Raw genomic sequence first — 65,478 nt, 5'->3', positions numbered from 1 at the left:
GAGAGAGGGAGGGAGGAGGAAGGAATAAGAGAGTATAGTGAGGATGAGGAGGTGAATGTAGATATGGAAAGGTGGGTAGAAATGAGGGAAAGAGATAGGGATGGGAAGAGAGAAAGGAGAAGAATAGGGTGCAAGCGTGCGTGTGTACGCGCGCATCAGTATAAGAAAGATATTCCGGCTTCTCTCTCTCTCTCTCCCTCTTTCTCCCTCCCTCTCTTCTTTGTTTCTTCCTTCGTTCCTTTTCTTGTCTCCCTCTTCCTCTCCCTTTTACTCTATCTTTTTCTCTCCTTTCCCCTCTCCTCCCTCTCTCTTTCTTTCTCACTAACTTACTCACTCACTCACTCGCTCACTCACTTACTCAGTCTCAATAAGGTCAGATAAAGAAAGATATTAAGAGAAGAAAATATTTTACACATAGATCAAATAGTTCGCAATTAATTATTTTTATTTGACCAGTTGATCCATCGCTTTTTCAGGTGATAGCTGTGATATCCATACTCTTTATTGTACTTTCAACGATTGCTCTAACTCTCAACACCATTCCTAGTATGCAAGTAAATGATGAGAAAGGAAACTTCCAAGACAATCCGCAGCTCGCTATGGTGGAGGCTGTGTGCATTTCGTGGTTCACTCTCGAATACTTGCTTAGGTTCAGTGCCTCACCAGACAAATGGAAGTTCTTCAAGGGCGGTCTTAACGTGATTGATTTGCTGGCGATACTACCGTACTTCGTATCTCTATTCCTAGTCGAGACCAACAAAAATGCGAACGACCAGTTCCAAGACGTGCGCAGGGTAGTGCAGGTCTTTCGTATAATGCGGATCCTGAGGATCTTGAAGTTGGCCCGTCATTCGACTGGGCTGCAGAGTCTCGGCTTTACCTTACGTAACTCATATAAAGAGCTAGGGCTACTGATGCTTTTCTTGGCAATGGGCGTCCTCATATTCTCCAGTCTCGCCTATTTTGCCGAGAAGGAGGAGCCCGGGACCAAATTCATAAGCATTCCAGAGACCTTCTGGTGGGCAGGCATCACAATGACCACCGTCGGATACGGCGACATCTACCCCACGACCCCGCTCGGCAAAGTGATCGGCAGTGTGTGTTGTATATGTGGTGTCCTGGTAATCGCGTTGCCCATTCCCATTATCGTCAACAACTTCGCCGAATTCTACAAGAATCAGATGAGACGAGAGAAAGCCATCAAGAGGCGAGAGGCTCTTGAAAGGGCTAAACGGGAAGGCAGCATCGTGTCTTTTCATCACATCAACTTGAGAGACGCTTTCGCCAAGAGTATGGATCTCATCGACGTCATCGTCGACACCGGTAAGCGACGGACCAATATGCGCGCGAAGGATACGATCTATGATCTGCTTCGCGCTATGATGCTTTTCGTTTATTGAACGAAATTGATTAACTCAAGATTATTATTACTGATCTATTAACTAATTTCTTTCGAGTGATATTAACTCCTATATCTTAGTATATTTTTATTATTTTCTTTTTTCACCCTTTAATTCTATTAATAGCAATATTGTAAAATGGGGTTACTCATATAACCTAACTCCATGTTACGATACTTCAATCAATCCTCGAGATTTATCGAGGCTCCTACGGCTATAAATTAGTTTTAATGTAAGATATTTATAAAGCCATCATTGTTATAGAACTCAGGATTTTTCGGTTTTGATACATACTTAAACTAAGACTCAGCACGGGAGCAAAATGAAGGGCGTATTAACATGCAATTGTGCGAATAATATGCGTCCCTCTTTTCCGTAGTTATCAACTCGTTTTTTTTTTTAGTAGAGTAATCCATATACATGCATACTGCCCGATAGTCTCCCCGCTTATCGTCTGTAGAAATATAAAGTTTCCACATAAAAGTTTTTTTTTGTAATTATGCATAGATAGGGAGCCACTCCCGATTTCAATAATTTTGAAATATGTTATCAAGGTCATCACATAGAGCAATATTGTGAAGTTTGTAGCTGGCGCTTGTTGTTATTAAAAAGATATAAAACAAATATAACTGAGAAATATAACAGTTTGTGTCAGTGCTAAGGGAAGTAGTTTGCTGATATGCGTGTATAGACAGTACACGTGTAGGTTCCGCCCCTCTCCTGCAGCAGGAGTGGGGGGTGGACTTTGGTTCGCGTGGAAAGTTGAAAACCCGAATCGTACAATGCTGTTCAGAGAACCGTCCATACGAAGCGAGGTCCACCCCACCCCACTCCCGTCCTGCTTACAGGACGAAACGAAGACTATCATTGTACGGTTTGGGTTTTCAACTTTCCACGCGAATCGAGGTCTATCCCCTGCTGCAAGGGAAGAGACGAAGCCGCTCCCCCGCCGTCTATACTGTCTATACCGTCTATACTGTCTATACACACATCAGCAAATTACTTCTCTCAGTATTCTGACGTAGTATTCTCAACAAGATTCAGAAATTCGTGTAGTTGAAAGCTGTCGCATGTTGAAAGCTGTTAACGAACTGCGAGAAATAGGTGAAACCGATTGTTGACAAAATATCTATGACCGTGTACTTATCTCGTAAATGTAAACAAACACTTTCTCTACTCTACAAGAAGTACAACATATACACAAACTTGACTGTTCCTAATGTTACTTTATAATACCTAAGAAAAAGCATTTAAATTGTGAAACTTTAATTTGTTATATCTTTTAAACCAATGCTGTCCCCCATTTTTTTCTTGCGGAGAATTACTCAGAAGAACCTTCCCTACAACATATTTAAGTGCCGTTAAAATCGGTGAGGTGTAACCTTTTATTGCAGTTTTACTTTTTTTGTTAATAACTTTGTAACAAACAATGCTAACAAAACCGCCGGCTAAAACTTTTTGAAGGTTACTCAAGGGTGATGACCTTGATAATATACCTCAAAATTATTGAAATCGGGAGTGGCTCCCAATCTCTGCATAATTACCAAATTTTTTTATTTAAGAGGGTTTTTTACTCTAATGATAGAAAAATTTAATGCTTTTTATGAATTTTATATGAAATATAAAAACTGATCTTTTTGACGTTTCTTACATTTTTTAAATTAATAATTTGGTAAATATACCGAATAAGGGACCCATGTCCTATGACCTTGATTTTGACATATATTATACAGGTCATCCTCCTGAGTAATCTTCAGAAGGTTTTAGCCATCGCTCTTTATTAACAAAAGAAGTTTCGTAAATAGAATGTAATTGTTACATGGGTTTCCAACTTTTCACGCAAACTGTATAATGATAGACCTCGTTTCGTACTGTAAGCACCGGGCGGTGTGGGGTGGACCTTGCTTCGCGTGGAAAGTTGGAAACCCATGTGGAATCATTTTATTTTAATGATATGTGTGCTAAAGGGAAAATGCGCGTTGAGATGGGGGTGCAAGGGTTGTAAGAAGAGAAAAATATAAGTCTAGGTAAAATGTAAATTTTTTCTTAAATGTATATGGTATCAGAAAATTACGTTTTATTCATTAAAATTATTTAGTCAATAAGTTTTTAATATGAAACGAGCGACGGCTAAAACTTTCTGAAGGTTACTCAGAAGGGTGACTTCTATAATATACGTTAAGGTTATAGGAGGTAGGCCCATATTCGGTATATTTACATACCCAATTTCTTACAAGGAAACCTCGCAAACCCGAAAATTCTGATTTTAATGTAATTTTCCACATTTGTATAATAAGGGAGGTAAAAAGATAAAAGAAATTTTTCGTTGTTCCTCTATTCAATAATATTAATAATATTTTGAAAAAATAATTTTTTAAACAAAATTGTTATTAAAAATAAAAAAAAATTGTTTTCAAAATTTTATTAACGTGGTTAAATAGAGGTGTTTTTGCCATAAAACTTTCATATGAAACATTTTTTGATATTTTGAATACTTTTTGAGATATATCTATCGAAAAAAGCAAAAAGCCGCTCTACATATGAGAGGGGCAATTTCGCCCTTTAGAACTATTTTTGGGCCGTAACAGAAAATTTCTAATTTTGTCGATTTACCTCCCGTATGTACATGTGTGGAAAGTTTTATAATAAGAACATTTATGTATATTTAACCACAAGAAATAATTTTTTCAAAAATTTATTTTTTTGCATCTTTTATATAAAAGAATCTGTTGCGTTAATATATAATATAAAATTAATAACTTATATAAATAAAGTTAAATAATTTATCGCAAATTAAATTCTGCGAATTGAAATGAAACAAACTTAACCATTTAATTGTGTAGATTAAATTGACAAGAAAACCTCGCTTGAAACTATAATATATAATACTAGCTTGATACACCCGTGCTTCGCTACGGTATCCGTGAAACACGTTTTACCCCTTTTCATCCCGTTAGGGGTCGAATTTCTAAAAATCCCTTCTTAGTGGGTGCTTACGTCATGAGAGGAATACACTACCCGAATTTCATGTTCCTAGGTTCAGGGGTTTGGGCTGGGCGTTGATGAGTCAGTCAGTCAGTCAGTCAGGACATTTGTCTTTATATATATAGACTAGCTGGTTACCCGGGCTTCGCCCCGGAGGACATATGTAATAAGACACGCAAATATTCTCTCTCTCTCTCTCTCTCTCTCTCTCTCTCTCTCTCTCTCTCTCTCTCTCTCTCTCTCTCTCTCTCTCTCTCTCTCTCTCTCTCTCTCTCTCTCTCTCTCTCTCTCTCTCTCTCTCTCTCTCTCTCTCTCTCTCTCTCTCTCTCCCCCCTCCCCTCCCCTCCCCCTCCCCTCCCCTTCCCCTCCCCTCCCTCCCCCCCTCCCTCCCCTCCCCTCCCCCTCCCCTCCCCCTCTCTCCCCCTCTCTCCCCCTCTCACCCCCTCTCTCCCCCTTTCACCACCTCTCTCCCCCTTTCACCCCCTCTCTCCCCCTCTCTCTCCTCTTTCTTCCTCTCTCCCCCCTCTCTCCCCCTCCCTCCCCCTCCCAAAAAATTGGAAAAATTATAAAAACCGGTTTCCAAAAAAATCAGTAACAAAAACTATACACATCATGGCGCTCCCCGGAAAATTCTACCCCTACTTCATATACAATTCTTTAAGATTCGGTCAATTAATTCCCGAAAAATTGAAAAAATTTCGGTACCGGCTTCCAAAAAGATCGGTAACAAAAAATTATACACTTTATAGCACTCCCCGGAAAATTCTACCCCTGTTTAATCTATAATTCTTTGAGATTCGGTCAATTATTTCCCGAAAAATTAGAAAAATTAGAAAAACCGGTTTCCAGAAAATCGATAACAAAAAACTATACACATAGTGGCACTCCCCGGAAAATTCTACCCCTATTTCATATACTTATGGTAAAAATTCGGTTCAGGGGTTTGAGATTCGGTCAATTATTTCTCGAAAAATTAGAAGAATTAAAAAAACCGGTTTCCAGGAAATCGGTAACGAAAAACTATACACATAGTGGCACTCCCCGGAAAATTCTACCCCTATTTCATATTTTTGGTGAAAATTCGATTCAGGGGTTTGGGCTGGGCGTAATATATATACAATTCTTTAAGATTCGGTCAATTAATTCCCGAAAAATTAAAAAAATTTCGATACCGGCTTCCAAAAAGATCGGTAACGAAAAATTATACACTTTATAGCACTCCCCGGAAATTTCTACCCCTGTTTGGTCTATAATTCTTTAAGATTCAATCAATTATTTCCCGAAAAATTAAAAAAATTAGAAAACAAAAATTAGAAAAATTAGAAAAATTAAAAAAACCGGTTTCCAGAAAATCAGTAACAAAAAACTATACACATAGTGGCACTCCCCGGAAAATTCTACCCCTATTTCATATACTTTTGATAAAAATTCGGTTCAGAGGTTTAGGCTGAGCGATATTAAAGAATCCGTGAAAACACGTTTTACTCCTTTTCACCCCGTTAGGGCTCGAATTTCTAAAAATCCCTTCTTAGTGGCACTCCCCGGAAAATTCTACCCCTATTTCATATACTTTTGGTAAAAATTCGGTTCAGGGGTTTGGGCTGGGCGTTGATGAGTGAGTCAGTCAGGACATCTTCCTTTATATATATAGATTATATAAAATACACACACACACACACACACACACACACACACACACACACACACACAGTTCTTATAAATGAATTGGATGACTTATATAGAAATAATTGTTTGTTCCACCAATAATGATTAAACAGAAAATGTTTATTATTCTCGACAACGATTGGCAACCAGTGTATGAAAAACGACTTTACATCATTTCGACCCTCAGGTTTGGGTTCTTATATCCAGCAATCAAGCATACAGATTGTTTGATAAGGATCCAAACCTGGGGGTCGAAACGTCGTAAAGTCGTTTTTCATACACTGGTTGCCAATTGTTGTCGAGAATAATAAATATTTTCTGGTGAATGACTTATACTTTGGCATCAAGAAGTAACAGATTGTGAGTAAAATTTTCGAGCATTTTGTTAACCTTGGTTTAATGCTATTTACATCAACTACTTTTTCTCTCAGGATATGATTTATGTTGAGAATTTGTACCAATTGACAATTTATGGTAATAAATAGTCCAAAAATATGTGGTTTTCATATCTTCAATAAATCGATAAAGGATATTATCTTATAATAAGTCATAATATATGTGCCCTTTGAAGGCTGTAAAAGTACTAATATAAGTTGGACCTTTAGTCAGTAACTATCTTATAAATGTGCAAGTATAAATAAATTTGAACAGAAATGCAGAAAAATGCTAAAATTTTGTTTATAAATCTATTGTCATCAAGAAAATTAATATTCTATTGGGTTGGTCGATAAGTCCGTACGGTTTTTTACTTGTAAATGAAAGACGATTTTTTCATGGAAGCCAATATCTTTACTCAACGATGTATTGATCGCTTTGATCCATTATCTTTTACTTACCGCCATTTTTCGGGAAGCTTCATAATTCCTTGCTCAAAGAACTTCCTATCTTTTTGGCGAAAAACTGTTCCAAGTGCCATTTGATGGCTTCCTCAGAAACGAAGCGTGCATTCAAGGAATTCTGAAGGGAACGAAACAGGTGATAATCTGAAGAGGCAAGGTCTGAATATATAGAGGATGCGGTAAAACATCCCAGCTCAGCTCCAATAATTTTTTCCGATTTTTTAATTATATGTGTGGCTTGGCGTTGCCGTTGTCGTGACATCCTTACGATTTACCAATTCTGAACGTTTCTTGTGGACTGCCACATTCAATTTGTCCAATTGGGCTTAGTATACATTCAAATTTACCGTCCTGTTCTTTGGAAGCAGCTCATAAAAAACAACACACTTCCAATCTCACCAAATTGATCATCAGAACGAAATCTCGCAAACTACTTCTGGCATGTGCGTCTTTCACGGCATCCTTGTTTTACACCGTAGGCCAGTCATATTAGACAAATTTAGGGGGTTAACCTTCCAATTAATCTTCCCAGATTGCAACCACCATGAATCGCTTTGATTTGAGGTACTATAAGTAGGATTTATTTTGCTTTGCAAAATTAACGGGTGTATTTGCGAGCTCTTGCGAATTTGCTTCTGCTCGCTCGAGAGGAACTGTGTGCTGTCACAGCACCTGCTTACTTCCGAAATAATAACTCACTCGTATGTAATTAAAAATGGGGGTTTGATTTAGTATCGATTCTGTCAACCTTTGAATTTCGCCAACGCGATTGGCTACAAACGTTTCCTATTTGCGCGATGAAGCCTTTATCCATGATAATACGATCGATGCATCAATCCACAGAAATCTTCTCACATTTGGAAGCTTGAGAGCCTTGATTACCTTTTCTTGCAAACGGGCCATCAATACAGAAACTGCCTTGATTGGAGCCACTTTTGATTTCGATATCAGCAATATGGTTTGATAATTTCCATCTGTATCTCGAGTTCTAATGTAGCAACATGCGCCATACGTCGATTGGCTTGCGTCCGCAAATCCATGTAATTGTACCTCCTCCAATTGTACCAACCTCTTGATTTTCAGCTCGTCTATGCTGTGCAGCTGAGATTTGAATTGTTTCTATTGAGTATGTATGTTCATGGGAACGGTTGAGTCCCAATCCATTTGAATTTTCCATAATTCTTGAATTAGAATCTTCGCCTTGAGTATAACAGGACCCAAGAGACCTAACGGGTCAAATAATTGAGAGATTTCGGCAAGCATTGTTCTCTTGGTGATCTTGGTGTTTGTTAAATCAACGTTGATCGTGAACTTGAATACATCCTCCGAAGAATTCCATTGCATTCCAAGTATCCGAGATTCTGAGTTTTTATCGACGGCGATATTGTCTGGCGGCGAGGATGATTGGAACAATCCGCTCAAGAGCTGAGGATGATTAGCAGACCATTTGCTCAGTACAAACTGCCCTGATTTCAAGATGGTGAAACCCTACTTGATCCCTCTTTGTAATCGCTTCTTCTATGGAGTCACTCCCCGATAATACATCGTCCACGTAAGTATCCTCTTTTAGGACCTCCGCTCCTAAAGGCAGGTTGCTTTGATTGATTTCAGCCAATTCCTCGAGACAACGTGTCGCTAAGTGTGATGAAGACGCGAGCCCATACGTCAACGTCAACAATTTGCAAATGATAATGGGTTAATTAGCGTTAAATCTCCATAAAATAAGCAGAGTAATTTGAGTATCGTCAATCAATATCTGTCGGTACATCTTTACAATATCTGTTGTAAAAACATATCGAAATCTGCGGAATTTTAGTAATATTGATATCAAGTCCGACTGTACAACCGGTCCTACCACCAATATGTTATTGAGCGAAAACCCGGAATCCGATTTGCAGGATCCGTCAAACACCACCCTCAATTTAGTGGTAATACTGGATTCCTTAACAACTGCGTGATGAGGCAAGTATACCATCTTCGAGTCTCCTATCTCTGATTCTTCAACTACTCGCATGTGATTTAGCTCTATGTACTCCCTGATGAATTGCGAATAGTCGTTTTTTAGTCGTTCATTATATTTAAAACGCCTTTCCAATTTATTGAATCTTGACAATGCCGCCTGCCGCGTTTCACCGATCTGTTGTATTCCATTGGGCTTTATCAGCAGCGTGACAATAAAACGACCTTCTTCGTTCCGTCTGACTGTGCGTAAGAAGTGCTCTTCACATTGACGCTCAATGGGTGACATAATGCTTTGCCTTGTAAATTCATTCTCGAGATGCCAAAATTTCGTTAATGCGTTATATCAAGATTTACCTTGAGATGATCAGTCCTTGACAACATAACATTCACGGAGAAAGTTCTCGATTTCCTCTTGTCTTGAAGTCCGTTGCCGAGCCTTCCTGCAACTATCCATCCTAATTGTGTCTTCTGAATAGTAGGGCTTTTGAGGGATGGTCTAATTTGCCCTACACACAATAATTGCCAAAATAGCTCAGCTCCTATTAGCATTTGCACTTGAGACGACATGTCGAATTGTGGATCCATCAGCTGTATATTTTTTGGAATATTTATTACTTCTTTATTTATGCGAAACAGAGGAATGGAATCTGTTATCCTATCTGTCACCAGGCATTAAATAACGGTTTGAAAGTTATTGTAACGGGATTTGAGCTTGATTGTTGCAATTTCATTTAAATTTGTAGGTACTTGATTAATTCCAACGATGGACATGTTGTGTTGTTTAGTATGTATTCGCAATTTTGATACAAATTCCCGTGTAATTAAATTAGCTTGTAATCCGCTGTCAAGCAATACTCTACATGGTAGCTTGCTATTGTCGTTGTCAAAAACATCGACCAAAGCAGTCGATAATAATACGTAATTATCATCAGTTTTATTCAGATTATGCGTCACCACTGCGGAGGTACTGGACGAATCCTTTGATGCTTGTGTAGTTTGCTCTTCGGCCGCAGGATCCTCATCACTTCGCTTGTTTAGATGAAGCAGCGTATTATGTTTTAGTCCACACGTCTTGCAGCTGCTGGATGCGCATTGCTTTGCTTGATGAGATTTCGACTTCAGACAGATTGTGCATAGTTTTCGCTTTTTTACTTCAGCAACTCGCTGATCTGCAGGCAATTTAGTAAAAGATTGACAGAAGTAGATAGGGTGCTCCCCATTGCAATAACTACATTTCGAGGTCACCGATGCAACGCAATTAATAGCTGATTTGCGTGAGTTCAATTGATTCGACTTGCTAGACAATGTAGATGCATTTTCCTTATTAATTATGGACTCTAACATTTGACACTTTTTCATTAAAAATTCCATCAATTGTTCGAGACGCGGTAACTCATGGCCCGACAGCGTATCTTCCCAGTCGCGAAATGTTACAGGATCGAGCTTATTTGCTAAAATGTGCACAATTAAATCGTTCCAACTGTCTACGGGACGCCTAAGAGCCTTTAATGCGTTAATATGTTTCGTAGTTACATTAAGTAATTATCGCAATTCTGTATAATTTTCTTTCTTTATACAGGGAATCTCTAATATTGATTGAATATGTGCCTGTACAATTACGCGCAGCTTATCATAACGATTCTCTAATATATTCCATGCTACTTGAAAATTTTGCTCTGATAATTCTAACGATTCGATTGCATCTGCTGCATCGCCGATAAGGAGGATCTTAAATATTGAAATTTCTCTATATCCGTCAATCTCGTGTTATTGGTAATTATTGCATGAAACATTTGCGAGAACGGAGTCCATTCCTGATATATGCCAGAAAAGACTGGTAAATTCAGCTTGGAAAGACGTATGTGTGAATTGTTATGCTGTTGTTGCGATGCATTAACATTGAAGGCTGCTGCGTTTGATTGCGACATCCGTATTGAGCAGGCATTATCTATTAAATGTTGCATTTGTGCTTTTAATTCAAAAAGGATGTTTTAAAGGCCTCAGGCTCGTTTGTGTCAGAATTCTTCTCTAAAACTTCGATTTGCTATTGAATTTCGTCGTATTCGCTCCAGTAACTATCTAACTTGTCATTACGAACCTTTACTTGTTCAATCATTTCATTGCTTATGTGTGTCCGGGGTGCTCCTTACAGCATCGACATATCCCTTTATACGTGTGCAAGAAGCCTTTAATGTTCTTCGCTTAATTTTCAACGCGTCTAAGTCCATTTTGGCAACCTATCGAATTCGAATTGCCACTGCTGGCGACTGTATAAATTTTCGTAATATCGACAATACCGTACGCGACTATAATAGTAACGTTTTACCTGTGTTAACGCTAACGCTATTATAATTATAATTGTAACCAGTTGTTTCGCCTTGTGGTGGCGACGCTTCCGTCCTCGGGTTGCCGACGTCTCTGTTCTTGGGTTGCCCTTGTTTTGCCGACGTCTCTGCTCTTGGGTTGCCCTTGGTTTACCGGCGTCTGATATCGGCAATGCAAACGATACAGACGGAACTGCTACCGCCACCAGTGGAGAGATGTAAGAACAGCGGGAAGACTCTGATTGGCTGAGAAAGTGTGTATGTGTGTGACAGTATCTGTGTATAGTGGTAGGTTCAAAACATAACATTTCCTCCCTTTTATTAAGAAACCTTGTTAAGTTACTTGGGGAAAACCTATCAGGGGGGTGGCGGTTATGTATCGATCTCCAACGGAAAACTGGGGATGAGGCGGTTCTATATTGCATTGCGTTGCCTTCAGACGTTGCTGTGCTCGTAGAGGAGTTCCTAAAGCCGTTATGGGAGTCGGAGTTCTTTGGTGTGGCGATGGAGAAGTAAGCGCTTCTGAATTCCTCGTTACCACGAGTGTATGAGCTCTCGGAGTGTCTGGATAAAATCATACGTGACGGGATCGACGGCTTTCCTCTTCATTGCCCACAACCGGTGATGCAAGACCATTAGATTGTTGTCTGTCGTCCTGTTTTCTGAATGTCCTCGGATTTGGTCCACATGGCGTTTAAACCGCTTGTCTCCATATTCAATTTCATAATGGAGTTCTCCTAAACAAGCCGTAATTCCTTAAACTTATTTATCCATCTTGAGATTTCTTAAAAAAAAAAAAAAATACACAGTTCGAGTTGGTTTGAATGACTAAAACGTTGGATTAATCTGTGCATTCCATTTTTGAGTGACTCTCGTAAAGACGTCGTCAGGACGAACAAGGTCCAAACGTGTCCGCAGTGTTCGACCCAGAAAGAGCTGCGATGGCGATTGCCCCATAGATGAATGTGATGCAATACGGTATTGATTTAGGGGGCCTATTACGTATCTTGAAACGAGGTGAAAATGCGAAAAGTGAACAGATTTACTAGATTTTGACCAATGAAATCGTAGATACTCTAGTGAATTCTCTCACTTTTCGCATTTTCACCTTGTAAAGAGATACGTAATAGGCCCTCAGATTTCCTTGAAGCGTGCACCGTGAAGTTACCATGGCACGAAGGGCATCCTTAACAGTGTACACTTTGTTCGGCTTGTCCATTGGTTGATGGATGATAAGGCGCCGTTAACTTGTGATACTTGACGGCACTTGTTTGTAGAAACGATTTGAACAGATGATGTGAATTACGTTCCGTTGTTCGATATGGTAGAAACATGGTAGGCCGTGAATAAGTCATCAAGTATAGCGATGGTTGCCACCATAGTCGTTGAATTGGTTATTCTGACTTCAAGCCATTTGCTAAATGCATCGGAAATGATCAGTAGCATCGTCCCAGCGACGGGGCCCGCGTAATCAACGTGGATGCGTTCCCACCTTTGGGGTAGTCCCAATAATGCTGGTAAAACTTAGGAGGGCATGTTTAGTACAATCAGCACACGATTTGACAGTATACTCAATTTCTGAATCAATACCTGACCAATAAACAAATGAGCGTGCCATCCCTTTCATTTTTACGATACCTTAATGTGCAACATGTAGATTGTAAGTATTGCTTTCCGTAGCAAGGATGATATAACGACACGGTGCTCGAACATCAGGCAGTTGGAGGCCAGTTTGTAGGCAGATTCCAGAGCTCGATAACCTGCACGCTCGACTTTGTTCCGTTTCCAACAGCTTCACGATTTTCCCTAATTCAAGATCCTTTCTTGTTTCTTGAGCAATTCGTTTCGCATCAATTGGCAGTTGCCCGATTTGATTCATAGTGAAATGGTCGAATCCATCTCCTTCAGGGCCACTTCGACCAAGCTCCGATTAACTTAATCGTTGATTAGTCTATTGGAAATGACCGATCGCATTTGTCAATCTGCTTAATGAGCAAATGCGATTGGTCATTTCCAATAGACTAATCAACGAATAAGTTAATCGGAGCTTGGTCGAAGTGGCCCTTAATCTCTTCTCTCCTTTGCGGCGACGAAGAAAGGCGAATAACGTTAACCGTCGAAGGTAACAAGGTTCTTGAACAATAGTCGGCATTAGTGTTCTTCTTCATAAGTTTACAAATCACATCAAAGTCAAAGTACGTAAGATAGTTTGCATAATTAACCATCCTGCTATGCATAGAGCTGGTAGCGATTTCTCCGGGTGAAGAATTTGAGTCAAGAGCTTGTGATCCATAATCAAGGTCTAATGACGAGCATAGATATAATAGAAGTATTTTTGGTCAACTCAGACGATGGCAAGCGCTTCTTTGTCAATCTGTGGGTATTTTTGCTCCGTAGCAGTCATGGTGCGGCTTGCATACGCTATTGGTCGCTCTTGTCCACTACTCAAACGATAAGAAAGCACAGCACCCATGCCTATTTTGTTGGCATCGGTGGCTAAAAGCAGGGGAAGTGATACGGGTTATACGGCATGAGGACTTGAGATGATATTAAGGCTTTCTTAATATCTGTGAATGCTTCTTCTGTGGTAGGTGTCCATTTGAAAGAATCCTGGTGAAACATATTTCGAAGAGGTTGACTTTTCGTCGAAAGATTCGGAATAAATGCGTTATAGTAGCTTTCCCAAGAAATAATTGAAGTTCCTCTGGGGTTGAGGGTTTTGGTACGTCTCGGATAGCTTCTATGTGTTTATTAGATTTGTGAATGCCCTGAGCGTCGATTCTGTGGCCCAAAAATTCTACGGAAGGAGTCGCAAAAACGCATTTCTCGTGATTGAGTCGTAAACCATGAGAGCGCATTCTCTCCAGCGTTTCCTCCAAGGCTATCATTAGATCAGCAAAGTTGTTGGCAGAAACTAGAACGTTATTGAAAAAATGACGTACTTGAGAGAAACCTTGTAGCACAGACTCCATGCGTCGTTGCTAAATAGCCGGAATATTTGCAGCTCCGTAGACTGCGTGTGTAGGTTGGATTAAGCCGCGAATTAACGTATTAAACGTGAGCGCATGACTGAGCTCCTCATCGACAGGTAGATGGGTGTAAGCATCTGTAATGTCAAGATGACAAAAGATTTTTGCGCCTTTCATTTGATTAAATATTTGTTCAGTTTTAGGAATTCGGTTTTCATTTATGATGATGCGCGGATTGAGCGTCGGTTTATAATTGCCCGTAATACGTAATTTGCCATTTTTCCTTGTCACGACAGTGAGTGGTGGACGCCTATTCTGAATATTCCACTTTTTTGTAGAAACCTGATATTTTTGCCTCGATTTCTCTTGCGTAAGCATCACGCGAAGTACCAATGGTATCTTTCGTGCTTTGACGAAGATTGGTGTAGCTCCCGGTTTCAGGTGTAATTTAACAGATGGGTCTACTAATTTTCCCGCTATATCGTTAAATACATCTTGGAAGCGATCTAAAAGTTGCTCTAATTGTCTTTTCTGCTTCTGGATAAGACGGGGCGGCGTAGTAGATACCGCGTGAATCTTATTTGGCGATGAGAAGATTTTTGCGAAGTCTATTTTATGAGTGAAATGTGAAATCCACTCTCGCCCAAAAAGTGTGCCAAAATCGCCTTCGATCACATATAGATTCAGCCTTTTTGTCGTTTGACCGACCGTAACGTTAACTGGCAAACGCCCGATACAATTGATTTTGTGAAGCGTGTAACTGGCAAACTGTCTGTCGGTTTTCTGCAAAGAAAATGGTTTAAAAGGGCGTAAAGTTTTTTTTACTTACGATTCCGCAAGGTGCTCCAGTATCCAATTCCATTTTTAAGTTGCAGCCATCGATTAATATGTTGACACTTTTGTGCTACGCTGGCGGAGTTGATATCATTAACTTTATTAAAATACTGGACAGAGTCGACATGTTCTGCTGGTACGAGTGTGTCAGAGACTTAATCGGTTTTTTTTATTATTCTTCGATCGACACACTTTAGCGATATATCCCTTAATACCGCAATTGTGACATTTGGCGTCATGGAACTGGCATTGACTTCGTGGGTGCATGATCTCTACCACATCCTTGGCAAGGACGGTCCTGTTTCTTCTGCGCTGGGTCCTTTGCTTATGCTATTTCTGTCGATCATGCCATAATGATCTCTGGCGCCATTGTTCATCGTTATTCTTTTTCTTTGGTTGTGAGTACCCTATTATGTGTAGTTTCGGGAACTGACATCGTAGCTGTTTTAACCTCATTGGCGGTAAGTCGCGTTGCCTCAAGAGTATGTGCAATATCAAACGTTGCGCCGAACGTTGCAGGCTTTTTTGCTGTTATTTCGTCGCACGTGTCACGAGATTCGAGGCCATGCAATAATTGCTCTATTAGCATTCTGTCGAGAAATTCTCCGTCCTCGCAATAAACTGCTCCTTGGCGTAATCGAAAAGCGAAGTTTGATACTGTCTCACCCTTTTATTGACAGATTTGTCGAAATCGAATGGCTTTTGCGAACTTATTTTGTGTGCGATCCATATGATTCTTAAGCGTATCTCGTACCTGCTCAAATGTGAGATCCTCAGGCAACCTTGGGCTTACCAGAAACTTGAGTGCTTGACTGAACTCTGTTCCCATGTGAACACGACCCACATAGCAAAATATATCACTAAGATATCTGGAAGATATCTGAATGACAGAATATCTGATTGTGCAACGCTTGTCGAGATATCATGAGAATATCTCAGAGACATCTGCAAGATTATAAAAAGCCAAGATAATTTTATAAGGAGACCCACGGAAGTGCCCCCCTCCGATTTTGATCAGCTTTTGACATGTTGTTTTCTAGATAAAAAGAAGGGACACGTATTTTTTTATACGTGCCCATACGCATGTTTAGGGGGTGAATACCCCTTTTAAAAAAATTGGTTTTTCTCTTTCAGGCCGAATATGTCCGAAACTATACAAGATAGAAAAATTGTTCAAAATGGAAATAAAATGGCTTAAAAGTACTTTAAAACAGTAACAAAAACAATTTTTTTAAATTCTTTAAATTTTTTAAAATACCCTACTACCTAACATTTTTTTCAAAATTTCAAAAATTTTTTATCACCAAATAAAAGGTAATTTTATTTACAAATACAACCATATGTAATAGTTACGTTTCAAAAAATTATTTCCAGGAATTAATTAGAAAACGCTCTGTATACACGCTTCCCCGTCGACCCCGATTTTGTTGCTCCGCCTCTATTATCAGAAAACTAGTTATTCCTATCTAGTACAACACCTTATAACTCGAATTTGAAGTGAAATATTGACGGATTATATCATTTTGAATTTGTTGCTTTACATTTTTATTGAAACCGATTTCATTGGTCAGCCATTTTCATCACAAAAATACCCCTAGTTACTCTAACACAACACCTTAAAAATTCAAATTTCAAGGAATATTTCGATGGATTATATTATTTTGATTTTGTTGCTTCACATTTTTGTCGACCCCAATTTCGTTGCTTTGCCGATATCACCAGAAAACTACCCCTAATTATTCCTATCTAGCACAACACTTAAAAATTCCAGTTTAAAGAAATATATTTTGGCGGGTTAGATTAATTTTGTTGTTTGACATTTTCGTCAACTCCGATTTTTTTGCTTCATATTTTTGTCGACCCCACTTTCGTTGCTCCGTCCCTATCATCAGAAAACTATCTCTAATTATCCCTATCTAGCACTACACCTCATAATAACATTTTCAAGGAATATCTCGATGGATTATATCATTTTGATTTTGTTACTTTACATTTGTGCTAGATAGAAATATCGAATGGTTTGCACTTGGACACGATTTATTTGGCCACGATTATTTGGACACGATCAATTTTCATTTGCACATAATTCATTTGGACACTGTAAGAAGTGTTCGCCGTTCACTTGGACACGAAAATGCGCGGCCTGTGCAGTTGGACACAAAAATGCGCGACCTGTGCACTTGGACACAAAAATGCACGAGTTAGTCCCGATTGCGCACATTATCAATCGGACACGACAATATTTCTCGATTGGACACATTCCCGATTGGACACAGTCTCGATCGGACACAGTCCCGATCGGACACAGTCCCGATCGGACAGTCCTGATCGGACACAGTCCTGTTTGGACACAGGAACCCCATAATAAAAACTTATTTGGAATCGTACTATCTTGGACCTTGTTTCACCTTGCTGCAGATAGGGGTGTGGGTGGACCTCGCTTCACGTGGTAAGTGGAAACCACGTGAATTCGAGACTGTGTTTGGGGGCCTATTACGTATCTTTTCACGAGGTAAAAATGCGAAAAGTGAGAGAATTCACTAAAGTATCTTCGATTTTATTGGTCGAAATCTAGTAAATCTGTTCATTTTTCGCATTTTTACTTCGTGAAAAGATATGTTATAGGCTCCCTGATTGGGACTGGGTCTGATCGAGAAATATTGTCATGTCCGATTGGTAATGTGTGCAATCGGGACTCACTTGCGCATTTTCGTGTCCAAGTGCACAGGTCGCGTATTTTTGTGTCCAAGTGCACAGGCCGCTCATTTTCGTGTCCAAGTGCACAGATCGTACGTTTTTGTGTTCAAGTGCACAGGCCGCGCATTTTCGTGTCGAAGTGAACGGCGAGCAGTGTCCAAATAAACCATGTCCAAATGAATGGTGTCCGAACGATCGTGTCCAAATTAACCGTGTCCAAATGAACGGTGTCCAAATAAACCGTGTCCAAATACACCGTGTCCAAATAAACCGTGTCCAAATAAACCGTGTCCAAATAAACCGTGTCCAAATGAACGGTGTCCAAATGTATCGGGTCCAAGTGTACCTCTCCTAAAATATCTAAGAATTGTTTTCTGATGATAGGGGTGGAGCAACAAAATCAAGATTGATGGAAATGTGAAGCAACAAAATCAAAATAATACAATTCTTCGAGATTTTACTTGAAATTCGAGTTATAAGGTGTTGCACTAAATATGAGTAACTAGGGGTAGTTTTCTGATAATAGGGATGGAGCAACAAAATCGGGGTCAGCAAAAAGCAACAAAATCAAAATAATGTGTAATCTATCAAGATATTTCTTTAAGGCTCCTGGGTAGTCACCGCGGCCATATTGGATTCTTACTATCGAGGCGAGGAAAACACCCAATTTTGTTGTGCGTGCCATTTTCAAATAAAAAGACATTTCAATAAAACATCACTATAGATTGTTTCAGAACACTTCCGAAATTGGCCGAAAACTACCCTTTTCCCTCGACAATAAACAAACAACCATAAAACGAAGCCTAAACATACAGGAAAAACAGCCGTTTAACGACTATCGAAAGGAGGTGAAAACGTTCCTTCCGCGTGCAAATCTTACTTTTCGGCCAATTTTACGACTTTCACGAATACGTTAAACGTTAGAGCACAAGCACAGAGCGAATAATAAAGAAATAGCACGCACAACAAAATAGGTTGTCAACATGTCACAAAGGACTGAAAGGACAGAATTCTCCATTGGAGAGAGTGAGAGGAGAGAGTTCTTATTTCTACCGCGACGGTACGTCGCCACCGTCGCTTCGGAGTTCTCGGCTCAGGGACCAGGAGCCTTAAACTGGAATTTTTAAGGTGTTGCTGGGTGAGATTAATTAGGGGTATTTTTTCATGGTAGGGTTGCTGCAACGAATTTGGGAATATAGCAACGAATTAACAAAACAGCACTAAATAAATATGTAATTGGTTTTTTATCTTATTTTTTTATGTGACTGTGTTAACTTAAACTTAAGCTGGCACAGCCACTGTTTTGTCCGAAATGGCTGCAGCAACAAAATCCGGAATCGAGCAACAAATTAGTAACAAAAAGGCACTAAATTTCGATATGTTTTATTTGATTGTGCTAAAGTGGCTGTGTCAGCTTAATAGACATGTACGGAAGCGTGTATACAGAGCGTTTTCTAATTAATTTATGGAAATGATTTTTTAAAACATAAATTTATCATATATGGTTGAATTTGTAAAAAAATTGCCTTTTATTTGGTGATAACAAAAATATTAAAATTTTGAAAAAAATGTGGTAAGATACTTTAAAAAAATTTTAAATTAAAAAAAATTTGTTTTACTGTTTTAAAGTACTTTTTAAGCCATTTTATTTTTATTTTAGAAAATTTTTCTATTTTTTATAGTTTTGGAGATATTTGGCTCGAAAGAGAAAAACCGATTTTTTTTCAAAGGGGCATTTTACCCCCTAAACATGCGTGTGCACGTATAAAAAATACATGTCCCTTATTTTTATTTAGAAAACAACATGTTGTGAGGCGGAAGTCAAGATGGCCTAATTGCAACACCGAGCTGTCAGCACAAGATTCGGTAATTGCAACATATGCCTTAGCATTTCGGGCATCACCAGGTCGCGCGGCCACCGGCCGATGCAACCCGATCCCGGAAACAAAAGTGCTGACTGCTGGGTGTCGACACCAACTCGGAAGCTATCCGAGTTGGCAATGAGGAAATAATCTCGGGCGCGATAAATAGCCCGCCCTTTCGACAAGCGGCGGGCAGTCTAAATCGAAACGCGTACCGCAACCTGTGCGTGAATGTTATCGCGATCTACCCGCAAGTCAGGGTTCTTGAATAATCCGAAACGAGTGTAACTAAGTGTTGAAATTAATAATTTCACGCTGTGTTGCAAACAAAAAAACGCTTTATTTAATCTACGAAAAAACGTGGTATCGACCACGTGATACACGCGTGGTATGCGCGTGGCTCTCTCTTTACAAAATGTTAAACTGATTCTATCTAATTGCTAATCAGAGTCTTTCGCTTCCATCAAACGATCACGCTTTACATTTACAACAATACCGCTTTTATAACCGCTCTGATCAGACTCGCCGTGTACTTATCTGAGTTTTACGCTACCGGTGAGCTCACTTCGGTGTCCTATGCTACCTGATCCGTCGCCTACGAGAGAGAGGGTTATTCCTCGCGAGTACGTGCCTATATAGGTTTCTATTGTCCTGTTTACATGACTCTAGTTAGACCGCGCTCTCAAGAAGGCACGTGATTCGTGCGTTCGGTGTGACGCGAGAATTACTTTCCAACACTCTCCTTTAATTCTGCGCTAACTCATAAACCAGTGAATCTTTAAATTTTCCGAATTTTACGAAACTCAGAGGCTTAGTAAAAATGTCCGCTATTTGTTCACCAGTCGGGCAATACTTTAGTTTAATTACATTGTCTCTAACCAACTCATGTACGAATCTGAATTTGACGTCTATATGCTTTGACCTCTTGTTTACTATTCCGTTTCGAATAAGCGTGATTGCGCTTTGATTGTCTATGTTTAGCTCGATCGTTATCGATTCATTTAGAAGTTCTTCCAGTAATGTCTTCAAATACAACAATTCCTTGCAGCACTCAGCTGCAACGATGTATTCGGCTTCGGTACTAGAAAGTGCGATGACTGATTGCTTTCTGGAGCACCAGCTTAATGCTCCTCCAGCGTAGAATATTACATATCCTGTCGTGCTGCGTCTTGTCTCCGGATCCCCTGCGTAGTCAGCATCGCAGTAGGCCTGCAGCAAATTGATTTTTCCGTTTCCTTGAAATCTGATGCCCTGTGTGATGTTTCCATTCAAATATTTCAGTATGTGCTTCACGCCGTTAATCCTGTCTTGAGTAGGATCTTCAACGTATCTGCTGCTGTAGTTAACTCCAAATGCTATATCAGGTCTCGTTTTTGTTGAGAGATACAGAAGACTTCCTATTATCTCTCTATAAGGATACTCTTTGTTTTTCGGTCTGGCCTTATTTTGTTCTCCCTGTAGCATTGGAACTTTAACTGGTTTTGCATCCTGCATTTCGTACTGTTTTAGCATTTTCTTAATATATTCGACTTGAGCTAACTGTATTGACTCTTTGGTCATGATGATCTCGATTCCGACGAATATTTTAGGTTCTCTCGTTACTGTCATCTTGAATTCCGCGCCTAGTTTTTCAATCATTTGTTCCATTTCTTCGGAATCATCTCCGAGCATGACACCGTCGTCTACATAAACTCCTAAGATCAGATTGCCTCCGATCATCTTGAACAAGCATTGTTCGCTTTCCAACGGTTGAAAGCCCTTTTTTCGAAGAAATTTCACGAGTTTCTTGTTCCATTCAAGTGGCGCCTGTTTGAGACCATACAGTGCTCTTTTTAGTTTAAGTATTTTGTCTATATAATCGTATCCATCAGGTGGGTACATGTATACTTCCTCATCCAAGTCACCATAGAGGAATGCTGTTTTTATATCAAATGTTACGATCTTGTAGTTTTTCATTTTTACTATCGCGAACAGGCTTCTCAAAGCGTTCGTGCTTATTACTGGACTAAATGTTTCTTGATAGTCTATTCCGTGTTTCTGCTCGCATCCTTTTACTACCAATCTTGCCTTGTGTCGTCCGTCTTGTTTTATTTTAAACACCCATTTGCTATGGAGTGGTTTCTTATCTTTTACTTCTTTGATGTCTAACACATCCCATGTGTCGTTTTCCTGCAATGACTTCTTTTCTTCATCTATTGCTTTCTCCCATTCGTGTTTGTCTGGTCCCGTAATTGCTTCTCGATACGTCAGAAAAGCACAATCTGTGTATCTCTCCGGTTGCTTTCGTTATCTTGACGATTTTCTCGGTGTTTCTTTCAATTTTTCCCTTTTTCTTGATTCTTCTTCGTCGTCCTCTTGCATTTTATCTGCCGTTTCCGCATCTTCGAATTGCTCATCCTCTTCTTCAATTTTGTCCTCTTCTATTTCTTGTTTGACCTTTCGATTTTCCGTTTCTTCCAATTCGTTGTCATCTTCTTCAAGTAATGAATTTATCATTACCTTTTCTTTTCCTGTTTTAATCGTCTCTTCAAATTTAACATCTCTTGCTGTTATTATTTTCCTCTTCTCTGCGTCCCACAATCGGTAACCCGATGGAGCATATCCTACAAATGTATAGCTTTTACTCCTTTCATCTAGTTTTTTTAATGGTCCTAGAGCTTTCGCGTAGGCTTTGCATCCGAATAGTTGTAGATTCTTGAGGTCAGGTTTCCGGCTCTCCCACATCTCGTACGGTGTAGTTTCCAATGTACTTGTCGGTGTTCTGTTTAGCAGGTAGACGGATGTGTATAGTGCTTCTCCCCACATCTCCTTCTTCAACTCTGAATCAAATAGTATTGCTCTCGCTTTTTCCATTAATGTCCTGTTTAATCTTTCTGCTTTTCCGTTTAGTTGTGGCGTATGTGGTATTGTGTTATCAATCTCTATTCCCTTTTCCTTGCACCATGTTATTACTTTGTTGTTCAGATATTCTCTTCCATTGTCGCATCTTATCTTTGACACTTTTTGTATTCCAGCGAGCTTCTACTCTTTGCACATACTCTTTTAACTTGTCTGGAGCCTCATGTTTGTTTTTCAGCAGAAAACCCATGGAGTAATGTGTGTAGTCGTCCATGAATGTCATGAAATATCTATTTCCGTCCCACGTAGTAGGACTGATTGGGCCGCACAAGTCCGTATGTATTATTTGGAGCGGTCTACTCGCTTTCGTTCTTGAATCACCGAACTTCGTTTTCGTTTGCTTTGCTTTAAGGCAGGTTTCACATACTTCGCTCATCTCACTTATGTCGGTAGACGTCAACTTTATTCCTTCACACATTGTTACTAGTGTCTTTAGATTTTCGTTGCTTGTATGACTTAATTTTCTGTGCCAGGTTGCTTTGATGTCCCGAGAACTTTCCGCCAAGTATGATTTGTTTCCATTTACTGCCTTTAATTTTACCTGAAACAAGCCATTCTTTAATTTATGTCCTTCTATTACTGTTTTATTTTTATGTGTTATTGTTACTTTATCCTGCGCAAATAACACTTCACCGCCACCTTCTGTTATGGCATTGACTGACAATAGATTTGCACTGAGTTCTGGCGCGTAGATGACTTCTTTTAATTTACAGTTTTCAAATTCTATTGATCCGCTTCCTTCTGCCACCATTGATTCGTTTGCCTTGGCCACAGCAATTTTAGAGTTTATCTTCTTGAAATCTTGTATGTATTTTCCGTTATTCGTCATGTTTGACGTAGTTCCTGAATCTACGATCCAGTTATCACTTGCTCCTGCTTCAGTTGCGAGAAAGGCTATCTTATTTGTTTCTTCATCTGTATTTTTGTTTTTTCTGAAGTAACAGTCCTTGTCTGTATGATTATTTTTCTTACATATAGCGCATGTCCTCTTGGTCTGGTTTTCGTTGCACGTTCTTGCTAAATGTCCTGTTTTGTTACACCTATAACAGCGTACTTGTTTGTCGTTTATCTGTGTTTTAGATTTACATACCTTTGCCATGTGTCCTGTCTTGTTACATTTGTAGCATTTTTTTCCAATCACTTTGAATGCTACCGCTTTTTCATCCGATGCTGTAGGATTGTTTCGCATTTCCTCCGCTATTAGCCTTGCAGTCAAGTTCTCTAAAGTTCTTTCTCTTCGCTTTGTAGACTCCCAAGCGCTGACGAAGTGTCTGTATTCCTCCGGTAAGGTTGCTAGAATCTTAGAAATGACCATGTCGTCGTCGATTTTAGTATCCAGTGCGTTCAATCTGGAAGCTAAATTTTCTAGTTTACTTATGTAGCTTGCGACATCTGAGTCCTTATCATAAGCGAGACTGTAGAAACTTTGCAATAAGCTACACTTTTGCTGCTCGGTATCACGTTCGTAAATCGCGCAGATTTTGTTCCACATTTCATACGCGGTGTCACAGTTTATCACGTGCATAAGCGGTTTTTTATCTATGGTGGTTACTATAGCCTTTTGCGCCGTGGCATCTTTCTTCTTCCATTGAGCATCTCTATTCGCTTCTAACGTGTTTCTTGTGACAACTTCGTACAGCTTATTGGCAGAATGCTTAACTGAAATTTCCAAATCTGAAAGTTCTCTACGTCCGACAGTTTCTCAATACTTGACGAGTCTTCCGCGAGTGTTTTGGACATTTTTACTTATTTTTACCTCTTTTTAACTTTACTCTGAATGTTTAAAAAAAATCCTGTATACTTTACTTATGTTTTTACGTTACGATTTCTCAACTGATTTTATATATACATTTTACTTATTTTTGTATTACGAATTCTCTACTTATTTTTCGACCTTTCGTTACCTAACGTGTTTCGATTTCGATTTTTCTCGAACACTGCAACGTGTAACTCGGACGCGCGCGGTCTCTTCCTACCACTTATCCCTTAGGAAAATTTACTTAAAAAAACTTAAAATAAACTAGAAAGTTTACCAAAGAAATTACTATTGATAAACTATTGATAAACTAGAAGTGATTTCGAACCAAACTTTAAGTATTTCTATAATATACTTTAAAGGTTACTTTAAGTTAACTCATGCAATTACTATTAATCACCCCAAAAAAAATATTGTCATTTAGTGGCTCCCGCTTGATTTTAGAGGATTTTCCTCTGAAATACGGTCTCAAGAAGATATTTTAAAATCTAGAGGAATATCCTCTAACCATGAGACACTAGACTTAAGATTACAGTCCTCTTAATACTAGAGGACACTGATTTCCGATATTCACCCGGAATAAAAAAAAATTATTTATTTCGAAATTTTATTACTATTTTATAACTAAATTTGTTTCTTAAGATGCAGTCTATGATTATAAATATTTTCTTGTATTTGAAAAACACACTTACCTTGGTGGGATTCGAACTCGGGACCTCTGGATCGTGAGCCAACTGCTTTACGTGGTAGACTACTTCTTAATTTGATGTAAGTGTTATATATAGTCTACATATGTCATAACCAGCGCAAATATATAATTTTCCAAAAATCATCTTAAGAAACAAATTCAGTTTAAAAAGAGTAATAAAATTTTGTGGATATATGATATAATATTTCTTAATGTCTCGTGTGGTGCAAGTGTGGTGAAAAAGGGAACTTGTCTTTTTAAGTATACTGTTGAAACAACACGCATAAGTTAAAATCAGCTTTAAGTATTACCTTTATAAAAAGTAAAGTTAAAGTATATTTATAAGTATTACGTTTGTTAAAAGTAAATTTAAAGTATATTTGCGACTTGCTTATAAAGTTTTTATTGAGGTTAATAACTTAAAGAAAACTTTACGCTCGGCTGTCAGTATACTATTAGTCTACTATTATACTATTAGTATACTATTATTACGGCTAGTATACTTTATAATACTTTAAAATACTTTAAGTAACTTTAAAAAACTTTAAGTAAATTTTCCTAAGGGATTGTGTCTGTGAAGTTGGCACTTCATTTTCAAAAATCGGAAATTTTATTAAGAGTTCCATTTGCACCCACAATAGTTCTACAGTTCCTGATGTATTTCAGAAATAGTTCCGTTGATTTAGATAAAAATATAACGATTTAAAAAAATGAGGTGCTAACTTCCCGTGACACCTCAAGTTTCGAAAATATTTATTTTTATCACGGAATTCTATAGTTCTTAAAGAGTTCTATAGTTCCTGATACTTTTTAGCGATAGTTCTGGTCTTTAAGTATTTTTAAATAATTTTTTAATCTGACCGCTGGCACCTCAAGTTTCAAAAAAATTGATTTTTATCATGGAATTCTATAGTTCTCGGAAGAGTTCTACAGTTCCTGATAGGTTTTAGCAACAGTTCCGGCCTCTAAATATTTTTTTAACAATTTTTTACTGTGACCGCTGGCACCGCACACAAGAGTAAAGTCATGAATCGCAGGCAGTTTTGATCGACTTTTTGACAGTTCTCGATAGTTCTCGCACAGTTCCAACAGTTTTTATAGGTTTTAGCAACAGTTCCGGCCTCTAAATATTTTTTTAACAATTTTTTACTGTGACCGCTGGCACCGCACACAAAAGTAAAGTCATGAATCGCAGGCAGTTTCGACCGACTTTTTGACAGTTCTCGATAGTTCTCGCATAGTTCCAACAGTTTTTATAGGTTTTAGCAACAGTTCCGGCCTCTAAATATTTTTTTAACAATTTTTTACTGTGACCGCTGGCACCGCACACAAGAGTAAAGTCATGAATCGCAGGCAGTTTCGACCGACTTTTTGACAGTTCTCGATAGTTCTCGCATAGTTCCAACAGTTTTTATAGGTTTTAGCAACAGTTCCGGCCTCTAAATATTTTTTTAACAATTTTTTACTGTGACCGCTGGCACCGCACACAAGAGTAAAGTCATGAATCGCAGGCAGTTTCGATCGACTTTTTGACAGTTCTCGATAGTTCTCGCATAGTTCCAACAGTTTTTATAGGTTTTAGCAACAGTTCCGGCCTCTAAATATTTCTTTAACAATTTTTTACTGTGACCGCTGGCACCGCACACAAGAGTAAACACAGAGGTGCAGGCAGGCAGTTCTGGCCGACTTTTCGGCATTTTCGTACAGTTCTGCGATAGTTCTGAAGACCCCGGTAGGTTTCGATCACAGTTCCGGCTTTTAAATATTTTTTAACAGTTTTTTATTCTCAGAGTTGGCACCCCACCTTCAAAAGACCTAAGGAGTGCTGGCTTGTTTCGCGGTTTTTTTCGACACTCCCCGACAGCTCTTGCATAGTTCCAACAATTTTGATAGGTTTTAGCCACAGTTCCGATATTTAACCTGTAGAGGGCCGCCGGCATTTTTCCATTGAAATCTTGGATTTTTTTTACGTAAAATTTATGCATATATACAACCAACATGTTCCGAAAAGTTTTCGTTTCTGGTCCCTTTAGAGTCCACTCCGGCCCAGAACGGCACGGCAAATATTGAAAATGTTTAAAATTTGAACTTTAGTGTTTTTGATATCGCTAATCACGATTCTGAGGTCAGATTATCGAAATTTTGCACAGGAACAGTGTTACCAACCTAAATAAGCCTAAATGAGTAACAGCAGTTACATTCGTGTATAAAACTTTCCTTTGGCGTTATCCAGAGCTAACTACGTGGAAGTAGAAAGTTTTGTAGCTCCTTCTTTGGTTTTTTGTTTTTTTTGGTTTTTTTTTTAAGTATTTTTTCGTTATTTTTGTATTTTGAGCCACTCCGGCCCTCTAAAGGTTAATATTTATTTTTTTTAGTTTTTAAAAGTTTTTTAATAAGTGCTGTTAAATCTTACATTCTAAGCTTATATAATATATAATTTTGAAATATAATTTTAGAGAGAAAGTAGTATTAAATTCTCTCGTAGAAATAAAATTATAGGAAATTAAAAAGTAAAAATAATGTCAGAAGTAATCTTAAAATGCTAGAAATAAAATTTAAAAAATCTGAAAGTATAATAATCTTAAAATAACTAATCTTAAGTTGTTAGAAATATAATTGTAGGAAATAAAAAGTTGAGAATAAAAACATAGCGATGTCGGAACTAATTTCAAAATGTTAGAAATAAAATTTAGGACAATAAAAAAAATTAACAATTTTATAATCATTGAAAGAAAATTATATATATATATATATATATATATATATATATGTATGTATATATTATTTGTGTGAAATTATTTTATCGAATATTTAATCACATCTAACATATAATATAATGTGTGGTTTTATGATTTGCGTGGAGTTTACCATCATACGCTTTTTCTTGAGGTCGTCATACTCGTACCATTGTGTGCCTGTAAATGCAAAAGCCATATAATGTCCATTATTATCAGATTTTTTATATAATGTACTTTCTATATAATGTACTACACCCACCAATATATAATTTATATTATTTAAGATGATGCCTTTTGCGATGGAATTTAAGTCATGTTTAATATCCAATCGTCGGTTAGCATATCCACTATCTGTAAAAATGGAGGTATCTATTATTACATGTTTGCCGTATGTTATAGAACATTCGGCTAACGCACCACACTTACGACATGCCGAGTTTATATTTTTTACGTCATCAATAGCCCGTTGTATATGTTGTAAACCTTCTTGCAAAACTATATCCACATTTATGTTGCATGTTATTGTTTCACGTGAATTTGTAGCACCGCAAGAGCAAGATTTATTGTACATGCAACTCGGTTCATCTTTAAATAGATGTTCTGCTAAATGAGCAGCATTGCAGCTAGCATTTAATCGCTTAATATTACGTGTGTATGTTGTGATAGCATCACTAAATAGGAATAAGTTTTGTAAAATGGAAGCCCGTTTATTATAATGTATTGAAAGTATTTTTCCATGTTCTAATATGCATTTTGCCAATCGAATGGTATCATTCGAAGATGACTCAAGCGCGTTTCGATATGCTGCATGTGTCACAATTGCACTGATAACAAGTTGCAATATTGAGTCAAAAGCGCATGTTTCTTGTAAAGTCATCGTTATTTGTCCTTGTTTTACCGGTCTACACTTAAGACCATTAATTTATAAGAGATAAATTAGCCGACTTACTATTTTTTATAAAATCCCATTCTGAACATTTATCGAGATAGGATGCCTTTCGTCTTATTGGAGCAGGTTTTTGAAGTGCTTGCGAATATTCGTCGGTGATAGTTGAACCCGTCAAACCGCGCCAGTTTTCGCAGATATTCCAAACTTTATTTTCCTTATTTAAATTATTCGATTTATTCAGATTTACTTCGGATAAATTTGTATCGTTTGAAGCGTACTCGGTATCAATGCTTTTGGTGTGTGAAACATCTGATATATCTATTATATTATTAATGTCCGAAACATCTTGAAAAGGTGGTTCATGATTTTTATTATCGTCATGCTCGGATCTCTGCTCTTCATTTATGCAAACTGTAGATGTACTAAAGTTGATTGAATCATTTTCCCTCGAATCATTATACTCATGTATAATTGTTTGTTCGTTCGATGTCAGTGATGTATCGTTTGTTGCTACAACATCTCTTTCGTTAGAAGCCAATGTAATTTTTGCATCCAAAAAATCTAAATGTTGTACGACAAATTTGTCAACTTTCATGGGCAGTTGACCTTTAAAGCCTCGATTTTTTATGTCGCAAAATTCCGCTTCAACTGAAGTAGAGGTAGCAATTTCGCCGAATCTTTTAAAATATGGCCGCATTAAACCAGTCCATACAGGTAAATATGGTAGTAGACGTGTTTTTATTTGCTTAGCAAATTCTGGATTATAACACGCGTTTATAATGTTACCACTTTCTGACTCTTCGGCAATTTTCTTCGCTGAATCTAGTATAGAATTACTCCAATTTATCCAGTTAGTAGCATCAGAATTTGTTTCGTATATATAATTATTAGGATTGTTATCAGGATCATTAATAGGAGATTCAACTTCTTCGTTTACATCGTCATTATCATTATTTATAGCTGTTTCTATTTTAATGTCAGTATTACCTTTTATCATGTTATTTAAATATTGCATGCGGACTTCAGACATCAGTAACTTTCCTTCTGTTGTGGAACCTATAGTTTTGCTTAGTGCTACACTTAATAACGATTCCATAGCATATTCTATCTCTGTGAAATTATTCATTAGATAAACTTGGCTAACGCAACGAAGATTAAATGCACGTACCAACATTTTATCTTTACCCTTTAGGCACTTCCATTTTGCCACCATATTAATCATATGACTAACATCCAACCTAATGTAGCAAGTTGGGAGTACGTCAATATTTCCTAAAACTGCACTGGTATAACATTTTTGTAGATAGTCTCGAAAATCAATGCACTTTGCAAATACATCTGAGGCAGCGATCAAAATAGCCCATCCAAAGTCGGATACAACTGTACGTGGTACAGGGACACCTTTTGCGATAATATTGCGTAAGAAATAGGCGATCATCACAGCCCTGTGATCGGCCGAAACCATTTGGAATACCGGTACACTGCCATCTTTACTAACCAGTACACATTGATACAAAAATACCGGTGGATCCTGTGATGATCCGCGTTTTATTATGCTACCAGTAGCGTCAATAGTTAGATAAGCTTCTGGATCCTTTTTACATCTTGTTGTATACAAAAGCTGCTGTTCAGGGCTCCAATACATACAATAAAAGGGTAATAGACCAATACTGATAATCGATCCTGTGTATTTGCTATGCTTTGCATGATTTAATAAGTTTAAAACGGGATTGCTAAAAATTAAACCATGCTGATTCAATAGCCTTTCTTCTTTTGCCTTACGTAAAACTGCAGCGGAAGGAAGTACCGGAGGACTTTTATCTCCGAATTCTTTCAAACGTTTTCCTTCTTCTCGACGGAAAGTAATGGCTTCTTTACGTTGTTTTATCATTATATCAGCAATTATTGCACGCCGATTACCTTTAAGATGTCTTTTCTTACCAGTAGTATGCTTATTGGGACATATATTTTTTACTTTGCATTTAAAAATTACGTCTGTATTTTCAGCTGGCATCTTGAACAACATGCATTCGATAGTTGCAGCACATTTGACACAACTGCCTCGAAAGAATATATAATAACGCGCTTCATTACTATGATGGACATTGTGTTTTTTAAATTTGAAAACGCAATCGAGTTTCTGTTGTTGCCACAGTCTCTCTGCTACAATATCAGTCCAACCAGGTTGTAATACCCAGTATACGCGGTTATTATATATTTTTTTTATAGGTTTCATTATCTGCCATTTTTCTGCAGATATAATAATATTGAATTTTTTTTGTCTAAAGTTACAGAAGATGCGGATGTATGCATAACAGAATCTTCAGAACAAGTAGTGTCATTGACTTCATTTGCACTTTTATCATGAGACGTGATGCCAAAATGGTGCTGCAATTGATCTTTATAACCGTTGCGATTATCGTGTATAATTTGATAAATATGCTTTGCTTTGATAACAGAACCACGTTCACGCATTTTATGCGAAATGATAGTATAGACAGGCGCAGAAGGTGGATATGGCTTGCCATCATTATTAAGAGTACGACATTCATCTTGCAACAAGATTTCCAAAAGAATCGATTTGTCATACATGATTCTCATAAGCAGAATCAGACGCGCCGAAATACGCTAATATACGCTGCAGAACACTACGAGAGAAACTTTTCAGTTTTCTCAATGCTACCTAGAAAACAGTCGAAAGAGTAGAGAGAATAGGTCTCCGTGAGCCGTGACGGCGTGAGCGCTGTGCTTATATAGCCCCGCCGCCACCCGTTATCCCCACCACGGTGGCTTTCGGCCGCTACAGGCTTTCCCCACCACGCGCGCCTGCGCGCCTGTAGCGGCCGAAAGCCACCGTGGTGGGGATAACGGGTGGCGGCGGGGCTATATAAGCACAGCGCTCACGCCGTCACGGCTCACGGAGACCTATTCTCTCTACTCTTTCGACTGTTTTCTAGGTAGCATTGAGAAAACTGAAAAGTTTCTCTCGTAGTGTTCTGCAGCGTATATTAGCGTATTTCGGCGCGTCTGATTCTGCTTATGAGAATCATGTATGACAAATCGATTCTTTTGGAAATCTTGTTGCAAGATGAATGTCGTACTCTTAATAATGATGGCAAGCCATATCCACCTTCTGCGCCTGTCTATACTATCATTTCGCATAAAATGCGTGAACGTGGTTCTGTTATCAAAGCAAAGCATATTTATCAAATTATACACGATAATCGCAACGGTTATAAAGATCAATTGCAGCACCATTTTGGCATCACGTCTCATGATAAAAGTGCAAATGAAGTCAATGACACTACTTGTTCTGAAGATTCTGTTATGCATACATCCGCATCTTCTGTAACTTTAGACAAAAAAAATTCAATATTATTATATCTGCAGAAAAATGGCAGATAATGAAACCTATAAAAAAAATATATAATAACCGCGTATACTGGGTATTACAACCTGGTTGGACTGATATTGTAGCAGAGAGACTGTGGCAACAACAGAAACTCGATTGCGTTTTCAAATTTAAAAAACACAATGTCCATCATAGTAATGAAGCGCGTTATTATATATTCTTTCGAGGCAGTTGTGTCAAATGTGCTGCAACTATCGAATGCATGTTGTTCAAGATGCCAGCTGAAAATACAGACGTAATTTTTAAATGCAAAGTAAAAAATATATGTCCCAATAAGCATACTACTGGTAAGAAAAGACATCTTAAAGGTAATCGGCGTGCAATAATTGCTGATATAATGATAAAACAACGTAAAGAAGCCATTACTTTCCGTCGAGAAGAAGGAAAACGTTTGAAAGAATTCGGAGATAAAAGTCCTCCGGTACTTCCTTCCGCTGCAGTTTTACGTAAGGCAAAAGAAGAAAGGCTATTGAATCAGCATGGTTTAATTTTTAGCAATCCCGTTTTAAACTTATTAAATCATGCAAAGCATAGCAAATACACAGGATCGATTATCAGTATTGGTCTATTACCCTTTTATTGTATGTATTGGAGCCCTGAACAGCAGCTTTTGTATACAACAAGATGTAAAAAGGATCCAGAAGCTTATCTAACTATTGACGCTACTGGTAGCATAATAAAACGCGGATCATCACAGGATCCACCGGTATTTTTGTATCAATGTGTACTGGTTAGTAAAGATGGCAGTGTACCGGTATTCCAAATGGTTTCGGCCGATCACAGGGCTGTGATGATCGCCTATTTCTTACGCAATATTATCGCAAAAGGTGTCCCTGTACCACGTACAGTTGTATCCGACTTTGGATGGGCTATTTTGATCGCTGCCTCAGATGTATTTGCAAAGTGCATTGATTTTCGAGACTATCTACAAAAATGTTATACCAGTGCAGTTTTAGGAAATATTGACGTACTCCCAACTTGCTACATTAGGTTGGATGTTAGTCATATGATTAATATGGTGGCAAAATGGAAGTGCCTAAAGGGTAAAGATAAAATGTTGGTACGTGCATTTAATCTTCGTTGCGTTAGCCAAGTTTATCTAATGAATAATTTCACAGAGATAGAATATGCTATGGAATCGTTATTAAGTGTAGCACTAAGCAAAACTATAGGTTCCACAACAGAAGGAAAGTTACTGATGTCTGAAGTCCGCATGCAATATTTAAATAACATGATAAAAGGTAATACTGACATTAAAATAGAAACAGCTATAAATAATGATAATGACGATGTAAACGAAGAAGTTGAATCTCCTATTAATGATCCTGATAACAATCCTAATAATTATATATACGAAACAAATTCTGATGCTACTAACTGGATAAATTGGAGTAATTCTATACTAGATTCAGCGAAGAAAATTGCCGAAGAGTCAGAAAGTGGTAACATTATAAACGCGTGTTATAATCCAGAATTTGCTAAGCAAATAAAAACACGTCTACTACCATATTTACCTGTATGGACTGGTTTAATGCGGCCATATTTTAAAAGATTCGGCGAAATTGCTACCTCTACTTCAGTTGAAGCGGAATTTTGCGACATAAAAAATCGAGGCTTTAAAGGTCAACTGCCCATGAAAGTTGACAAATTTGTCGTACAACATTTAGATTTTTTGAATGCAAAAATTACATTGGCTTCTAACGAAAGAGATGTTGTAGCAACAAACAATACATCACTGACATCGAACGAACAAACAATTATACATGAGTATAATGATTCGAGGGAAAATGATTCAATCAACTTTAGTACATCTACAGTTTGCATAAATGAAGAGCAGAGATCCGAGCATGACGATAATAAAAATCATGAACCACCTTTTCAAGATGTTTCGGACATTAATAATATAATAGATATATCAGATGTTTCACACACCAAAAGCATTGATACCGAGTACGCTTCAAACGATACAAATTTATCCGAAGTAAATCTGAATAAATCGAATAATTTAAATAAGGAAAATAAAGTTTGGAATATCTGCGAAAACTGGCGCGGTTTGACGGGTTCAACTATCACCGACGAATATTCGCAAGCACTTCAAAAACCTGCTCCAATAAGACGAAAGGCATCCTATCTCGATAAATGTTCAGAATGGGATTTTATAAAAAATAGTAAGTCGGCTAATTTATCTCTTATAAATTAATGGTCTTAAGTGTAGACCGGTAAAACAAGGACAAATAACGATGACTTTACAAGAAACATGCGCTTTTGACTCAATATTGCAACTTGTTATCAGTGCAATTGTGACACATGCAGCATATCGAAACGCGCTTGAGTCATCTTCGAATGATACCATTCGATTGGCAAAATGCATATTAGAACATGGAAAAATACTTTCAATACATTATAATAAACGGGCTTCCATTTTACAAAACTTATTCCTATTTAGTGATGCTATCACAACATACACACGTAATATTAAGCGATTAAATGCTAGCTGCAATGCTGCTCATTTAGCAGAACATCTATTTAAAGATGAACCGAGTTGCATGTACAATAAATCTTGCTCTTGCGGTGCTACAAATTCACGTGAAACAATAACATGCAACATAAATGTGGATATAGTTTTGCAAGAAGGTTTACAACATATACAACGGGCTATTGATGACGTAAAAAATATAAACTCGGCATGTCGTAAGTGTGGTGCGTTAGCCGAATGTTCTATAACATACGGCAAACATGTAATAATAGATACCTCCATTTTTACAGATAGTGGATATGCTAACCGACGATTGGATATTAAACATGACTTAAATTCCATCGCAAAAGGCATCATCTTAAATAATATAAATTATATATTGGTGGGTGTAGTACATTATATAGAAAGTACATTATATAAAAAATCTGATAATAATGGACATTATATGGCTTTTGCATTTACAGGCACACAATGGTACGAGTATGACGACCTCAAGAAAAAGCGTATGATGGTAAACTCCACGCAAATCATAAAACCACACATTATATTATATGTTAGATGTGATTAAATATTCGATAAAATAATTTCACACAAATAATATATACATACATATATATATATATATATATATAATTTTCTTTCAATGATTATAAAATTGTTAATTTTTTTTATTGTCCTAAATTTTATTTCTAACATTTTGAAATTAGTTCCGACATCGCTATGTTTTTATTCTCAACTTTTTATTTCCTACAATTATATTTCTAACAACTTAAGATTAGTTATTTTAAGATTATTATACTTTCAGATTTTTTAAATTTTATTTCTAGCATTTTAAGATTACTTCTGACATTATTTTTACTTTTTAATTTCCTATAATTTTATTTCTACGAGAGAATTTAATACTACTTTCTCTCTAAAATTATATTTCAAAATTATATATTATATAAGCTTAGAATGTAAGATTTAACAGCACTTATTAAAAAACTTTTAAAAACTAAAAAAAATAAATATTAACCTTTAGAGGGCCGGAGTGGCTCAAAATACAAAAATAACGAAAAAATACTTAAAAAAAAACAAAAAAAACAAAAAACCAAAGAAGGAGCTACAAAACTTTCTACTTCCACGTAGTTAGCTCTGGATAACGCCAAAGGAAAGTTTTATACACGAATGTAACTGCTGTTACTCATTTAGGCTTATTTAGGTTGGTAACACTGTTCCTGTGCAAAATTTCGATAATCTGACCTCAGAATCGTGATTAGCGATATCAAAAACACTAAAGTTCAAATTTTAAACATTTTCAATATTTGCCGTGCCGTTCTGGGCCGGAGTGGACTCTAAAGGGACCAGAAACGAAAACTTTTCGGAACATGTTGGTTGTATATATGCATAAATTTTACGTAAAAAAAATCCAAGATTTCAATGGAAAAATGCCGGCGGCCCTCTACAGGTTAAATATCGGAACTGTGGCTAAAACCTATCAAAATTGTTGGAACTATGCAAGAGCTGTCGGGGAGTGTCGAAAAAAACCGCGAAACAAGCCAGCACTCCTTAGGTCTTTTGAAGGTGGGGTGCCAACTCTGAGAATAAAAAACTGTTAAAAAATATTTAAAAGCCGGAACTGTGATCGAAACCTACCGGGGTCTTCAAGAACTATCGCAGAACTGTACGAAAATGCCGAAAAGTCGGCCAGAACTGCCTGCCTGCACCTCTGTGTTTACTCTTGTGTGCGGTGCCAGCGGTCACAGTAAAAAATTGTTAAAGAAATATTTAGAGGCCGGAACTGTTGCTAAAACCTATAAAAACTGTTGGAACTATGCGAGAACTATCGAGAACTGTCAAAAAGTCGATCGAAACTGCCTGCGATTCATGACTTTACTCTTGTGTGCGGTGCCAGCGGTCACAGTAAAAAATTGTTAAAAAAATATTTAGAGGCCGGAACTGTTGCTAAAACCTATAAAAACTGTTGGAACTATGCGAGAACTATCGAGAACTGTCAAAAAGTCGGTCGAAACTGCCTGCGATTCATGACTTTACTCTTGTGTGCGGTGCCAGCGGTCACAGTAAAAAATTGTTAAAAAAATATTTAGAGGCCGGAACTGTTGCTAAAACCTATAAAAACTGTTGGAACTATGCGAGAACTATCGAGAACTGTCAAAAAGTCGGTCGAAACTGCCTGCGATTCATGACTTTACTCTTGTGTGCGGTGCCAGCGGTCACAGTAAAAAATTGTTAAAAAAATATTTAGAGGCCGGAACTGTTGCTAAAACCTATAAAAACTGTTGGAACTATGCGAGAACTATCGAGAACTGTCAAAAAGTCGGTCGAAACTGCCTGCGATTCATGACTTTACTCTTGTGTGCGGTGCCAGCGGTCACAGTAAAAAATTGTTAAAAAAATATTTAGAGGCCGGAACTGTTGCTAAAACCTATAAAAACTGTTGGAACTATGCGAGAACTATCGAGAACTGTCAAAAAGTCGGTCGAAACTGCCTGCGATTCATGACTTTACTCTTGTGTGCGGTGCCAGCGGTCACAGTAAAAAATTGTTAAAAAAATATTTAGAGGCCGGAACTGTTGCTAAAACCTATAAAAACTGTTGGAACTATGCGAGAACTATCGAGAACTGTCAAAAAGTCGGTCGAAACTGCCTGCGATTCATGACTTTACTCTTGTGTGCGGTGCCAGCGGTCACAGTAAAAAATTGTTAAAAAAATATTTAGAGGCCGGAACTGTTGCTAAAACCTATAAAAACTGTTGGAACTATGCGAGAACTATCGAGAACTGTCAAAAAGTCGGTCGAAACTGCCTGCGATTCATGACTTTACTCTTGTGTGCGGTGCCAGCGGTCACAGTAAAAAATTGTTAAAAAAATATTTAGAGGCCGGAACTGTTGCTAAAACCTATAAAAACTGTTGGAACTATGCGAGAACTATCGAGAACTGTCAAAAAGTCGGTCGAAACTGCCTGCGATTCATGACTTTACTTTTGTGTGCGGTGCCAGCGGTCACAGTAAAAAATTGTTAAAAAAATATTTAGAGGCCGGAACTGTTGCTAAAACCTATAAAAACTGTTGGAACTGTGCGAGAACTATCGAGAACTGTCAAAAAGTCGATCGAAACTGCCTGCGATTCATGACTTTACTCTTGTGTGCGGTGCCAGCGGTCACAGTAAAAAATTGTTAAAAAAATATTTAGAGGCCGGAACTGTTGCTAAAACCTATCAGGAACTGTAGAACTCTTCCGAGAACTATAGAATTCCATGATAAAAATCAATTTTTTTGAAACTTGAGGTGCCAGCGGTCAGATTAAAAAATTATTTAAAAATACTTAAAGACCAGAACTATCGCTAAAAAGTATCAGGAACTATAGAACTCTTCAAGAACTATAGAATTCCGTGATAAAAATAAATATTTTCGAAACTTGAGGTGTCACGGGAAGTTAGCACCTCATTTTTTTTAAATTGTTATATTTTTATCTAAATCAACGGAACTATTTCTGAAATACATCAGGAACTGTAGAACTATTGTAGGTGCAAATGGAACTCTTAATAAAATTTCCGATTTTTGAAAATAAGGTGCCAACTTCACAGACACCCACTTATTACGCTCTCTACTCTACAATTTTTACCAATTTTACAAATAATTGGGCGTCTGGGCCCATAACCTGTTGAAATTAATAATTTCACGCTCTGTTGCAAACAAAAAAACGCTTTATTTAATCTACAAAAGAACGTGGTATCGACCACGTGATACACGCGTGGTATGCGCGTGGCTCTCTCTTTACAAAATGTTAAACTGATTCTATCTAATTGCTAATCAGAGTCTTTCGCTTCCATCAAACGATCACGCTTTACATTTACAACAATACCGCTTTTATAACCGCTCTGATCAGACTCGCCGTGTACTTATCTGAGTTTTACGCTACCGGTGAGCTCACTTCGGTGTCCTATGCTACCTGATCCGTCGCCTACGAGAGAGAGGGTTATTCCTCGCAAGTACGTGCCTATAAAGGTTTTTATTGTCCTGTTTACATGACTCCAGTTAGACCGCGCTCTCAAGAAGGCACGTGATTCGTGCGTTCGGTGTGATGCGAGAATTACTTTCCAACACTAAGAATCAACTTTATTAATAAAAAGCAAGTGTTAAGAAATTTCGCGAGTGTTGTCCTTATTCCCTGCGGATTGACGGACCCCGGTGCCGGCCCTGAGATCCACTTCACGGCACGGCACGACAAACATATCAAAACCTCATCAAAATTGGAGGGGGACACTTCCGTGGGTCTCCTGTCAGATATGATATCTGATTCTGCTATCGAATATCTATGCCCCATTAAAAGTAGATATGTTATATACAACCCAAATAGCAAGAAAAAATTTTTTTTTTAAATTCTCGATTTATGAAACTAATTATTTTTCTGTATTATTTCTCTGTTCTAAAATGACTCTTAAGAGTTCAAAAGAAATTTTTATGTCACCAATGCTGAGTCCTTCTTCAGATATAAAAGAAGTTCTTTTCATAAGAATTAGCAATAAATTCAAAATTATGCTTAGATACTATTCTAATATGAAGCTTTATATCTGAACGCTAATTTGTATCTAAAGAAGAATAAGAAAGAATCTTTCATGATTTATCCAAAATGGATTTATCAAAAATCTTCTGATCTAGTTTCTGTCTCATAAAGAACATGTATGAAATGTACTAGTGTATTTTGCCATTTCTGCACTGTATAATATCTTGGAGGTGTCACGAAAAATATTAGCCAAGTATTTTACAGGGTCGTCTTTTATCCTAGTGCGTAAGGATTTTTGCTTACGAGAAGATGCTGGCGCATGTAGCCGCGTTGCAGCAGCGCATGTTACTAGCGCTCGCCCGAGTGAAAATTTTCTAAGTCCCCTCGCGGCGTGTGGCTTTCGCCGGGACGAATCGGTACGGCGTTCAAGTCTTCTCGGATTGTTTTATTAGCTACGAATAAATTTGAGTTGATCTTTATAAAATATAAGAGCTAACTGTAAATCGGCCATATATTTGTATGCAAATGTTGCAAAGATATATCTTTTTCAAATATATAATGTGATATCGAGTAATAATGTCCTGCAGATATTCTGTGAATATCTGAAAATAAGATATCTCAGATATATTTTGCTGTGTGGGGAGCGAAGTTGGCCCACTAATCTTTCGGAATTTTGCTCAGTTTAAGTGCCCACTCAAAGCGTTTAAAATAATCTTCCACACTGGCTCCTGTTCGCGCGCGTGTGAGTGAGGAAGGGATAGTGGGTGAGAGACCACTGACACCGAAGCTTGAAGTAACACAATAGGTTATTTTAACAACCAAAAATAATGACGAAATTAAAGAGTAACATAATTTAGAAATGTATTTGGATTTAACTGAACTCGGAAATGCGGGCGTTTTAAATGAAATCTCTATCGACACTTTCTCGCTTGTCGTGTCGGATAACACGCGCGTGAATGAAAACTGACCATCGCAAATCGACCGATGACAGATCTTGACCCACTGACACACTGTTGACGAATGGCGACGCGCCGTAAGTTCTATGGGTTTTTATACACACACGAGACAAAGAACGCGCCAGGGATGACGAACGCTTATCGAAGGTAAAAAAAGAATAATAGATTCAAGGCTTCTCGAAATAAAATACCGAAGATGCAGATAGCCAGTTATCTTTGTAATTAGAGAATCGATCGTCGAAAAGACCGTGCCGGAGAATCAGAGTGACTCGACATCGCACGAAGAATAATTCTGAAGACGTGAGCGCAAAACAGATAAGCGGCGATCCGCTGGATAAATATCGTGTTACACTTCCGCCGTGACTCATGACATTGTCGACAAATTAAGAATAAGAATATTCAAGAACATTCGTGATCTCGAGCATTTGCGATCTCGAACAGCTCCATTCGACGAACGATATTCGACGATATTAAATGATGGTAGTTTCGATAAAGCCGAGGCACCAGCTGTGGCACTTGTTGCCGATTCAGCGGCCATTCGTGCAGCTTCCTGAATAGCTTCCGTGAAAACATTTGTTAGCGATGCTAGAGAGTTTTGGTTGATAATGCCATTTTTAATGTATCCCACTTCTGATACCACTATTGTGTCTCTTACTCAGAGGGAACGGCTGATTCACTAAAACGAGCTATGACAAAACTTTCTTTATTCTGAGCGTACGTTACGATACAATACAATGCAAACGATACAGACGCAGAGTCTCTATATAAGAGTCTGGCCACTGAGGCTATTTTGTAACAAAATGGCGTCTCGCATCTTATACAGGGACTCTAGCATCTAGAGTTAAGGATACTCAGAGACTGTAGTCATCAGCTTTAACCCAAAGAAGAAGAAGGAGAAGGGGGCTGTAGTCGCATTCTAATTGGTTTCGCCATTTTGTTACAAAAAGTTGATTGAGCCAATACGCGTAAGTCCACTCAGTAGCCAGACTCTTATATAGGGACTCTATACAGACGGAACTGCTACCGCCACCAGTGGAGAGATGTAAGAACAGCGGGAAGACTTTGATTGACTGAGAAAGTGCGTATATGCGTGTGACTGTGTATCTGTGTATGGCGATAGGTTTAAAACATAACAGTTATGTTGCAGTATAGTTCTTTTTCTAACTTTTCTGTATGGAAGTGTATAGAAGTGTAAACGTGGTTGAAACGGATAAAAAGAGGCTGGAAATGTAATGTTACAAGCACATGATGATGATATCATGTATAGATAGGGTTAGAAATAATAGGGAGGTATTAGAAAGAATCAAGGAAGAGAGGAATATATGGAAGACAATAAAGAGTAGAAGCGATAGGATAGTGGGACACTTGATGAGACATGAAGGAGTAATTTGCGACATATTAGAGGCGGAGATAGGAATAAAGAGAGATAGAGATAGGCCCAGAGTAGATTATTGTTCATAAATAGTCAGAAATGTGGGATGTTCTACGTTTAGGGAAATGTGTAGGTTGGCTTAGGATAGGGAAGAATGAAGATACGCGTCCAAACAGTCCTCGGACTGAAAACTTTATGATGATGATGTTAGCCCTACCGATTATTACAGCGTATACTGGAGGTCGATTCTGTATTTTGAGACGAGGTGAAAATTACAAAAGTGAACAGATTTACTAGATTTCGACAAATGAAATTGTAGATTCTCTAGTGAATTTCCTCACTTTTGTAATTTTCACCTCGTCCCAAGATACAGAATCGACCCCCTGAATAAAGAACGAACGGTAGGGGAGACCGGGGCTAAAAAGTCTACGGGGTAAATACGTCTAATCAAATATCTCGGAACCTGTATATTGTGCGAACTCGCTATTAACATTGTAAACGCTGCTTATGGTACCCATGTGACCAACGGAGTTTCGGCAGGTTACCTGCCGTGTTATGATTTTTACGAGGGCAAACGTGTTTTCGGAAGGTGAAAGTGAAATTTTCTGCGCGTGGAAATTTTGTAATATCTGCAATAATATTTGCTCTCCAAATCTCGAGGTACGTGATTATAAAGAGTAATGCATGCTGAACACGAATCCAGTGTAGTTTTTTCATTATCGTTGATGTCTAATATTTCATGGGCGATCAAACCTGAAACTTGTGCTTGGGGCTAATCAGTCTACAAGCACCCGGGGCTAATCGGGCTAATCTCGTCATTGTGGCGCGCCGGGCGCACGACTTCAGCTCACGGTGATTTTAGGTTAGGTTTCCCTCGAGCGTGATTCTGTCTTCCCTTGCACGTGCGTCAGTTTGTGTAAGAGAGAAATGGTACGCACGTATCGTCGCAAAACGGGTGTTTTGGCCGACCGAAAAGATGGCGGACCGTCGTTTTCGAGATCGCTCGCGCTCACGGCACGTCGGCGAGGTACGGCGAGGCACGGCACGGCTCTGAGATCCCGCGATTTCCGCGCGAGAGTTGACATGCCGCGCGCGCGGTAGATCGTCCCGACTCCCGGCCGCGGTAAATCGTCGTTGTTGGTCGTTGTGTCAGTGACAGTCGCGCGTGCGACCGCATCGTCCAGCGTTCGCCGCATCGTCTCGGCGTCATTGTCGCCGCCGTTATAGTGGTGGTGGTGTCGGTGGTGGTCATCGTCGTCGTCGTCGTCGTCGTCGTGGTGGTCGTGGCCGTTGTCGTCGTGGTGGTCGTGGCCGTCATCGTCGTGGTGGTCGTGGCCGTCGTCGTCGTGGTAGTCGTGGCCGTCGTCGTCGTCGTCGTCGTCGTCGGCGCGTCGAGGAATCGGCGCGAGGACGCCGTCGAGTCGGTAAAATGGTCGCGCTCCACCGCGAGCTTTTCTAACACCCCTGTCGCTATTTATCGCTCCCCCGCGAGAAACGCGGCTTGGTTAGGTTGCTCGAGGGTCCGCGCTGATCCTATGGCACCGGAACGCCGTCACGCGTGTTCCCCGTGGTTGCCCGCGTTGACAATGTGACGTGCCGTTGGGGAGTTTACGATTTGGTTAACCTCTGTATTCACGTGCCTGAATTGTTTTATGGAATAGGTAAAACAATTATTTTTTAATAATGTTCCGCATAAAAATTTTAAATAAATTTTTATATTTTTCTTTTAAAAAACAATTATTAAAATGTATCCTATCATTTTTCAAGATTAGATGTACGTATATGTATTGAAAATGCAGTGTGACCGATTAGCCCCGGCATTTTTGAGATTTCAATTTTTCCACCGTTGTCGTTTTTGCTCTATACCGGTTAAACAAGGCGACGTAGATAAAAATTTCCTTAATAAATTTTGTAGCTAAAGGTTCACTCTTTACAGTGGTATACCACATTTAACTAAAATTATTTATTTTGTTGTTAAAAATTGGCACCGAAAAAAACCAGACTGTTTAGCCCCGGTCTCCCCTAATTATACAGTTTAGGGGCCTCACCTCAAATATTGATGAAATTATGCTCAATCGACGCGTTTTTGCACGAAACGAAAGAATCTGGCAGAAAAAAGTGTCGCTCTGCCCCACGACGCGAGATATTAAACGTTAAAGTTGACAGGAATCAGGTTATGATTCCTGTCATACCGACGAGATGTAGCAACACTGAACATGCCCTGCGGCCATATGCGCATGCTCAGTGGCCGCACGCGCATGCAAAAGTGCGCGAATTTGAAACGTATGTATACTTATAATGCATATCACTTATTGTTAGCTTTTAATGATGAATATATCTTATATAATATATCAAAGTACATGCGTAGGCGAGGGAGGGGGGCGAAGCTTCCCTGCACCCCTCCATGCATGTGCTTTATAATTTCGCTTTACAATTTAGCATGTACTTTAAGTTATAAAGCGAGGTCCACGCTGCCTACCGGCGGAGGTGGGTGAGGGAGGGGGGCCGAAAGCCCCCCTTGCACCCCCCTGCGTGTATGTGTGTGTGTATGCATACATCTACAATTTAATAAACTAATAAAATCTATTAGTTTATCCTGACTATCCTGACTATATTAAATCGTAGATGTTATGCATACACATACACACACACACACACACGCGGGGGGGTGGGTGCAAGGGGGGGCTTTCGGCCCCCCTCCCTCACCCACCTCCGCCGGTAGGCAGCGTGGACCTCGCTTTATAACTTAAAGTACATGCTAAATTGTAAAGCGAAATTATAAAGCACATGCATGGAGGGGTGCAGGGAAGCTTCGCCCCCCTCCCCCGTCTACGCTGTTCGTCTAAATGTATACCCAGCTTTATATTAGTTGTAAGAGAAAAACCGATTTTTTTTCAAAGGGGTGTTTACTTCCTAAACACGCGTATAAAAAAATACGTGTCCCTTATTTTCATCTAGAGAATTCATTCATTCATTCAATGGCGCAACAGTCCGAGTCGGATCTATCCAGATAGCAAAGCATGTTTGAGCAAAATCGCGCAAACCTGTGATTGCTTATGATGCTGGCAACTTGCCGTACATTTGCTTCAATTGATTCGAGTAATTTAATATTTGAAGCAACACGTAGGCAACATTGGATATATGTATTGCCAGCAATTTGTCGGCAAGAGAGCAGCATCAAATTTACTTCGCGTTGCTAATAATATGACAGCATTGTGTGATCTTATGAATTATTACAGCAACATGACAGCAACAGCTCGAATTTTGAATCAGACGATTTTAGACCGCAGCATAAGTTGCCAACAAGTTGCTGGCAAGTTGCTATACAAAATTGTTATATCGTGAAGGCATCAACTTGCCGACAAAAGCGGACTCAGTTGCCACAATTCTGATAGCAACACACACTATGTTGTCGGCAATATGCCAGCAACAATGCAGACACGTTGCTATCTGGGTAGGCCTCCCCCAAAGTCATGTGCTTGTGGTGCGCACGCAGGTTGTACACAAGCACATGGGACTTACAGTTTAACGCCGAATCCGAACGGCAAGGTAGGAGGGGTTTCGAGGCAAGGGATACTCCTGCCGGGCTGCCATTCCGTCGAGAAGGAGAGACAAGCGATACAATTTATTTTGGTTCTACCAGGACTGGATTCGAACCTAAGATCTTTGGTTTAGCAGACCAGTGCGCTGTCTGCTACGCCACGCTCGCTCCCCCACATCTAGAGAATAATATACTAAAAGTTCATCAAAATCGGAGAGGGACACTTCCGTGGGTTTCCGTGTAAGACATTCAGAAGAAACAGGAGTGCCTATATAATTTTGTCAATGGCTGTATATAATAATATACAATTATTAAACAGTGTTTAAAGAATTGTAATATTCGTGGTTATTTTAGTTGTTTTTTGTTTCCTCATAGAGGAAGCTTTGTTTTCGTAAATTTTGTATATAAACCTTTGATTGCGTATAAAGTTGAGTCTAATCAACCAAATTTAAAAGATATATGAAATAGGGGTAGAAAAAACTAAAGAAAAGATTGTTTTTTGAGTTTTTGATACCAATATGTTCAGAGAGTTCTAAAACGTCGAAAAATTGCGTTAAAAAAATGTCCGTGTGTGTGTATGTGCGTGCGTGCGTGCGTGCGTGCGTGCGTGCGTGCGTGCGTGCGTGCGTGCGTGCGTGCGTGCGTGCGTGCGTGCGTGCGTGCGTGCGTGCGTGCGTGCGTGCGTGCGTGCGTGCGTGCGTGCGTGCGTGCGTGCGTGCGTGCGTGCGTGCGTGCGTGCGTGCGTGCGTGCGTGCGTGCGTGCGTGCGTGCGTGCGTGCGTGCGTGCGTGCGTGCGTGCGTGCGTGCGTGCGTGCGTGCGTGCGTGCGTGCGTGCGTGCGTGCGTGCGTGCGTGCGTGCGTGCGTGCGTGCGTGCGTGCGTGCGTGCGTGCGTGCGTGCGTGCGTGCGTGCGTGCGTGCGTGCGTGCGTGCGTGCGTGCGTGCGTGCGTGCGTGCGTGCGTGCGTGCGTGCGTGCGTGCGTGCGTGCGTGCGTGCGTGCGTGCGTGCGTGCGTGCGTGCGTGCGTGCGTGCGTGCGTGCGTGCGTGCGTGCGTGCGTGCGTGCGTGCGTGCGTGCGTGCGTGCGTGCGTGCGTGCGTGCGTGCGTGCGTGCGTGCGTGCGTGCGTGCGTGCGTGCGTGCGTGCGTGCGTGCGTGCGTGCGTGCGTGCGTGCGTGCGTGCGTGCGTGCGTGCGTGCGTGCGTGCGTGCGTGCGTGCGTGCGTGCGTGCGTGCGTGCGTGCGTGCGTGCGTGCGTGCGTGCGTGCGTGCGTGCGTGCGTGCGTGCGTGCGTGCGTGCGTGCGTGCGTGCGTGCGTGCGTGCGTGCGTGCGTGCGTGCGTGCGTGCGTGCGTGCGTGCGTGCGTGCGTGCGTGCGTGCGTGCGTGCGTGCGTGCGTGCGTGCGTGCGTGCGTGCGTGCGTGCGTGCGTGCGTGCGTGCGTGCGTGCGTGCGTGCGTGCGTGCGTGCGTGCGTGCGTGCGTGCGTGCGTGCGTGCGTGCGTGCGTGCGTGCGTGCGTGCGTGCGTGCGTGCGTGCGTGCGTGCGTGCGTGCGTGCGTGCGTGCGTGCGTGCGTGCGTGCGTGCGTGCGTGCGTGCGTGCGTGCGTGCGTGCGTGCGTGCGTGCGTGCGTGCGTGCGTGCGTGCGTGCGTGCGTGCGTGCGTGCGTGCGTGCGTGCGTGCGTGCGTGCGTGCGTGCGTGCGTGCGTGCGTGCGTGCGTGCGTGCGTGCGTGCGTGCGTGCGTATGTGTACCCATACAGCACAAAATATTTTCAAAAAATATTTCTATAAAAATATTGCAAGAAACATTTTAAAATGGTTTTAAGAATATTTTAAAATGGTTTAAAAACCTTTTGTGATAACATTTGTCAGAATATTTTAAGAATCTTTTAAAAATATTTTTAAAAATATTCTACTTTATCACCCAGACAATATTTTCTTAAATATTTGAAATATATTTTTAAAATATTAATTCAAATCTACATATTTATTGTTTTATAATCTTGTTCCAAAATATTAAAAAAATATTTTTTTATTGGTTCTACAATTTTTGTCAAATATTTTTGTAATATGAAATATTCTTAATTAAGAGAAAGATGCATGGTAGAGCATCTTTCCGTGCTAGTTCGCAACGACGCCACTAAGCGGCGCATAATGGTAAGACTAACTCGTAAGTAAATTTCAGTTGAGGGCTAATATAAGCAGGCCTCCGGCGAAGCAAAATCATGACATTCGCAAGACATATCTTTGCCAGCAATACAACGGAAGGCTTACCCAACACTGCTGCAATGATATAGATATACAAAATAATATTTTCTAAAGTAAGATGTAATAACAAATCGTTATCACAATTAATTATAACGATCGTACTAAGCGAGCGAATGAGATAGAGAGACGGAGCGTTATAGAGAGTAATGGCGACAGCCAATGAGCGAGCGAGAGAGTAAGCCAAGATGGCGCTAGAGCGCGAGCGTTGGTGTGCGTGTGTGAGAGAGAGAGACAGAGAGTTAGTGAGAGTCAGGAAGATAGAAGGTAGAAGGAGTGTGAGAGCGAGAGAGGAAGAATAGCGAGCGAGCGCGAAGCAGGAGCGTAGGGCAGCGGCCCGTAAAGGCCATCGCACACAAAATTGCATAGGCTGCATAAGCATAGCATAAGACCGCTGGACCAATGAGCATCTTATGTAATACAATATGGCGACTTTATGCTGGATGCTCATTGGTCCAGCGGTCTTATGCTATGCTTATGCAGCCTATGCAATTTTGTGTGCGATGGCCTTTACGAGTGTGATTCTTACAAAAGAGTGTATCCTGAGATATCATATTAAAGACATTTATATCGAGACTCTAGTTTTTGTGTGTTGATTGAATACCGAATCGGGAATCCCTACGAGCCACCGACGAACTATCCGCGACAAAGTTTCGAGTAATACCGCGAGACTGAGTAAAGATACCGCGAGTGTTTATAGCAGTTAACAGATGTAAAGATGTATATTTTTCAAATATTAAAAAAATCTTTCAAACGTGATGGCTTGCAACAATTAATTATTGCTGATTGGGTTAAACATATTTCATTCTTCGAAGCAATATTTCTAAAAGATTTTACAAATATTATTAAATATATTTATTTGCAATATTTTAAAAATATTTTTCTGACATGATTTGGTGGACATACAAACATTCTAAAAATATAACAAAAAGTCTCACAAGATTAAAAATCAATCGAAGAAAAAGGAGCGTCGAGCCGTAACAAGGTGTTAGTGTTAAAAAATTCTATATTAAAGTAAAAAATAACAAACGTTTCGGACCTTTATAGGACCATCTTCAGTGTCGCATAAAAATTAGAGATTATATTTCGGATAAAGTTAACATACGTTACAAATTATTACAACTAAAATTAACACAACATTAAAACGTTGAATTCGAAGTGGCCCATACTGTAACAATTGTAATTTAATCTAATTAATTCAGTGGGTTTGTAGAAAAGGAACAATAATTAAATAGTTAATAAAATACGTACATCTAAGTTTGTTTCTTTCTGCTGTGAACTATTTTGTAGGGTCGACATTTCAATAATGATGTGTTTAGTTAAAAATGAACTGACAAAATACTTGGCGGCGAGAAAACGAGCCGTATATATAGACAGATAGGGAAGGAAAGGGAGGGGAAGAAGGAAAGGTAGGAAAAGCACGAACCTACTAGGGTGGGAACAGATTAAGAACCGGAAGATAGTCTACTGAAAGAGATTCCGTATCGTTTTGCTTGTTTAACGGAGATGACTGTCGTTTGATGTGTACCATCTCAGAAATTAATCTCTTACGGAGTGATGGCTCAATGTCTAGTATCTCAACGTTGTCCCAATCAAACTCATGGTCAGTCTGTAAACGATGGCACGAGATGACAGAGGGGAAACCAGAATTTTTATTTATGTCTAATCTATATTCCTTAACTCTGATTTTCAATTGTCTTTTGGTTTGGCCCACATAAGTTACCTCACAATCTTTACAGGGAATTTTATACACGATGTTACTGTGGGCAAGCTTGTCGAGATTGTCCTTGCCTGTTTTAATAAATCTTTTAAGAGGATGTGCGACGGAGAAAGCCATTTCAAAATTTAGATCTTTGACAATACTTTTGAATTTATCTGACGTAAATTTGACGTAGGAAACAGTGAAGTATTTTTTGTCGCTAGATTCCAATGAAGTATTCTCGCTTCTCTTTTTACAAAGAAAAACTTGTGTTAATCTATTTTTTATGGTAGAGAAAATAAAAGATAACGGGTAACCATTCTCTAAGAGCACCTGAATAATTAAATTGAAGTTTTTCATGTGAAATTGTGGATGTAAAACCGACACAATCTTTTCAACAAGGCCATAAATAACACCCCGTTTACTACGCATTAAATTCATTAAAGCTTGCATTAAGCATAATTTAATTCCTCCGCATCTCAGATTTCTGTCGGTTATGTCTGTACATTTATACCAAGATAATTATAGAAGCAGATTAAAAAGGTCAAACCTTTTACATATCAAACGGGTCATGCGTTTCCCAAGTAGAACAAATCAGTCATGAAAATATCAAAATGACATCATTCTGTAATCATTTTTTACGCGTCATCATGACGTCAAAATGGCCCATTAGAAGCATTTAATCTTGATTAATCACTACTTCTCCTTGACTTTTATTTGAACTTTTCGTTCTATTTAAGAATATACTCGAAATATGTTATGAAAACTGAAGAAAATTATGACTAATCATGCAATTTGTAACAATATATACTGTTACATATATCACGAGTCTCGTAAAACAGCATGTCACAAGTCAGTCATTTCAAACTGATTCTTGACGTTGACCATATGATGACATAAAATTCATCATTTTAATGTCATCTTGACGTTTCTGTGATTAACTTGTTCTACTTGGGTTAGAGTTAAAAGATGCTTATAAACATTCGTACTTTCTTATAAACAAAATACTCGAGAGAACGAGATACTTATCGACATTGTTACCTTTATATATATATAACGACTTTATTTTATGCCAGGAAAATAGAAACAATAGATTTTGGATCTCAGAAAACAATAGGTTTGACAAGAGAATAGATTGGTCAATAAATAAACAAAACAAAACAGTCAAACAGAATATTAAACCTATTAAATATTACTGCTCTTCCTCCCGGAGAGATCCATCTAATATTACTTATTCCTTTAACCCTCCTACTAATTCCGAAGCAGAAGATATACACACTATAGAAATCTCACCGAATAAGTTCGAGCTAGAAGTTCCACTAAAAAACCATCATGAAAAATAGGTCCTTAATCTCTCGAATGCCAACATTTCTGACGATGTCATGTCTCTTTTACAACTGGGCAACTGTTTTAACATGCCTATTACCAGGAAAGGCAAAGAAAAAGTGGTTGTTGAATTTATTAAACACATTGAAAAAAATCTATTTCGATTTAGAGAAGAAATGTGCCAGTCTGTTAGAAACCGATCTATTCGCATTGTCAACAATTTTTATAAAAACCACATTAAAATGAATCCGGTAGATAAAATGCTGTCGTCTTGGTGGAAAACCACGAATGAATTTACGCTGGAGCATCCTAACATTCTCTTCACTCGAGCTGACAAGGGCAATGTTACCATAGCCCTCAATAGAGATGACTACACCAGAAAAATGGAGGAAACACTCGCAGACCCTGAGACGTATTCCGTGGTCAAAAAAGATCCTCTAAGAACGATCACCAACGATCTACGTGAGTTACTTACGAGATGGAAGAAGAGGAAGTTTATCTCGGACCAAGAATATAGAGCACTACTTACAATCGACGGTGTTCTTCCTAGAGCGTATGGTTTACCAAAGATCCATATACCGGGATGTCCCCTCAGAATTATAGTCTTATCGATTAATAGCCCGTTATATGTTTTAGCTTCATATTTGCATAACATTATTTACCAAAACATTACATTTCCTATTACGTACCTAAAAAATAGCTTTCAGCTCGTGAATGAGTTAAGCGGCATCACATTGGAATCAAATTACAAATTGATTTCGTTGGATGTTGTTTCTCTATTCACCAATGTTCCTATAGAATTAGCTATTAACAGTATTGAAAAAAGATGGGACTCTATTTCTGAGGGGACTCACATACCGAAAGATGAGTTTTGATTAGACGTTCGTTTAGTGTTAAACTCCACTTTTTTTATTTTTAACAACCGTATATATAAACAGATTTTCGGCTGTCCTATGGGTTCTCCTCTCTCACCAATCAGTGCCGACATTACACTGCAAGACATTGAGGAAAAGGCGATCCTTCTGTTACCTTTTTACGTAACGTTTTTCCGTAGATACGTGGACGACGTTATCATGGCAGCTCCATCTGAATTCTTTGATCGTATTTTAGAAATTTTCAACTCTTTGCACAAGAGATTACAATTCACTATGGAAATTAGTGAAAATAATAGGCTTGGTTTCCTCGATGTCACGGTGATGGTGAGAGATGGAAAATTTATTTTTGATTGGTACCATAAGCTCACCTTTTCTGGGAGATACCTTAATTACCACTCACACCATCCAATCTCCCATAAACAGGGCGTTATTTATGACCTTGTTGACAAGATTGTGTCGGTTTTACATCCACAATTTCACATGAAAAACTTCAATTTAATTATTCAGGTGCTCTTAGAGAATGGTTACCCGTTATCTTTTATTTTCTCTACCATAAAAAATAGATTAACACAAGTTTTTCTTTGTAAAAAGAGAAGCGAAAATACTTTATTGGAATCTAGCGACAAAAAATACTTCACTGTTTCCTACGTCAAATTTACGTCAGATAAATTCAAAAGTATTGTCAAAGATCTAAATTTTGAAATGACTTTCTCCGTCGCACATCCTCTTAAAAGATTTATTAAAACAGGCAAGGACAATCTCGACAAGCTTGCCCACAGTAACATCGTGTATAAAATTCCCTGTAAAGATTGTGAGGTAACTTATGTGGGCCAAACCAAAAGACATGAAAATCAGAGTTAAGGAATATAGATTAGACATAAATAAAAATTCTGGTTTCCCCTCTGTCATCTCGTGCCATCGTTTACAGACTGACCATGAGTTTGATTGGGACAACGTTGAGATACTAGACATTGAGCCATCACTCCGTAAGAGATTAATTTCTGAGATGGTACACATCAAACGACAGTCATCTCCGTTAAACAAGCAAAACGATACGGAATCTCTTTCAGTAGACTATCTTCCGGTTCTTAATCTGTTCCCACCCTAGTAGTTTCGTGCTTTTCCTACCTTTCCTTCTTTTCCTCCCTTTCCTTCCCTATCTGTCTATATATACGGCTCGTTCTCTCGCTGTAGAAACGCTCAACCAACTACCCGTTTGTATTTCTTTTCCACAGTATAAGGGCAGCGAATAACCAGCGTAAATGAATTCTACAGTAATAACTACTGATAAAAAGATGTTTGTTTTATCGTAACAAACACGGGCGAGATCAACTCAAACATCTCTTAGTGAGTGGCGCGCGCGCTTACGCGAGCACTAGGCCCTCTACAATCATCGATCAGTAAAATTAAAGAGCGGCCATTTGGCCCGATGGTTTTGAGAACACTGTAACTAAAATCCCTGAAAATTAGGTTCAATTCTCAACATCCCCCCACCTCTTTTGTAGAAGCAAAAGAATAACTAAACGTAAACAAACACAAGACGCAGAACCAATCTATAGTCAATATGAGAACCTTAACAAACGATTGTCGATTTCCGCTTTCAATAGGTAAACCTAAGAGGTTTTCGTATACGACGTCCAATTCACGTTATTCCAGCTGACTCTTTCTTCCGGTTGTCCTTGGTCACCTCAGCTACTTCTTTCTTCCGGTCGACCTTGATCACCCCAGCTGCTTCTTTCTTCCGGTCGCCCTTGGTATCCTCGGCATCCTCTTTGGGTTTCACTGTAGGTGTAAGATCGTCTCCCTCTAATATTACAGGATCAGCCTCCAACAAATATAAGCGCTGGATAGGTCGAATCAGCTCTCCAGAGCTGAGCTTCAATTGGACTAGTCGCGGTATTCCATCTCTCCCGGGTAACAGCCTCAGAACTCTACCCAGTGACCACTCCAAACGTTTACGGTTGTCCGACCCAATTAGTACAACGTCTCCTGGTTTAACTGGACGGGATGTCGGCAGCTTCCCACGATGAACAAGCTCCGCCCGGTATTCTTTGCGAAATCTCTCCTTTAACATCTCGCGGACACGGGCCAGATGCCGATACCGTCCACGAAGTCCGCTTTTCTCCAATTGGTCGAGATCCGGGACGGACACTTCCGAAATCTCACAAAGAAACATTGCCGGCGTGAGAGGGATCAGATCTTCACTATCTTCGGTAATGCAAGTCAACGGCCTCTGGTTAATAACTGCTTCTACGTCGACCACACAGGTCATCAATTCCGTATAAGACAGACTAGCTCTGCCCAAGATCCGTTTCAGGAGATCCTTAATTGATCTAATGAGGCGTTCCCAAAATCCGCCCCACCAAGGTGCCGATGCTGGATTGAACTTCCAAGCAATACGTTGTATAGCAGTGTCATGCTCAATTTGTTTCTAATCCAGGGAGTCAAACAAGTTGTTTGCACCGACAAAGTTGGTGCCTTGGTCGCTCCATATAGTCGATGGTCGTCCACGCCGTCCGATGAAACGCCGCAGAGCCAATAGAAAGGCTTTACTCGAAAGCGAAGTAACCAACTCCAAATGCACACACCTGTATACGGCACAGGTGAACAAAACTATCCAAATCTTTTCTCCCGATTTCAGGTACAGAGGTCCGCAAAGATCAACTCCAGTAGTTTCAAAAGCCATGGCATCTTTAACACAATCCCTGGGCAGTGCCAGGAACAGCTTCAGCTCTCTTTTGCTTGAATCTGCGACAAATGGTACAAGAGGCGATTATCCTTTTGGCTTCACGACGGCCGCGTAATATCCAGAATTGTTCCCGTAGCTTGTTCAAAACAAACTGCACTCCCGCATGACAGAACCGATGATGGATAGAGCGTATTAAGCAGCTCACTATTGGATGACCTCCAGGCAACAGGATTGAAAAACGGAGGCCCACCGAATCGTCGCGATGAACCAGCTTAGTCTTGACACGCACCAGTTCATCTTTCCCAAGTAATATTTCCAGACCATGAAAACTCGCTCCCACCGTTTCAAACAATTCTTGTTGAACTAACCACATTAATCTTAGCTCAGCCTTCTTGAGCTCCTCGGTCGTTAGTTCGTCACTTAAGCGAAGCCTGGAGTTCTTTGGTGCTTTGCACCAAGCCGCAATCCGCAGGATATAAGCCAAGGCTCGGACATTCTTCTCAAAGGTACTCAACCTTACTCCGAACATAGGCTCTTTAGGAACGTTGATCATTGATGCAAACGTAGCTTTCTTCTTCTCTGAAGCCACCACTTCTTCATTTGGTTTTTCTTCTACGAACTGCCAATCCTGTGGTCCATTTCTCAACCAAGCTGTGCCCATCCACCATCTAGAAACCCTGAGCTGCTTCGCCGTACAGCCCCGTGACGGCAGATCCGTCGGATTAAGATTCCTAGGAACATGGCGCCAGTTTTCAACATTTGAGCAGGACAGGATCTCTTTCACTCGATTGCCGACCAGCGTACCCCATAGGTCGTTACGACGAATCCACGCCATGGCTGTTGCGGAATCAGTCCAGTAAAAGGTCGGTACTTCTTCGAGTTCCAAAGATATCTTCACGTTTATAGCCAGTCTGACCGCGATGACACACCCAAATAATTCCAAACGATAAACCTTTTTAATCGAAGCTACTCTAGCTTTGGCTTGAATAAGCTGCATTGAAACACCATCAATCCCCTGGGTTCGTAGATAAACGACCGCTGCATAAGCATCCTGACTAGCATTAGAAATACATGTAGCTGCCAGCTTTCACGATCAATATTGCCTCCGGTAACGTTCCGAGAGGTGCAAATAGCTGAGAGGTAAGATAGCTCCTCGTACCAGGTCTTAAACTCGGAAATTAATTCCTCTTTCAAAGCTTCATCCCAAGATCTCTTTGCCAGCCACGCTCGTTGCAGCATCTTCTTAGGCTTCAGAAGGACAGGACACAAAAACCCGATTGGATCGTAGACTCGACTGACCACTGACAAAATTGTACGCTTGGAGACAACCGTAAGAGATTCCTGATTCTTCCACTCCAACCACATCTTATCTTCTCTTCGATCCCACATTATGCCGAGCACTGGAGTCACATGAGCTCTTTTCCTTTCATAAGAACTCGCTGGACAGGTCCAACGTCGTTCGTCCCTGTCACTAGAATTCCTTCACCGGTTAATTCCCCGGCAGACCAGGCTCATTGTCGTAGTTCCATCTTCGCCTCAACCATTAAGCGGGTGGCGTCGTCTTTGAAGCGCCTCAATTCTTCCACTGAGTTGACAGCTGCCAACGCATTGTCTACATACATAGACTTCAATAACTTCTCAACTACCTTTTGGTCTTCAGGACCTACCCTAGACAGATGAAATTGGATTACGGCTGCAAGCAAGAAAGGACTACAATTGACGCCAAATACAACCCGTGTGTGACTTAGACCGTCGTGAGACAGGTTAGTTTTACCCTACTGATGATCAGTCATTGCGATAGTAATCCTGCTCAGTACGAGAGGAACCGCAGGTTCGGACATTTGGTTCACGCACTCGGTCGAGCGGCCGGTGGTGCGAAGCTACCATCCGTGGGATTATGCCTGAACGCCTCTAAGGCCGTATCCTCTCTAGTCAAAGGTGGCAATGATATCTCTAGGAGTCTCGTGAGTCGAAAGGCTCAAAACAATGTGACACACTACTAGGCGGCCGGTTCTCGCGGGCCGGTCGTTGCACGAGCCCGGTTTGTCGTACGGCGCCTCTGCCCGTCGTCGGGATCTCGGTACGAGGAGCTATCTTACCTCTCAGCTATTCGCACCCCTCGGAACGTTACCGTAGGCAATATTGATCGTGAAAGCTGGCAGCTACATGTATTTTCTAATGCTAGTCAGGATGCTTATGCAGCGGTCGTTTATCTACGAACCCAGGGGATTGATGGTGTTTCAATGCAGCTGATTCAAGCCAAAGCTAGAGTAGCTCCGATTAAAAAGGTCTCTATTCATCGTTTGGAATTATTTGGGTGTGTCATCGCGGTCAGACTGTCTAACGCAGTATTATCAAATGGCCTTCACATCCTCCCTCCCACCATAGAAACCGAAGGGAGTCTCGGTCCTCAGTAGCCACCTCAATCATCAGAAACGCCTTCCGTATGTCAACTGAGACACCAATATTGCCACAACGAAATCGATTCAATACAGTCGGTAGGAGCTCAATCAAATTGGGTTCTTTAGCTAGGCACTCGTTTAACGACGGTGCACGCCCATTCTTACAAGATGCGTCAAACACAGGACGGATCGGAGTTGTCAAAGTTTCAGGCCTTACTACTGGTCGATGGGCAGATAATGCCCGCGATTGTTTCGTTCTTCAGCCGGCACCACTTCAACAATTCCCTCCAAGATCCAATCCTGGAATGTCCTGTCATACTGTTCCACCATACTCATTGACTGTAACTTTCTCCAGGTACCATCAAGCCTTTTCTTCGCAACTTCGAAATTGTCCGGCACCTGCTCTGACTCATCAATCCAAGGCAGCCTAACACAGTATCTTCCATCTGGATTTCTATTGACGGTCCCCAAAAAGTGTTGCCGTACTTCCGCATCTTTTCTGCTTGTGGTTTGTGAAGATCTGGTTCTTGAATGCCTATAAGCTCCAAATCCCACATATTAGTTGTGTCACTCTGCCATTATGGAAGTATACACCATTAGCGACGCACTGTTGGACTCATACTCCTTTAACTTTCCTGTCAGTGTCCATCCATACGCTGTCTCGAGCGCAATCAGGCCACATCTCAAGTTTACTTTTCTCCCTGTCAACAACGACGCGAAGTTGTCGGCTCCAATCAAGACTTCGATCTCGGGTGAACCTTCTCCAATGTCATTTACGAATATCTTCTTGTCCCTGAGGTCCTCAATCACTCTGTGCTTGCTAGCTCTTGGTAACAATCGCAGATTTTTTCCTGGTCTAATAACGTCAACGTTGTCTGGACGGAGCCATCCAGGCTTTCAATACTGACTTGGTACACTTGATGCTGCCTGACTTCACGGGAACATCCAAATAGAATGTGACACATGTTCAAGGTTCCGACTGTTTTCAAGCCAAGTTTGATTGCAGTGCTCTTGAGCAAGTAAGATCTGTGACAACCGCCATCAAACACAAGTCGAACTCTCCGACGCATGCCATTGTTCTCCAGATTCACGTACACAGTTTGTAAAATAACATCTCCGGAACAATGCAGATTAGACATTGCAGGGGTGGTTTGAGTAGGCGTCTGCTCCGGTGTAGATTCGGGCGGCGATCGAGTTTTCTCTACTTCTGGGCACAGCATCGCACAATGTTTCTTTTGGCAGAAGACACATTTTACAACAGCTCTGCAACTTCGTGACCCGTGGCCAGTCTTCAAACAAACATAGCACGCTTTCTTTTCTGTCACGATTTTTTTTCGGTTCTCCAGATTCATGAAAGCTGCCTTCGCACAAAGTTGACTTTCATGAGGCTTGTCACAGAAAAGACATTTATTCGTCGAACCAACAAACAGCCCGGAAGCTGTAGGGGCATCTTCCTTTTGAAACGCGACGTTCTTGGTTAACTTCTTTTGTGGTTTCCTCTGAGTTTGAAATCCCATCCGTACTAATTTACGTTGATCTTCACACTGGACTTCTAATTTTAGAAAATCGATCAACAACTGTAAATCGGTTAGGGGGGGATTCATTGCCGATCCATCCTTGCCCCAGTTCGGACTCCTTTGCCATGCTGTCAACACTTTTTCCGGTAACGTTGACTCGACGATCGGATACAGAAACGTCGACATTTGGTCGCTGTTGACTCCTAGGGTCTCGAGTGCTTGTAGATGCGCCGAGAGCTTATCAAACATACTGGAAAGACTCACACTTTGATTACTTCCATTAGCCATAACCATTTTTACTAGTTCACGGATATGTACTTACTTGAGTACTTTTTCGTTACCAAATCGCTCCTGAAGGGACTTTGCTGCTTTATCGTAGTTCTCACCGGATTGCCACGAGATCCGCCGCTTTCGTTCCCGCGACCATACATTGCACGAGGTACTGAAACTTGTCCGCATAATCTAAGTCTTCGTCTTCGTGGATTTTCTTAAACTGAGACCAGAAAGGGAGCCATTCCTTCACATCTCCATTGAATTTGCGCGGTTTATACTTCGGGAGCTTGTATGTCTTCCTTCTTCTCAACTCCAAATTCACATTCGACCTGTTATCAATTACGGAATTTACGGACGTTTTCGAACTCTCCATCGTTGGTTATGTTACGCACTCTCCTTTGAGTCTTGATAAATCGTTTCTCGTAATTATCAATTCCAGTCTGCTCTGCATTCAGTGCCGCCTCGTCAATCGGGACTGTTTCCAAGATATGCTGCTTAACAGTCAAATCATAACCACGAATTTCTTCCAACAACTGTTCCAGTCGGGTCAGAGAATCCTGTAAATCACCACAGTCCGGCTCCTCTACCGACAACAGATCGTCAATATCAGTCGCAGTCCTAGTGAATGACCGACGGGCAGACTTTCGGGCCGCTTTAGCTGCATCCATCTCGACTTCTCCGTCAATCGTCGTAACGAAACTTTTACGAGACGTCACACGGCTTAACCTATCCGCTGAACAGTTAATCGCTACAGATCACGTCGGGGTCACCACAAAATGTAGAAACGCTCAACCAACTACCCTTTAGTATCTATTTTCCACATTATAAGGGCGGCGAATAACCAGCGTAAATGAATTCTACAGTAATAACTACTGATAAAAAGACGTTTATTTTATCGTAACAAACACGGGCGAGATCGACTCAAACATCTATTAGTGAGTGGCGCGCGCGCTTACGCGAGCACTGAGCCCTCTACAATCATCGATCAGTAAAATTAAAGAGCGACCATTCGGCCCGATGGTTTTGAGAACACTGTAAGTAAAATCTCTGAAAATTAGGTCCAATTCTCAACACTCGCCGCCGAGTATTTTGTCAGTTCATTTTTAACTAAACACATCATTACTGAAATGTCGACCCTACAAAATAGTTCACAGCAGAAAGAAACAAACTTAGATGTACGTATTTTATTAACTATTTAATTCTTTTTCTACAAACCCACTGAATTAATTAGATTAAATTACAATTGTTACAGTATGGTCAACTTCGAATTCAACGTTTTAACTGTTGCGTTAATTTTAGTTGCGTTAATTTTAGTAGTAATAATTTGTAACGTATGTTAACTTTATCCGAAATATAATCTCTAATTTTTATGCGACACTGAAGATGGTCCTATAAAGGTCCGAAACGTTTGTTATTTTTTACTTTAATATATAATTTTTTAACACTAACACTTTGTTACGGCTCGACGCTCCTTTTTCTTCGACTTATTCTAAAAATATTTTTGTGAATTATTTTAATCTTACTAAAAAATATTTAAAAAATATTTAAACAATATTTTGTGCTGTATGGGTATGTACGGATTTGATGTCCGTGATTACTTTAATTTACGCAATTTTGAGATATCAGGTTATTTCTAATTCCATTATATTTTTCAGTTTTTTTCTACCCCTATTTCATATATAATTCTTTAAGATTTGGTTGATTAGACTCATTAGACGCAGCTTTATACGCTATCAAGGTCCATAATTTTTTTAGAAATGCCTGTGATAGCTCTAACTTCTGCAAATTTTAAGATATCGGGCTATTTCTAATTTTATTATATTCTTCAGTTTTTTTACCCCTATTTCATATATAAATTCTTTAAGATTTGGTTGATTAGATCCAGCTTTATACGCGATCAAAGGTCCATATGCAAAGTTCATATATGAACCATGTAGCCTGAACTCCCAAAGTCAACATCGATTTGACATTGCGTCAATAAAACCCCACTTGTGCTATACTAAGCTGACATTTTTTCAGGGGGTTTTTTCAGTTTGTCCTCGGGTGAGGACCTAAAGGTAATTGACACAAATAAGTTAAACCTAGTTGTTAGTGGACCGCTCCGGTTTTTGCGCCGTGGAAGTCGAGGAAAGCACAATAAATAAAGGTGGTCGGAGATAGCGAAAGTAGTTCTTTATTTCACAGCTTTACAGTCGCGCCCTCGCTCCGATACGATACCGCACGCGTAACGATACGGATGCGTTATGTCGCGGAACACTCGCCAAGAAGCACGAGTGTCGCGAACGGATTTCTAGGGCTCACTGGTCGCCCCGGCCGGAGCAGGCAAGGGATCGCGGCCGGAGCTTCGCGTTAGGCCGCGAGGAATTCGGTGACGTGAGAAACGCTGACTGGCTCCAAATCGTCTATTGGTCGCGGTGCTTGCGATCACGCGAGAAACACCTGTGCCGTTTGCTCGAAACACACAAAAAAAAAGGGGGGGAAGTAAACCGTCGCGGTTTGGAGCCATTCGAGCGATCTCGAAGAATCTTCGCTTTTACGAGGAATATTCGCGAAGTGAACATTCATTTATTTGATTCTCAACATACCGCCCGCCTTGCATGATAATGCAAAACAACGGGGGTGGACAAGGTCGCACAGAGGAGCGTGTGGACGTCTTATGATTCAAGCTTTATATACACTTGTTATTAACATGTTTTGTACAATGTCCTTAAATCTAATGAGAAACGACGATAGCTTAACTTAAGTTTAACGGGATTCGCCCGTCGCGGACGGACAGGTAGACGTAGGTAACCGACAAACGATTCGCGTGGTGTCGAATAATTCGTCCGGCATGCGAGTGAGCGGTCGGCCCATGTTTCTAGAGCCGCCCGCCCAGCCAGATTAACTAATCCTTTCCGATGAAGGAGGGGAGAGAGCGGAGGGGTACTCCGCGAGACCGCGAATGCGTCGGGTCATGAAATCATGAATTTCATGGTACGTAGGGTAGGCATCCGTATGGCCTCGAGTTAGGTTCCATTCGTTACGCGTTCTCGGACTAAATTTCTGCGATATGATGTACACCAAGAGGTCGTCCCACGTATCGACGGGACGATCGAGATTCGTTAACGCGGCGAGAGACGAGGACACATTATCGCGAAGTTTTTTCAATTCGGAAACGTTCTCGTTTTTCATTCTCGGTAAGTCGGCGAACGAATGGATGTGCGCGTGAATAATCGCGTTACGGTTGTCGTACTCGTCGAGAAGAAATTGCCACGCTGCCTCGTAGTTCGCGTCAGAAATTTGAACAGTATTAATCAACGACGCAGCCTCGCCGGAGAGGCTCGCTTTCAAGTAATGCAACTTTTGAGTTCGCGTTAAAGAATCGTTCCCCGCAACGAGGGACTCGAAAATTCCACGAAAATTTTCCCATTCCGGGAAAGCACCAGAAAAGTTCGGAAGCGAGATACGAGGCAGATGCAATGACATTCCGGAGTGCGCGTCGCGATAAGATGATTCGTTACCTCGATACGGCGCGTGCGGAGCGTCGTTACTTAATTTACCGATGGTCTCGTGGAGGTGGTCCGCTGCTTCGAAGTAGGCGTCCTCAGCGGCAAGAAATTCCTCTTCTTTGAAGTAGAGGGTCGACTTCTTCTCCTCCGCCGTAGCCGTCTGCAGCAGCTGGACATGGAGGGCTTGAACCTTCTCCCAGAGACTTTCCAAATTCGTCAGTCTCCCCTTCGTTTTAGGGAGAGTGATCTGAGCCTTGGGAAGCTTCCTGAAGTTAATCAGCGACCTTCGGAGCTGGTCCATCGCGTTGCCTTGAGCAACGAGTAGATTTTCGAGATCCGAAGACATGTTAGCGAAATGTCTGGATCTTTTTTGCAACGATCTGACACCTGTGTGTCGATCGGATTGAAGAGCGAAGACGCTCTTGTACGACTCCGCGGCGAGAAGCAGGGCGATACTCGCGGGAGTCAGGGACGTATAGCACGTCGCACAAACAGGGCGCCGTCGGGCGGCGGATGCGTATCGCAATGAGCACGATACGTTTGCTGGAGGTCACGCAGGAGCCTCCGGAGCAGAGCGAAGCCGGGTAGGTCCGGGTTTTTCTTCACAGGGGGCACCGATCTTTAAGCGAGCGGGTGCAGAGCGCTCATGTTCGATCCGACACTTACGTGTCAATCTCGTTGAAGAGCGAAGACGCTCTTGTACGACTCCGCGGCGAGCAGCAGGCGGTACTCGCGGGAGCTTGTAGGACTCCGCGGCGAGCAGCAAGGCGGTACTCGCGGGAGCTTGTAGGACTCCGCGGCGAGCAGCAGGGCGGTACTCGCGGGAGCCAGGGACGTCTGGCACGTCTCGGTGACTCCGCGGCGAGTAGCAGGTACTCGCGGGAGGCAGGGACGTCCAGCACGTCGCAAAGCAGGGCGCCGTCGGGCGGCGGATGCGTATCGCAATGTGCACGATACGGTTGCTGGAGGTCGCGCAGGAGCCTCCGAAGCACTTCACAAATCACAAGGCACCAATCTTTAGGAGAGCGGGTGGCAGAGCGCTCAATGTTCGGAGTGAGCCACGGAGTCGAGGGCACGTATCGCGAAGTACCCGATGAACCGGGACAACGGTTCGAACGGCGAACTCCTTTTTTGAGCGAGTCGTGTAGGCGCGACGGTCTGTCGATCTCGGAGTGGCACGACGCGATCACTGTTGAGGCGGTCGAACTGTCTATGCCGGTCTTTTATCACTGATCCGGCTCGAAGGACCATTAAATGTTAGTGGACCGCTCCGGTTTTTTGCGCCGTGGAAGTCGAGGAAAGCACAATAAATAAAGGTGGTCGGAGATAGCGAAAGTAGTTCTTTATTTCACAGCTTTACAGTCGCGCCCTCGCTCCGATACGATACCGCACGCGTAACGATACGGATGCGTTATGTCGCGGAACACTCGCCAAGAAGCACGAGTGTCGCGAACGGATTTCTAGGGCTCACTGGTCGCCCCGGCCGGAGCAGGCAAGGGATCGCGGCCGGAGCTTCGCGTTAGGCCGCGAGGAATTCGGTGACGTGAGAAACGCTGACTGGCTCCAAATCGTCTATTGGTCGCGGTGCTTGCGATCACGCGAGAAACACCTGTGCCGTTTGCTCGAAAACACACAAAAAAAAGGGGGGGAAGTAAACCGTCGCGGTTTGGAGCCATTCGAGCGATCTCGAAGAATCTTCGCTTTTACGAGGAATATTCGCGAAGTGAACATTCATTTATTTGATTCTCAACACTAGTAATACATTGGAAATCATTTAAATACTTTACCGATTTGTTTAAAGAATTTGAAAATAATGAATAAAATGTTCCATTTCTTTCGTTTGATTAGTCGATAGATATCAATTTCATCCAGAAAGCCCTCTGCTCTGAGAGCATTATCCAGAGATATTCTCAATTCATCGTATTTTTGGCATCTCAACAGCACATGATGTAAGTCCTCTCTCTCACAGCCACACTCGCGCCTCTCACTGTCCACGTAACCCTTTCTTTTCAGTGAAAATCCCAGATTAAAATGATTAGCTCTAATTCTATTGATTAGAGTAACAAAATATCGTTCAAGATTAATTCTTCTAAGTCAGGGGCTGAGCGCACACCGATCATAGAAGTTGTCGAAATAGAAGGAGCTAGCTCTTATGCACAGACTCCCGGATTATCGATTTCTGCGTCGCATTCCACGTGTCTCTCTTAATACACATCATCAAATCTCCGACCGGGATTCCAATAGACGGGTTGGCCTCTTCACAGGCCGCTTCCTTGGCCAATTCGTTATCTACAATACCGACGTGTACCGGTATCCACACCAACACAACTCTTTTCCCATAGAATCTTTCCAAATCAAAAATCAATAATCTAGCCTCTGTAACGTATCTATTTTTGTGAACGTGAGGTGGTTATTACGAATGGATTCCAAGACGGATTTACAATCTGATAGAATAATAATATCGTTGTCTCTGCTATTCCTTTGACAGACCATCAGTTGCAAAGCGGATTTAATAGCGAAAGCTTCTGCAGTATATGGAGAACACAGATACGGGAGACTCATTTTGTAGGCGATGTCCTGGTCACAGATAACCATGCTGGCTCCCGTAGAGCGTTTAGTTTTGTCATATGATTCATCAGTGTATATAATTTCAGATGAGGATCCCAACCTATGTTTGTCAATAATTTCCTGAATTAGGACTTGATCCGGGTATTTACTATTCTTTCTAGTTCTGCCAATAGAAGTATTAACAGCAGGCCTGAATGAATGAGCACCAAACGAACCGCGAAAAATCTCAAATTTTCTTTGCGGACCAATCCCTGCGCTAAGAGGGACCGATTTCTTCCATATCTCAGACAGGAGCGGGGAATTTATACATGGGTTGACGAAAACGGGCATAATTCTTGCAGTTCATCGTACGCTGCAGTTTCTGACATAGGCTGTTTTGATTATAGGCAATTGATTTGTTAACGAAATTCCTACCGAGCATTACCGCACGATCTCTAAGAAGTCTAACCTTAGCTTCAGCGATGATTACGTTGTTAGGCGTGCTATTTCTGAAACCCAGGGCGGTACGGATACCCAAGTACTGGGCCTTTTCCAGTTTCAATTGAAAATCCGAATCCCTAGGGAAATATACAAAGTTTCCGTAGTCCGTAATTGATCTGACAAGGCTCTTATAGAGCATGAGGGCTGTGTTGACTTCCATGCCTTTCGACACCTTGCATAAATATCTTATAATAGAGTTGGCTCTATGTACCTTACCTCTGACCTCCTGAACTTGTCGATGGAACTTCAGGCAATTATCCAGCCAGATTCCGAGGAATTTCGCCTCACCACTATTGTAAACGTCACAATCACCGATACGAATGCTCAGGTTTTTGTCCAGAAAGCCGCTCCTAGAGAACTCCACCAGCACGGTCTTTTTGGGCTCGAGATCAAGACCGATCCGTCTGAGTCGCTCAGCAATAATATTTACCGCCTGCTGTGGAAGAAGACGATTGCGTCTATGGTTCGGGCCAAAAACGTATAAACCGATGTCGTCAGCGAATTCCACGGCTTCAACGCCCTCCGGCAAATCGGCACACAAGCCCTGAGTGAAGAGAGATACAATGCGGGACTTAAGACGGCGCCCTGCGGGGAGTTCCTTAAAGACTAAACGATCCACGAATTCTCCGAATTGACGGTGAATCGCACCTTTCCTCCGGTAAAGCCAATTACTGATGAATTTGGCTATACCAGCGGAACAGTCAAGCGCCCTCAATTTGTCCAGTATAATGCGGTAATCTACGCAGTCGTAGGTTGACGATACATCAAGAAAAGCCGCCAACGTGTATTCCCCAGCACACAGAGAGGCCCTGATGTCCGACACAATCCTGACGAGGTTATCAGCACATGATTTGCCCCTCCTGAAGCCATTTTGAGATGGGCTAAATTTTTCCTCCTTCTCCGCCTACCAGATCAATCTCTCGTTAATCATGCGTTCCATCAGTTTGCCAACGCATGATGACAGTGAAATAGGACGAACTTTCTCCCAGCCAACCTTGTCAATAAAAATCACCTGATAATCCAGCCAGTCAGACGGCAACACACCTGTGGATTAGACAGTGTTGAACAGCTCAAGAAGACAGGCCCTTCCAGATTCGGATAGCATTCTAATCATTTTGTACTCCATACCATCG

At 40.5% G+C, this 65,478-nt stretch overlaps 4 protein-coding genes across 4 annotated transcripts; 1 reads left to right on the top strand and 3 right to left on the bottom strand.

Moving 5' to 3' along the window:
• Positions 1 to 6: 6 nt before the first annotated feature.
• Positions 7 to 2,367, top strand: LOC139785453 (potassium voltage-gated channel protein Shab-like). Its single transcript, XM_071724610.1, has one exon. It carries the CDS (start codon positions 549 to 551, stop codon positions 1,398 to 1,400), a length of 852 nt encoding a protein of 283 aa, XP_071580711.1. The 5' UTR covers positions 7 to 548; the 3' UTR covers positions 1,401 to 2,367.
• Positions 2,368 to 21,823: 19,456 nt separating this feature from the next.
• On the bottom strand, positions 21,824 to 24,175 carry LOC139785456 (uncharacterized). The gene is made up of 4 exons (XM_071724613.1): positions 24,145 to 24,175; positions 23,526 to 24,094; positions 22,490 to 22,976; positions 21,824 to 22,356 (listed from the first exon to the last, which is right to left on the bottom strand). Exons 1-4 carry the CDS (start codon positions 24,173 to 24,175, stop codon positions 21,824 to 21,826), a joined length of 1,620 nt encoding a protein of 539 aa, XP_071580714.1.
• A 28,395-nt stretch (positions 24,176 to 52,570) lies between these two features.
• LOC139785455 (uncharacterized) lies at positions 52,571 to 55,006 on the bottom strand. Its single transcript, XM_071724612.1, has 3 exons — positions 54,777 to 55,006; positions 53,823 to 54,672; positions 52,571 to 53,314 (listed from the first exon to the last, which is right to left on the bottom strand). The coding sequence occupies exons 1-3, from the start codon at positions 55,004 to 55,006 to the stop codon at positions 52,571 to 52,573; spliced, it is 1,824 nt and encodes a 607-aa protein (XP_071580713.1).
• Positions 55,007 to 56,825: 1,819 nt separating this feature from the next.
• Positions 56,826 to 57,830, bottom strand: LOC139785454 (uncharacterized). The gene has a single exon (XM_071724611.1). It carries the CDS (start codon positions 57,828 to 57,830, stop codon positions 56,826 to 56,828), a length of 1,005 nt encoding a protein of 334 aa, XP_071580712.1.
• Between the last annotated feature and the right edge of the window lie 7,648 nt (positions 57,831 to 65,478).

The sequence above is a fragment of the Temnothorax nylanderi genome, unplaced genomic scaffold (assembly GCF_030848795.1).
Source record: "Temnothorax nylanderi isolate EJ_2023f unplaced genomic scaffold, tnyl_v1.0 TNYL_tig0806_pilon, whole genome shotgun sequence".
NCBI classification, from domain to species: domain Eukaryota; kingdom Metazoa; phylum Arthropoda; class Insecta; order Hymenoptera; family Formicidae; genus Temnothorax; species Temnothorax nylanderi.
This window is presented reverse-complemented; position numbering and strand designations above follow the sequence as displayed.

What these genes read in the sequence shown, in the direction of transcription:
- LOC139785453 (XM_071724610.1), top strand. Translation starts at nt 549, where the DNA reads ATGCAAGTAAATGATGAGAAAGGAAACTTCCAAGACAATCCGCAGCTC.
- LOC139785454 (XM_071724611.1), bottom strand. Translation starts at nt 57,830, where the DNA reads ATGGTTATGGCTAATGGAAGTAATCAAAGTGTGAGTCTTTCCAGTATG.
- LOC139785455 (XM_071724612.1), bottom strand. Translation starts at nt 55,006, where the DNA reads ATGTGGGATCGAAGAGAAGATAAGATGTGGTTGGAGTGGAAGAATCAG. An exon ending in ATTTCCGAGTTTAAGACCTG is followed by an intron (nt 54,673 to 54,776) that starts GTACGAGGAGCT and finishes TTCTAATGCTAG; the next exon opens with TCAGGATGCTTATGCAGCGG. An exon ending in TGCCTGGAGGTCATCCAATA is followed by an intron (nt 53,315 to 53,822) that starts GTGAGCTGCTTA and finishes ATTGCTTGGAAG; the next exon opens with TTCAATCCAGCATCGGCACC.
- LOC139785456 (XM_071724613.1), bottom strand. Translation starts at nt 24,175, where the DNA reads ATGTCCAAAACACTCGCGGAAGACTCGTCAA. An exon ending in ACTCGCGGAAGACTCGTCAA is followed by an intron (nt 24,095 to 24,144) that starts GTATTGAGAAAC and finishes TGGAAATTTCAG; the next exon opens with TTAAGCATTCTGCCAATAAG. An exon ending in GAGAATATCTGAACAACAAA is followed by an intron (nt 22,357 to 22,489) that starts GTAATAACATGG and finishes TATTTGATTCAG; the next exon opens with AGTTGAAGAAGGAGATGTGG.